Source organism: Vicia villosa, unplaced genomic scaffold (assembly GCF_029867415.1).
Source record: "Vicia villosa cultivar HV-30 ecotype Madison, WI unplaced genomic scaffold, Vvil1.0 ctg.000131F_1_1_1, whole genome shotgun sequence".
NCBI lineage: Eukaryota > Viridiplantae > Streptophyta > Magnoliopsida > Fabales > Fabaceae > Vicia > Vicia villosa.
The window spans coordinates 546,038-618,126 of NW_026705025.1; the positions used below are offsets into that span (position 1 = coordinate 546,038).

General features: G+C 36.0%; 5 protein-coding genes across 8 annotated transcripts; 1 reads left to right on the plus strand and 4 right to left on the minus strand.

Moving 5' to 3' along the window:
- Positions 1 to 19,769: 19,769 nt before the first annotated feature.
- LOC131624454 (uncharacterized) lies at positions 19,770 to 22,620 on the minus strand. Its single transcript, XM_058895388.1, has 6 exons — positions 22,324 to 22,620; positions 22,036 to 22,239; positions 21,810 to 21,902; positions 21,616 to 21,723; positions 21,131 to 21,493; positions 19,770 to 19,913 (listed from the first exon to the last, which is right to left on the minus strand). The coding sequence occupies exons 2-6, from the start codon at positions 22,123 to 22,125 to the stop codon at positions 19,770 to 19,772; spliced, it is 798 nt and encodes a 265-aa protein (XP_058751371.1). The 5' UTR covers positions 22,126 to 22,239; positions 22,324 to 22,620.
- Positions 22,362 to 45,147, minus strand: LOC131624469 (uncharacterized). Of its 3 annotated transcripts, none has more exons than XM_058895406.1 (5): positions 44,579 to 45,147; positions 40,176 to 40,234; positions 38,288 to 38,347; positions 22,662 to 23,583; positions 22,362 to 22,560 (listed from the first exon to the last, which is right to left on the minus strand). In XM_058895406.1, exons 4-5 carry the CDS (start codon positions 23,578 to 23,580, stop codon positions 22,517 to 22,519), a joined length of 963 nt encoding a protein of 320 aa, XP_058751389.1. In that variant the 5' UTR covers positions 23,581 to 23,583; positions 38,288 to 38,347; positions 40,176 to 40,234; positions 44,579 to 45,147; the 3' UTR covers positions 22,362 to 22,516. The 3 variants fall into 3 exon arrangements, with proteins under 3 accessions (XP_058751389.1, XP_058751390.1, XP_058751391.1); XM_058895407.1 differs by having other exon boundaries at positions 22,395 to 22,564; XM_058895408.1 differs by lacking the exons at positions 22,362 to 22,560; positions 22,662 to 23,583 and adding an exon at positions 36,359 to 37,806.
- On the minus strand, positions 24,365 to 26,763 carry LOC131624455 (uncharacterized). The gene is made up of 7 exons (XM_058895389.1): positions 26,733 to 26,763; positions 26,192 to 26,621; positions 25,869 to 26,101; positions 25,426 to 25,783; positions 25,214 to 25,309; positions 24,881 to 25,124; positions 24,365 to 24,739 (listed from the first exon to the last, which is right to left on the minus strand). The coding sequence occupies exons 1-7, from the start codon at positions 26,761 to 26,763 to the stop codon at positions 24,365 to 24,367; spliced, it is 1,767 nt and encodes a 588-aa protein (XP_058751372.1).
- Positions 45,148 to 53,029: 7,882 nt separating the features above from the next.
- Positions 53,030 to 58,905, minus strand: LOC131624489 (leucine-rich repeat receptor protein kinase HPCA1-like). Its single transcript, XM_058895433.1, has 19 exons — positions 58,343 to 58,905; positions 58,126 to 58,249; positions 57,947 to 58,018; positions 57,589 to 57,663; positions 57,423 to 57,494; positions 57,045 to 57,206; positions 56,884 to 56,958; positions 56,727 to 56,798; positions 56,522 to 56,593; positions 56,383 to 56,451; positions 56,172 to 56,246; positions 56,000 to 56,071; positions 55,569 to 55,703; positions 55,008 to 55,483; positions 54,780 to 54,932; positions 54,558 to 54,697; positions 54,154 to 54,373; positions 53,817 to 54,052; positions 53,030 to 53,625 (listed from the first exon to the last, which is right to left on the minus strand). The coding sequence occupies exons 1-19, from the start codon at positions 58,425 to 58,427 to the stop codon at positions 53,107 to 53,109; spliced, it is 2,904 nt and encodes a 967-aa protein (XP_058751416.1). The 5' UTR covers positions 58,428 to 58,905; the 3' UTR covers positions 53,030 to 53,106.
- A 5,478-nt stretch (positions 58,906 to 64,383) lies between these two features.
- On the plus strand, positions 64,384 to 67,318 carry LOC131624490 (uncharacterized). Of its 2 annotated transcripts, none has more exons than XM_058895436.1 (7): positions 64,384 to 64,591; positions 64,678 to 64,726; positions 64,816 to 65,059; positions 65,624 to 65,776; positions 66,374 to 66,479; positions 66,576 to 66,690; positions 66,945 to 67,318. In XM_058895436.1, the coding sequence occupies exons 2-7, from the start codon at positions 64,679 to 64,681 to the stop codon at positions 66,963 to 66,965; spliced, it is 687 nt and encodes a 228-aa protein (XP_058751419.1). In that variant the 5' UTR covers positions 64,384 to 64,591; position 64,678; the 3' UTR covers positions 66,966 to 67,318. The 2 variants fall into 2 exon arrangements, with proteins under 2 accessions (XP_058751419.1, XP_058751417.1); XM_058895434.1 differs by having other exon boundaries at positions 64,385 to 64,591; positions 64,673 to 64,726.
- Positions 67,319 to 72,089: the final 4,771 nt, after the last annotated feature.

A 72,089-nucleotide genomic window follows, 5' to 3' on the forward strand; every position in this document is an offset into this window, starting at 1 on the left:
TAAGTTGGCAATGACTGCAAGACAAGTAGGTGAAGCAATTCAAGACGGGGCAGCCGTGTTTATGCTCTTTGCGTCGATGGAAGTGAAAGGAAGGGTGGTGAGTAATGAATTACCAGTGGTACGAGAATTTCCAGAAGTTTTTCCAGAAGATGTTAGAGAGCTACCACCTGAAAGGGAAGTAGAGTTTGCCATTGAGTTAGTTCCTGGAACCAGTCCTATATCGATGGCACCTTATAGGATGTCAGCATCTGAATTGACCGAATTGAAGAGTCAATTAGAAGAATTGTTGGAGAAGGAGTTCATTCGTCCGAGTGTGTCACCGTGGGGTGCACCGGTGCTATTGGTAAAGAAGAAAGAAGGATCTATGAGGTTGTGTGTAGACTACAGACAACTGAATAAAGTTACTATCAAGAATCGGTATCCATTGCCGAGGATTGATGATTTGATGGATCAGTTGGTCGGAGCTAGTATATTCAGTAAAATTGATTTGAGGTCTGGGTATCATCAGATTCGTGTGAAGGCGGACGATATTCAGAAAACTGCGTTCAGAACGAGGTATGGTCATTATGAATACACTGTGATGCCGTTTGGAGTTACTAACGCACCTGGTGTTTTCATGGAATACATGAATAGGATTTTTCATCCTTATCTTGACAAATTCGTTGTGGTGTTCATTGACGACATTCTGATATATTCCAAAAGTGAAGAAGAACATGCAGAGCATCTCAGAATTGTGCTGGGAGTGTTGAAAGAGAAGAAGCTTTATGCCAAACTGTCGAAATGTGATTTCTGGTTAAGTGAAGTGAGTTTCCTGGGTCATGTAATTTCCAAGAACGGTATTGCCGTAGATCCAGCAAAGGTAGAAGCCGTGTCTCAGTGGGAAGCTCCGAAGTCCGTTACTGAAATTCGTAGCTTTCTGGGTCTTGCAGGTTACTATCGGAAGTTTATAGAAGGATTTTCAAAGTTAGCTCTACCGTTGACGAAGTTGACTAGGAAGGGTCAAGCGTTCGTTTGGGACTCGAAATGTGAAGAAGGATTCCAAGAATTAAAGAAGAGGCTGATTAGTGCTCCTATTTTAATTTTGCCGAATCCGGCAGAATCTTTTGTGGTGTATTGTGATGCTTCAATGATGGGACTTGGAGGTGTGCTAATGCAGAACCAACAGGTAGTCGCTTACGCGTCGAGACAACTTAAAGTGCATGAGAAGAATTACCCGACTCATGACTTAGAGTTGGCTGCGGTGGTGTTTGTGTTGAAATTGTGGAGACATTACCTTTATGGTTCACGATTCGAGGTGTATAGTGATCATAAGAGTCTGAAGTACCTATTTGATCAGAAAGAGCTCAACATGAGACAGAGGAGGTGGTTAGAGTTCCTTAAAGATTATGATTTTGAGCTGAACTATCATCCGGGTAAGGCGAATGTTGTTGCTGATGCTTTGAGTAGGAAGTCCTTGCATATGTCCATGTTGATGGTGCGAGAATTAGATTTAATTGAACAATTTCGGGATTTAAGTTTGGTATGTGAAGGCACTTCGAATAGCATCAAGTTAGGTATGTTAAAGCTGACAAGTGGAATTCTTGATGAAATCAGAGAAAAGCAGAAAGAAGATGTAGAACTAGTTGACAGATTGACTTTGATTAACCAAGGAAAAGGAGGTGAATTCAGAATTGATGAGAATGGCATAATGAGGTTTGGCGACCGCGTTTGTGTTCCTGATGTTACCGAACTGAAGAAGAGTATCTTGGAAGAAGGACATCGTAGTGGATTGAGTATTCATCCTGGTGCTACTAAGATGTACCATGACTTGAAGAAGTTATTCTGGTGGCCTGGAATGAAAAAGGAGATAGCTGAATTTGTTTATTCTTGTCTGACTTGTCAGAAGTCAAAGATCGAACATCAGAAGCCGTATGGAACTATGCAGCCTTTATTTATTCCTGAATGGAAGTGGGATAGCATATCCATGGACTTTGTATCTGGATTGCCAAGAATAGCTAAGAACTATGAAGCCATTTGGGTTATTGTGGATAGACTGACGAAGTCTGCTCACTTCATACCGATGAGAATGGATTATTCTATGGAGAGGTTGGCACAGTTGTACATTGAGAAAATAGTAAGTTTGCATGGTATTCCTTCGAGCATAGTATCAGATAGAGATCCAAGATTTACGTCCAGATTTTGGGAAGGGTTACAGAAGGCCTTGGGCACTAAATTGAGGTTGAGTTCTGCTTATCATCCACAGACAGATGGTCAGACTGAAAGGACGATTCAATCATTGGAAGATCTATTGCGTGCTTGTGTATTGGAAAAAGGTGGTACATGGGATAGTTACTTGTCGTTGATTGAATTTACTTACAACAATAGCTACCATTCGAGTATTAGTATGGCTCCATTTGAAGCTTTGTATGGTAGAAGGTGTAGGACACCACTGTGTTGGTATGAATCTGGTGAAAGTGCAGTGATTGGACCAGAAATTGTTCAAGAGACGACAAAAAAGATTAAGATGATTCAGGAGAAGATGAAAGCTTCTCAAAGTCGTCAGAAGAGTTATCATGACAAGAGGCGAAGAACACTTGAATTTCAAGAAGGAGATCATGTGTTTCTGAGAGTAACTCCTACGACAGGTGTTGGTCGAGCACTGAAGTCCAAGAAGTTGACGCCGCGTTTTATTGGTCCGTTTCAGATTACGGAAAGAGTAGGAGAGGTGGCTTATCATATTGCTTTACCGACAACACTTGCAAACCTACATGACGTATTCCATATATCACAATTGAGGAAATATATTGCGGATCCGTCTCATGTAATCCAAGCGGATGATGTGCAAGTAAGAGATAATATGACGGTTGAGGCGTTGCCAATGAGAATTGAAGATCGGAGGTTAAAGCAACTACGTGGTAAAGAGATAGCTTTAGTCCGAGTGGCTTGGGGAGGAGCTGCAGATGGAAATGTTACGTGGGAACTGGAGAGTCAGATGAAAGACTCTTATCCCGAACTCTTCGTTTGAGGTATGTTTTCGAGGACGAAAACTCTTTTAGTGGGGGAGAGTTGTAACACCCCGTTAATTCTTGTTTATTAATTTAATTATTTTTTTAATTAAATTATTAGAATTAATAATTTGTGGGAATTATTTGGAAAATAATAAAATATGGTGTTGGGCTGAGTGTGATAGTTAGTAGAAGGGGGGTGTTAACTAAACAAGCCCATTAAGAATATTTTATTTTATTTTTCATAAAATAAAGGAATTTGGAGAAAGAGAAGCAGAGCAGTAGAAGCAGATTTTGGAACTGAAGAACACGTGAAAGTGAGAAGAGCCAAAAGGGAAGGAGAACTTCGAAGAGTCGACTCTGAGGTAAGGGGGGATTCTTCGGGTTAGTGATCCTTATGCGATTGTAGGTGGTAAGGTTGATTAGGATTATTGTGTAATTCAATCGTACGTGTCGGGTTGGGAATTTTGTTAGGTTTTGATAATCTAGTACGAATTAACATGATTCTGTTGATACTTGTGATATATGTTGTTAATACATGTCAATAACTTGTTTGAAATGTATAATTGTGTGAAAATCAATGATAATTGTGTGTATGTTCGTATGTACCTGAAATTGGGGTTATGGGATAGGGTAAAAGCTGTCAAAATGGTGAATTTGGCTGTGCAGGTACGTAGGAACCGGTTCCCATGTCGGACGAACCGGTTCCCCCTTGTAAAAACAGAGAAGTGTGAATTCTGGGTTTCTGGGAACCGGTTCCCATGTAGGGACAACCCGGTTCCCCATAGTAAAAACCTGAGACGTGATTTTTGAAGCTGCCAGGAACCGGTTCCCACGTAGGGACAACCCGGGTTCTGCAGCATTTTTCTAAAAATGTTTTATCTTCAAAAACCCATAACTTTTGATCCGAGTATCCGATTTATGTGCCGTTTTGGGCGTTGCGAAGCTAATGAGATGCTTTATCTGATGAAGTAATAATATGGGCAGTGGCCGACTCATTTATTTATTCGATTAAATTATTGTTGAATTGGATTAAGGTGGCAATTAACATAATTGTGATGTGTATGTTATTGTGATGATGTGTTGTATGGTGTGAATGATTGAATGATGCTTATACATGTACATACTTGTTATGATGTTATTGGTAAGAGGTGATAAGCGATGTTAAGCATCAGAATGATGACGATGTATGATGATGTAAGTATGTGTCATGTGTGCATTATTCATAAATCATTTGCATTGGAAGGCTAATTCCCATTGTGCGGAGATTAGCGGGAAGTCATCGTGTGCCCATGTGGGGTGTGAGCGATGAGGCAGTAGTCGTGTGCCCATGTGGGGTGTGAGCGACTAGAGGGCAGTATCAAAGAGAGAATTCCTGTGATATGATTCACGAATTTTGGTACCACATGCATGAGTGTCAGTCCATTCATTGCATTATAACATGATATAATCGGTTGATTGTGTGGTGTGATAGATGATGTTTATACACTGATGCTTGCTTATTATAATAATTCCGATTATATGTATGTTGAATGGATGATAGTTGCTATGAGATTTTATTGCTTATGATTGTATAATGGTTGTTAATTCGAATGAAACTCACCCTTACTTTGATGATTTCAGATTAAGGACGTAGCGGCGTTTTGATTGGGTGAAGATAGCTTATAGGCTAGCCCGTAGTTCGTGTCGAGTCATGCTCTGATTGTAACACTGGGATCGACTAGTCTTAGCGTTACTTGTTATACTTTGTTGCCATTTGGCTATGGATTTATGTATGGAGTATTTATGTGGAGATGTTCCTAATATTGCCGAATTAAGTTCCGCTGTGCTAAACACTTGTTTGTTATTGGTTAAGTCTTAATAAAAGCATGACAATCGACTGGATGTTTTATTTATTCATCTAATAATTGTAGCATCCTTGATGTGTTATTACTCTGATAATCTTATATTTTCTGTGGGGGTTTAGAAGGGTGTTACAAATTGCTTATCCATAGGCTTCAAGCCATCCATCCAGCAATTCGTCTACCTCTAACATGTTCCTGAAAAATATTAAGAGGATTGGGGTGAGATTACTAAATCTCAGTGAGTTCCCCTATCTTATGGGTTCACTCGATTCTACAAGGTGCATGCAATCAAACAGATTTACCGAGAATCTAGGTTTTCCTCACGGTCTGGTACAAATACACAACAAGGGCAATATCACCATTGGTAGTCCCATAACTAGCCAACGAGATAGCAAAAAAAATAGGCTCACAGCCAAAACAAGCAAATATGCATACCCGCACCCATGTACGAGGAATCCAGGAGTAAGTTTACTTGCCTGCTACATAGACTACGCATCTACACCCTCGGTGAGTTACCTCTCACGCCTAATTATCGAGAGACTTATACATGTACATCGCAGGTGAAACGAATAAGTCCTATGTGGTTTATCTGTGACGAGTTACAGCGGTGACTTGCGTATATAGCATCACGGCCCCGTCAATCATTATACGCAAATGTGATCGCTACAATGTACAAAAACGCCATCAAGACTACATGAGCTCACCGGGCGAAAGCCTAGTGATATTGTCTACATGACATCACTAGAGGCGAGTTTACTGAGAAATGCATCTCATATGGTACTGTTGCACCCCAATATTTGCCCATTTATTTATTTCCCAAACGGATTTCATACCACATTCATATGCATACTTCATCTAGGTCATTCATCCAATACATTCATCCATATCACAGTTACTGTTCAAGAAACTTGACAAAAAGAGGCTGAGATGGAGGAAATTCCTGGTTAAGAAGAGTCTGGTTCGAGTTCTTATTGAAGATGTTCATTTCCATGACATACTCTTAGAATCAGGATTTCATTCTCAATACTCTGGTTAAAAGATATAAATCTCAGGTTCATCGGGGTTTTCAAATTAGGGTTTTGACCAAAGTCAACCCTGTGGACTTCCTAGTCAAGATTTAATCAGGAGATGATTGTGGATGGGAAATATGGCCGCCTTGAAAAAATATCCTTCACTGGAGTTTCTTGGGTTGAAAGATGATTGAGAATTAAATCAGGAAATTCATCTGAAATCAGAAAAAATCAGAAATGTTGACTTTTTGGTCAAAGTCAAAGTCAACTGTCAGATGTTGACTTTTGGTGGAAAATCGGTCAAAGAAAGTCAAAGAAATAATAAAAATCAAGAAATATTCAAAGTTGCCCAAAGTGGAAAGTTGGTTAAATTTGGAAAATTCTATAAAAGGGAAGTTTTGTAACTTAGAATATTTTGAGAGTTTTTGAGAATAGGTGAATAGCTCACTTCAGGCCCAGATTTTGTATGGTTCAAGGCATTATTTCAAGTTGAGTTCAAAAGCAAAAATACTCAGATCATGGCCTATTGCAATTCTCTAGTTGGAAGTTTTCTCATTCAAGGCTTGGTTAGAAAGATAAAAGGATAGAAAGTTGGAAGAAACACACTGGATTTATGCTCTATACTTAGAAAAATTTGAAGTTTTAAGATTGATCGACCAGCTGACTCTAGGGCACATTTACACGTGGATTCAGGCATAATTTCAGAAATATTTCAACATCAAAAGTATTCCCCTCATAGCCCTCTCCAACTTTGCAGTTGGAATTTTATTCATTTGAGGCCTAGAATTTGAGTTATAAAAGCTGGGAGATTGAAGATTCAAACTAATTCATGTTAAGCTGCCAGGCACATTTTCTGGACACACGCAAGCATTTGCTCAAACATATGGTGGGCCATTTTCAAGCTCAATTTTTAAGAACTACAGGTGCATTTTCAATCCAACTCAAAGATGAAGCTCTTGTATCCCATGATCTCTATCTAAAGAAATAAAAGCCATGGATTTTGAGTGTATGGTGAGCAAAATACAAATCTCCAAAGTCATGCCCTTGAAACTGAAGTTGTTTGGCTTTTTAGCTAAGGCACGCGTGAAGCGATTCAACGAACAGGTGGCATGCCGTATTTGAAGCCGACTTTAAAGAGCTGTAAGAATCATTTTGAATCAATTCCGATGCAAAAATGTTCTCCCCCATGCCCTTTATCTATTGAAACCAGAATCAAGAAAAATGGGTGTGTATTCAATCACTTGTGAGGCATTAAAGTCATGTCTTGATCCCTTCACGTTTTGCCAAGTTCCTGAAGCCAGTTTACCACAAAAGCCCATGCAAAACCTGAGGTTGGAAAAGGCTCATTAAAACTTTGCCATAATTTTCCATGACTTGTTCACTAAGTTGGAGAAAAAGTCCCACTTTACTCACTCATCAAAAAGGGAGCTCCCACACTTGCTATATAAAGCTATTACCTCACAGGCTCACAAACACGCACACATTTTCTCTTCCACTCTAAAATCTCTCCTCACTCTCTTCTTCTCTCTCGGTTCTCTCCTTCCATCACTCATCCTCAAGAGTTTGTTACACCTTGTAACAAACTCCGGCCACCTTCAACAACCGCCCTCAACCTCCATCCTCAACACCACGCCGCCACCATCTGAATCACAACAACCGATCCTCATCTTCCTCACCTACAAGCTCCATAACCTTCCATAAATTCTCCACCACCGTAACAGAAAACCGTCACAAACTCCGGCCACCTTCAACAACCTTCGTCATCCTCCACCTCATTCTGCAACCGTCACCGCCACAATAATCGTTACGTTTCGGTCTTCATCAAGAACTCCACATAATCATCGTCATTTCTCTCACTTCGCGAGCTCTAAGGAAGGAAGCAGCGAGGAGCTTGGTGTTTCTCTCTGTGCCAAGTCTGCAACAGGTAAATCCATGAACTCCTCAACATCACATGTATTGATATCTGCCTTGCATCTCTGCGCCGTTTGTATTCTTGATTCAGTTTGCTTGAGATAACTGCCATCGGACTGTTTAAACCTTTCATTTGAGTTCTACGTATGTCACGAGTCACGTTGATGTACTCATATTGTGTTTTGATGAACTTGTTAAAAGTTAGGTTTTAAGATCTGTTTCAGTTAGCATGATTTATGCAAAACTAATGCCGGATTCGTGTTCTACGTGCAAATCCGAGTGGAGTGGTGGTATGTTTCGTTATTTCTGGGAAAGAGGTGGTGGCGCCGCCGTGAGACCGGCCGGGGAAGACGACCGGAGCCCTAGCTCCGGCGTCTCTGTTTGTTCATAATCCCTTCCCCACGAGTGCTGAGGTGTCACACATGTGATGGCTAATTTTCCATTTCTTGTGAGTTTTTGTCACTTTGCATATGATTGGAACGACTGGTTGGCGTATGATGATTGGATTGAACGTTTAATTTTGTCCTATATCACTTAAATGAGCATGACCAATTGATTTTGTTAATATGCTTTTTCATGTCACGTTCTTAAGCCATGTCATATAATAAAGATAACCATGTTGATAATGAATAAGTGAAATAAATTGGTTTGTGAGGTATCGGGCCTCATGCGCTTTGGGCCTGGCCTATTTCTGAATTGCACCCTATTTCACTAGCGCACCACCAAGTGTTTGGACTGGGCCTTAGCGCCATCTATTATCCGCACCCCTTGTTTTGAGCCCAATGAGTGTTGTGCATAAATTCAGTTGACTGTTAATTGCTAATTCACCCCCTGTATGACAAATTTTATGAAAAACAAATAAATGGTTCTTTTATTACTTTTATGGCTTGATAATTGATTTTTGCTTAGATAATAAAATCACAAAAATATTTTTCTACCCAAGTAGAATTTTAAAGACTTTTAGTTACTTTTCTTTTTAGAATTTAATTGTTGTTTTTTTTCTTTTATTTTTGATTGGTTCATGATATTAAATAAATACTTAGTTTTTTTTTAGTTTTAATTCATGAAAAATAGTTTTAGCTAGAATAAAAATACCATTTGCTTGTGAATATTTTCATGTTAGTTTAGAATTTTAATTCTTGCTTTTTGTGAATATTTTCGTATTTTGTGAAATGTCAAAAACGCCCCCTAATTGTTGAAACAACTCTTTTTAGTTAATTCCCTTTAGATCTTAGTTTAGATTTTAATTAGGAATTAGAATAACAATTAGGATAGATTCTAGGTTAGTCCCCCCTCATTCTTTTTTCTTTTCAACTTTAATCCATCTAATAAATATCCAAAATAAATCCCCTTAAAAAATACCAAGAAAACACTTAAAACATTAATAAAAAAGTGAAAATCATTAAAAAGGGAATGGAAGCTTGAATCTCCCTTGCTTTAGGGAATCATTCGAGTGCTTGGATCTCCCTTGCTTTAGGGTTCCATTCGGGCGTAAGTTCCCAAATTCTAAAAAACACAAACCATAGAGTAACTCGAGTTTCCCTTGCTTTAGGGTTCCATTCGGGCGTAAGTTCCCAAATTCTAAAAAACACAAACCATAGAGTAACTCGAGTTTCCCTTGCTTTAGGGATTTCCTCGAAACGCTCAAACTCTCTTCTATCTCTCGCCCTCGTGGCATTCTTAAGAACATGTTGAATCCATTCCATAATTAGGCGTATAAGTCTCCAAAGGTCGAGCATCATGGAGTGCGACTTTAACCTCTGTTCACCTAAAAAACACAAAAACATAGAAAATATGGAGCCGAACTACGGTCGCTCTGATTCCTTGTAAGGGATACGTAGGCATTGGGTCGCGGGGCCTAAGCGAGCACACTTGTAAATAATTCTTTCTTTTCCCCGTATTTCTTTTTTGCATGCATTCGCATTTAGGTTTAGACATAGATACACCCTTTAGATAGAAACAAACATAGGTGGATACCATCGAGTACGATGGGCGTGAGGGGTGCTAGCACCTTCCCCTTGCGTAACCGACTCCCGTGCCCTGTTCTCTGGTCGAAAGACCTTGTTATTATTCTGAGTTAGGTTTTCTGGTATTCCTTTCCCTTATGGGATAAATATATTAGTGGCGACTCTAATTCCATTTTTCGCGGTAGCGACAGGTACCACTACCTCACCATACCAAGCACGCAAATGTTTACCTGCTAGAAGAACGCCATAGAACATACAACAAGGTATCCCATATCACACATCAAGGCACGAACTAAATATCACACAGCAATACCCGTGGTCTTAAGCGATTTATCATCTATTAGCCAGGCCTACTCTGATTCAAGCATATATACACATCATCGAGATCACACAGCACGGTATAGGCTATCACACAGGCAATCACATCCGAATGTTCAACCGGAACAAACGGGAAATAATGCATAATTATACATAACATTACATGTGATTCGTAACTCATCAAACATGCATACCAATGTCATAACCATAATGTAATCATGCATTTAATCCTCATAGAAACATATATTCAATCAATTAATTCCACGATAATTCTCTTTTCAGAACACGAGGCTTTCAGTTCCTGATTCAGAACGAAACTGCACTCAAGAGGAAAAAGTATAAATTCTGCATCAGACTAGTTCGCCACGCGAACTGCTAGCGAGCTCCAACGAATGAAGTCAGAAGCTTCATCTAATTATGGAAAGGAAGGTTCGCTAAGCGAACCTGTAGCGAAGCCCCGATTCGCTACGCAAACTAAGTTCGCTAAGCGAAGTTATTAGCACAAGGAAGAATCAAAACTTCTATAGTACTTCTACACTTCCTTAAATAAGATCAAGGGTCCAATACTCAGGTTAGAACAACATTATACAGCCTAATAACCAAGACAAACATCCTAGCCTAAGTTCAACACAAGGGTAGCATCTTATAGACATAAACTCAAGGCTAAAAGTGCTTATTCCAATATCACGCAACACCTATTCATGTACCATAATTTATAATTGCATCAAAAGTATGGCCGTATCCAACGCTTCCGACGACACTCCGTTTCGAGTTGTAGAACTCAAGTTATGGTCGTTTTAGTGAAACATAAATTTGTGCAGTCTGCAGACATTCGCTAAGCGAACACAAAGTTCGCTTAAACGAACCTGACAGTGCAGAGCTCGAATTTTGGGTTTCTAAGTCCACTATTTGCATCCCCATTCAAACCCTAACATACAATAACGACCCAAGGCATATACTAATCACCCAAAGCATAAGGAATCATCATAAGAACACATTTCTATCAAATGATCAAGCATGCAAAGCATTACACTCAACCCAAACCCAACATGTAATAATTCCCAAACTTTCTACCCAAGTTTTATCTAATGGAACTCACCTCATCCCATGAAGATTATGAGTTGTAGAGATGAAGATGATGACAATGCTGCTCCTACAATCCTTTCTTGATCAAAGTTCTGCTCTCATCATCATCAATCCCGTAACCAATAATTCACATATTTCAGCAAGAATCACCAAACTCCAAACTCGCTTATCTTCACCAACAAAGAAGCTATTAATACGAATTAATATATCAAATCGAAGGAAATTTCATGTAGAATCTTAATCTTCAAGAATGACCTAATATGTGAAGGCTGCTACAGTACTACGAAGGTGAAAATGAGGAAGATGAACATAAGTTGTTCTTCCTTCTCTCTCTTTACTCCCACCTCTAAAATCTGATTTAGAAAGAACCAAACAATCCCTTAAGTTATACTTTCTCCTTATTCTCAAAATGCCATTTAACTAATCCATAATTTTTGGTTTGCCACTTGGTTCCTTTCTAACCAATTCCATTTGATTCTACTAATCTATCAATTATCTTTAGTCCTTGAAAGTGTATAAATATACATGCTTAGACAATATGGGAATTACAATGATGTTATTTGTAGCGAAAGTAAAATTCACGAATGATCACGAATAAACTACAGCCATTGGATTGTGTGTCATTTATTGAATACATGAACTGATGAAAAATAAAGAGGTCCCACAATATATGCACCATTATGCTATTTGTGTGACATTCACTCAATCCTTGAATCAATAAAAATAAAAAGGTCCCACCATACATACAAATTAAGCTGCCGTGATGCTTTCGGGACAAAACTATTTCGCTACATATATCATTATTTTTTAAAATAATACTCAAATATATTTTTATGAGAAGTTACTTAAATGGTTTAAATTTAAAAAAATCATAGGAAAAGAATAAAATACTTTAAAAAAATTGTAAGAAACTATTTAAACAAAAAATTATTAATTTTAATTATATTTTTAACAAAAATTCTAATACTATAGAACTCATTTTTAGGAAATCATAACAAAGAGGTACCTCTTTTGTTTCTATGAGTTTGAATTCTAAATTAAAAAAATATTTTATAACTACTTAATCTGGCTTTGTTATAAATGAAGTTATAGTAACATTATAATCTGGCTTTGTTTTATTAGCATTACACAAAATTTATTTTTTATCAATAATACATTTTTTATTTATAAAAATATATTTGTTACTTGAAAATTTAATTTCTTTAGCTTTAATATTTTAAATAATAATTAATAGAATTTATAGAAACAAAAAATAATGCATTAAAATTACAATTATAGTTACACTTCATAATTCTTCTTGAGCCGCAACACAAGCGTAGAGAAACACAATACTATAACGGAATTTGGCACATACGTAACCGATTCCAATCTATTACATTTGCATTATTATTTCATATTTAGGTATGAAATTTAGTTTAGTAAATGTCTTTTTTCATGTTAATTATTTAATGTAACAAACTAACATGCTCCCTAAGTGTTACTATCATATAAAGCTTTGCAAATAAATGCATATATACATACTAACAAAGCAGTTAAAAAAATAAATGACCACAATTACTATTTATTTAGTGGATTAATATTATATAGTAATGTTGATTTTAATTTATTTATTAGAGAGAGGTCATAATTTAAACGCTAGTACAAAATAATGGAACTTAAGGTAACACATCATAGAAAAACCAACCAAACTGCAACATCAACTGAGAGGAAAACAAAAACATATTCAAACAGAAAACACCAGTAAGCATTGGTAATAGGATTAGCTAGAAGGGAAGGCACACTTGAGGAACATTTCATCCTAATGCTCAATATGCAGATTCTTGGTTTCCATTAGAATATCAATTTATTCGCTTTTAAATTTTAAAAAGAAACCGAATGTGATTAGTACAGCGAATACATGAATATGATCATGGTTTCTCGCGCAAAACACTTTATATATTTCTTTAGAGAAATTTGAATCATTTTCACTGAATCACCAGGAACTCCATCCATATTCTAGATTATAAACATAGAACTTTGACTTTCCTAACGCACCGTTATGTTTGATTTTTTTTGTAATGAAGTCCCCTGATGATAATGATAAAGTATAGCTTACATTGATTGGTTCCTTTAGTTACAGAACTTTATGCCTTTGTGGTAGGGGTGCTCAAAACCAAACCAACCCAATAGAAAACCGCAAACCAAACCAAACCGAAACCGCAAAAAACCGCATTTGGTTCGGATTAGTTTGGGTCATTTTTTAATAAAACCGCATGGTTCGGTTCGGTTTGCGGTTTGTATTTTGTAAACCGAACCAAACTGAATCAAACCGCATTATGTTACAACCTAAATTTTACTTAACTCACATCCAACCCAAAATTAAACCTATTATACATTAGCCTTATGAATACGAACAATTTTCTCATCCTTACACATATAATTTCAGTCCCGATCTTCTCAAATCTCTAATAACATTATTTCACCTTCTTTGCCACATACATCTTCTCTCTTCTTCTATAATCTTTACTCTCCTATATTATTTCTTTTTCACCTTCTCATTTTTATGTAAATGTTCCGTATTTCAGTTTCATTTGTATCGCACATCTTCTTCTCTAATCTCTCAACACTTTTTCTTTTTCTTTTTCACCTTCACTAATCTTTCGTCTCTTCTATTTTCTTTTCCATTATAATAATTTTATATTGTTTTATGTTATTATTTTATGTTTAATATTCCACTTTTGTTTAATTTAATTTTTACATATTACATGAAAAATTGTTGTCAAAATATGACGAGTTTTGTTGTTATTTGTTAGTGTATGAATGTCTAAATATAAAATTATGTTGTCATATATATATATATATATATATATATATATATATATATATATATATATATATATATATATATATATGTATATGTATTGCTCAATAAAATATTTGTAAAAAACCGAACCAACCGAACCGAACCAAACCGCATTAGTTTGGTTTGGTTTGGTTCGGATTTTTTTTAAAAGTCAACCGAACCAAACCAAACCGCACTTTTTTTTCTCTTGCGGTTCGGATGATTTTTTTCGTCAAAACCGCCCAAACCGCACCGCGAGCACCCCTACTTTGTGGCTTCTGGTGACGGTCGTTACGTTTAAGACTGAAGTGAGGATTGTAGTAAGAAGTCGTAGTTGCATAAGCGAAGGTAAACTTGGGACAAGCCATCCTAAGCATTAGGGAATTGAAAGTTAAGACCAAGGATTTTGGAAATCATCTAAACAACATTGTATGGACTCGAGTGAGGAGTAATCTAAAGTGTAGCCGCAGGAAGGGACATTGTAATAGGAATTCTCGAATAGTAAGTGGTTCAAGGAGCTGAGGAAATCAGTAACGTATGTCGAGCAAGGATAACTCAACGAAGACTAAGAAAAGGATACCCGACAAGAGTGGATTGCTAGGGCCTTCGACATGGTGGAGTCTAGTGCAGAGCAATGGAGATCTAAGACCTTGGAAGGATCTTTTACTAGGTATGTCAAGACGAAGTGACCAAAGGGATGTGTTGTGTAAGGATTAGGGTTTCTAGTCATGAGCAGTGGAACACAAGTGTTTAGGTGGGTTGTGCTTCCTTGGGATAGGACAGTTTTCGGACGAAATCGTAAGATCTATCCAAAGGAAAAGACGTGAAGATATTGTTGTCATGGTGATCGGAAAGAATTCGAGGACGAATTATATTTAAGGGGGGAGGGATAATGTAACATCCCATATTGTTTAGGCAAGTATAATCATACAAAAGAGTATTAAGTGAGTAAGTGGATTAGTTAGAATCCAACTAAGTGGCATCTTGGTAATTACCACTTAGTTGAAGGGCAGATTGGACATTCAACATTATGCATGAGCCATAAAGACTTGTTTGAAATGGAGGAATATGTGTCCTTATTGTAGAATCACTTCTTTTAGAAGGAAAAGAGATTAGAGCAAAGAAGAAAAGAAAAACTCATAACTCAAGTTCCATTTTCCAACAATGGTGCAGCTCCCACTAAAAAGGTAATATCTCCCTGCTCGTAACTCCGATTGAAACATATTTGGACTTTTTGGAAAGCTCACAAAATTCTCTACGATTTGTATATAAGATTCGCGTTCATAGGTTTAGTATTAGTTGAGATAAGTGAGTTTGAAGATTGGAGATTCTTGCTGAAATTGAGAAGAAGGAGATTACAGATTTCTTGGTGATGGAGGAGAGTTTTTGGGTAAGAGATGAGTTCAATTGCTGCTTGGGCATCATCTTAACCTCTATTAAATTCAAGGTGATTCCTTAGATAGAGACTTGGGGAAATTACATGCAAGGGTTCATATTGGGGTTTGGGGTTAGAGTGAATATCCATGAAGATAAACATGTTTATGTGATAATTGTTGATTCTATGTGATACATACTGGCTGGATATACTGTAAATATTTACATGCAGGTGTTTGAGAGGGGTGGAAGAACCCCCAAGCAGGTATGTTATCTTATGCGTTTTTCTGCAAAATCGCTATCTCGCTAAGCGGACTTAGGTCGCTAAGCGGACTTAGGTCGCTAAGCGAGTGTTGTTACAATTTTTCTAAAATCGCGAGCTCGCTAAGCTAACCTATCCCGCTAAGCGAGATTGTGAAATGTGAACCCTTCTATTTTACGTCTGTGGTACGCGCTAGGAGCCCGCTAAGCGAGCCTTGTGTTGCAGAATTTTAATTTTGTTTCCCCTGAGTGCAGTTTGGTTCCGTAGCGAGAACCAAACTCCTCCTCGACTATTGTGACATACCCAGATGTTGTATCTAGGATGAAATACCGTATGTAATTATGTAATTGTCCTTACATACTTATGTAGGCGTATTACCCATATGTTGAACATTCGGAGACACCTTGCTTATGTGGCTTGATTGCGCGTGAGAAGTATTGATAGGGCAAACCTAGTATGAATCCCAATATAGGCGGATCTTGTGTACTAGAGAGAGTACTGACAGTGCAAACCTGGCATGGTCACCAATTTATGCGAATCATGTATACTTCATTGTATGCTTGAATCGGAGTAGGCCTAGGCTATTAGGGGGTAAACCGCAAGAACACATGATACCGTTGCAATGTGCATGTGGAGGTCTTATAGGGCATTTCTCCAATAGCCGTTAACACATTGGCATTCTCGATATGTTCTACACACCTGAGCTACCATTGCGATGTGCATGTGGAGGTCTTATAGGGCATTTCTCCACTAGTCGTTAACACATCTGCGTGCTTGGTATGGTGGAGAGGTAATGCCATGTAGGCAACATTACCTTTGATTCACCTCTAGTGATGCCACATAGGCAAGATCACTAGCCTTTCACTCGGTGGACTCGTATTGTCAAGATGGCGTATTCGCACTAGTCGTTAACACATCGGCGTATGGACAATGATGGGGTCGGACGCCACTTAGGAAATATCACGGTTGTAACTCATCTCGGATGGAATCCATTTAGGAAGGGAATCTGATTAGTCTTGTGGTGTGCATGTGCAAGTCTCTTGATGCGATGTACGGGTGTAACTCACCAAAAGTGTGGATTCCGTAGCCTAATGAGTGGGCTGTAACTTACTCCTAGATTCCCTGTACATGGGTATGGGTCTGCATACGTGTTTGTTTGTACTATTTGTGTACTTGTGATATGATGACTCCTATGGTGGACGATTCGTGTGTTTGCTCCGTACTTGTACCGGATGTGAGGATAAACCCCTGATCAATGGTGGATTCGATTCTGTTAATGCATGTACCCTATAGAACCGAGTGGACACATAGGATAGGAGGACTCATTGAGATTTAATAATCTCACCCCAATCACCTTATCTTTTTCAGGTGCGGTTTAGTAGTGTTTGATTGGTAGCAGGTTTGGATTGAAGATTAAGAAGTGGCGATGGCTCGAAGACCTGGTTAGATCTCATTTTCTGTTGTGCAGATCCATTGAAGACACATGTTTTATAATTCCTAGTAGAATTTCATGTTGTATTTTTATGGATCATCTTGTATCTTTGCTTTTGTATGTACTCAATATCAATTTTAACGTTTCATGCATAATATACTAGTCAGTTATGTATGGGATGTTATATTTTAACTTAGTGAAATTATTTTAAAATTAATAATCCACATTTCTTAAAATTATATTTTTTACTAAATTATATTAAAAATCATGTAATTTTTATTAATATTATTTTAAAATACATGATTTTTAATATTTTTTAAGTAACAAATTTTATTTTTCATAAAATAATGTCTTATCTCAATTTGAAACATATCCCAATTTTTATAACAAAATAAAATTACTTCTATTCACTTATTCTTATTAATATTTCTTAAAAATATATGATTTTTAATATTTATTAATAACAATTTTTGTTTTTAAATAAAAAATATTTTTTTCTGAACTTTAAACAAATTTAACTACTTTTTTAAATAAGATTATATTATATTTATTTAAAATATACTATAAAATTGATATGTTTTTAAAAAACATTTAAAATCATATAAAAACTATATAAAAATATTTATAAAAACAACAAATAGTGAGTAATGACTAACCCGAAAAAATATTTATATATAGTGAACAATGAAATTGATAGGTTCTCTACCATTTTTAAACAACTTTCGTTTTACATATGCAGCATATTCATTTATATGAATTTTTGTATTTTTAGCCTAAAAAGAGCAATGCCTCCACGTTCGTTCCGCTCCACCCTCATTTTTATTGTGGCACATTGAGACTCACATCTTCAACTATACTTGCCAGGGAGGACATGCCCATTTACGACCCTTAATATATTGTTTACTTAATGAAATTTTATAAAAAAGCTTTTCTTTTTAAATATTTAAAAATTAAAAAAAAGAAAAATATACCACAACAGCTGAATTAAATAACCTTAGTGATATAATATATATTTTTTATTTTAAAATAAATCCAAATGAAAGACGCAACTAAAATATTAAAGAAGTCACGAATTTGTTGCCACTGAGATTCAAACTCATAAAAGATTAAAGATATCACTATGATTGGTCTAAACAACCGTGACAATATGTTCACAATTTTTAATTAAAAAAAATTGACGTCTTAGTTTTGAGATATCTCCACGACACTTCAAAGGACCATAATAATTTAGTTGTTTGATAACGAAATATATATAAATTTTTTTAAAGTTAAATATTTTTATTTTTTCGTCTCTTTACATAATTTGATTAGAGAACCGTCCCTCTATATTTCAAAATTTTTTATTGACAAGAACAAAATTAACTCATATCATTAGTCAATACAAGGAGGAACAACATTAACGAAACTACACCTAGATCCAGAATTAGACGCCTTAACTAACGAGTCGGCGACCATATTTGCTTGGAGCTTAATAAACTTAACCTCGAAGTTTGTAACAAGTCTCAACAATCTCTGGATAGAAAGAATATTAGTATTAAACTCAGAACTACCCGTAACAGTAGAATTAATTCCATGAATCACCACTTGAGAGTCGCTTTCAAAAATCACATTGTTCAGATTCATGGTAATGACATTATGAATAGCCTCTTTTAGAGCCAAGGCTTCAGTTTCTATGGGGAACATAATACCATTATCCCACGTAACACCTGTAGTGATAAATCTTCCCATATTATCTCAAAGACACCAACCCCAATTGGTAGTTTGATAATGGCTATTAAAACCAGCATCAACGTTACACTTCATTTGGGGAATCCAAACTAACAGAAGCTGAGAATCAATATTCGAATCATGAGTTTCACGGACATCAAACCAATCAAGTCAATTATAATAAGCTTGTATACCTATTCTAGCAAGATCCTTCCTGTCATTATTCCAAACAATATTATTACGATTCTTCCAAAGACCCTCCAACACCATAGCAAATCTCCCAGCATCTTTCTTACACTACAAAAAAAAGGTCTCCTGCCACGCCCAAGAAACCGAGGCTATATGCAAAATAACCGTGGCGTAACGTTGATGCCACGGTTTGGCCACGAAAATCCAACCGTGGGATATGCGACCGTGGCCTAAAGTATAGTTCACGTTTTTTTGGTATATACCACGTCTTTTTGACAACCGTGGCTTTTATAGGCCACGGTTTTGGTAGCTTGATTAAGGCTGCGGTTTACATTTGCCATGATTACAGAACTGTGGCTATATGGTAAAGCCACGGTTTCAATTTAACATTTACCATACAGTTTTGGTTCAAGATATAGCCACGGTTTGGTTATGACCACAAATTTAAAAGCGTTGTTATATGTTATGCATTCTAAGCCATTTATCTTGCCACGGTTTATTTCGGTATCATTACATAAATATTTCATTTTATATATATCTGTATAATTACATAAATATGTCATTATATATATATATATATATATATATATATATATATATATCAATATAAAATTAACAATAATATTGATGATTAGAATCTAATTAATTACAAGCAAATTAACATTAACGTCAAAAGTAAGTTTTTTTTGCAGTGCCACTAATAAGTTGGATACTAAGTTTTGATGTCATCCCAAATTCAAAATTCAAAACAACCATGGGATTCAAAACAAGAGCTAAATTAAACACAAGTTTCTCTCAAAGAGTCATTCCAAAATAACAAAAAAAAGTTCTAAGAACTAGCTAGCTAGATCATATAAAACACAACTATTCTTCTTGATCTTCTCCTTGTTCTTCTTCCACATCTTCAGGACAACCTTCTTCCACATCTTCAGCACAACCTTCTTCCACATCTTCATGATCATCATAAGCTTCTTCCATATCTTCATCACAATCTTCTTCGTCTCCACCCTGCAATAAACATCATTCCAAACATCATTCAGCATTCATAAGTGTACTTGGAACAAAATCAATAGAATTTATAAGTGTACTTGTCCAACATTCTATATTATTTAGAATTTATAAGTGTACTTAGAACAAAATCAATAGAATTACTAGTCATGTTGTGCAACAGAATCATGAATAAAAAGAAAGAGAGTTTTAGGCCATCACCACCAGAATCACACAGCTATTTCAGAAAGATACACCTATTTCATACACCTATTTCAGAATCATACTATTTCAGAATCATACACCTATTTCAGAATCATACACCTATTTCAGAATCATACTATTTCAGAATCATACACCCATTTCATACACCTGTTTCAGAATCAAACTATTTCAGACAAATCACCAAACCAATCACCAAACAAATCACCAAACCAAATTCATACACCTATTACATTCTCATAAAACCCACTGCCAAACAAATCACCAAACCACATTCATATGAACATGCATAACACCAATCCATGTCAGTCCATCATTTACCCAATTCTAATTCCATTCATCCATAGCTATTGCACATACATGATTCATTTCATTCAGAGTATTCAACTCATTCTAAGTCCATTATTAGCATTGCAATACCCTAAGCTATTCATACATGAATCAAATTTCCCTACAAAACCAACTCAACTGTCATTCAGTCATAACAAGGATTCAGAAAACACAGTCTGAATCCAGCAGAAAACACTTTAGGTGTAATTTGGAATTTCAAGCAGAAAACACAGTCTGAATCCAGCAGAAAACACTTGCCATCAATACCAACAAAACCAGCAGAAAACAAAGAAATAGGCATATACATTCAGAATTTCAAGCACAGTCTGAATTCATAATCAGTTCACAATAGATCATGGTAGCCCTGCACTTGTTCATCAATGACAACCATACAATTTCAGAATAACACACTTGTTCACAATATGATCTTGAGCTACATTCTACAGTGCCCTATAGCTAGCTGTCCCTTCTTGCTGCCACTCTAACAGTAACAAACAAGAGCACTATCCTGATAAGACACTAGGACACTTTTATAATGCAAGTAATTGACAATTCAGTTTGTAGTTTAGATCATTGGTATGTGACATATAGTTTGACAATTCAGTTTCTAATTCTTGATAATTCTAAGGAAACTTAGAGGTATACTACATTTATCATGGTACTAAATTTTGTAGTTTAGAGTATACCTGTTCGCAATGCGGAATATGAGTTGATGCAGACGAATGTGGATCAGCAGGAGCAGCAGTAGTACTAATGGAACAGTCCATAGCAGTTGCCATCAAATTAGAGATCTCCTCGTCCCTCATATGTGGGTTTTGTTGCTTTATCATTGTCTTAAATAGTGCCTTCATACCATCCATCTCCCTCTTCATGCTAGCCACTTCATCATTATGCTGCTTTTTAATAACCAGAATTTCTTCTTTTCTTTTAAGCATGGTAGGTGTTATTGTTCTTCCATAGCAACAAACTCGTCCAGATATTTCTTTCCCAAATAAGGAGTTAAATGTCTCAGATTCAGTTGAATTCTGAACTGATTCTTGAAGCTTAGACTAATTAAAAAATATTCACTTTAGAAAATATTCACATTAGAAAAAGACATAATTTGCTAATAGCCTAGTTTCTCAATTTCTTTCAAATGTTGATTAAAGGCATAATGAAATAGAAAACTTACAATTACACTTGAAGTTTCCTCATCCGGCTGTTTTCCTTTTCGACTTTGTCTAGTCTCAATGAACATCTCTTCCTGGCTAACTTCCTTTCCGTTCTCTTTCTTAGCACACTACATTGGTTGATAATAAACACATCAAAAGATGAATCACTCAACCAATACATAATTGTAAATTGAAGGATGTATAAACACCCTACCAGTTTTGCACGAATCCTCGCAAAGTTTATTGGGCCCATCCGATGCATATACTTTTGCTTAGCTCTGTTCACAACATTGATTTTGCTAATTTTCTACATTCAGAAACAACAAAGTTAGGGACAGCAAATGTTAAATTACAAAATTAAATATTAGGGACAACATTGATCATAATATACAGCATTGCATGATATTTAATATAGGATATCAATTGCTAATTTATCTTACTTGGATGTTATTGTTCTTCCAATAGGATATCAATTGCTTGAAATGAAATTCAGGTACGGTTTGGGGACGATGCTTCAATCTTTCACTCATAGTAGTGTACTTTAAAAAACAACTCTTTTTGAGATCTTTCTTGTAACGCCTCCAAGCATCATTTATGCGAGAGAAAACCACTCTACTTCCATTATCAGGGATAATGAATTTATCCTACAACAAAGAAGGAAATTAGTGACAAGTAAATAAGGAACACAAGTAACAAAATGATTCATACAGTGACAAATTCCCACATACAGTGACAAATTCCCATATACGGTCCTTGTTTGCTTTCTTCAAAGCTTTGAAGTTAGTATAAACTAAGGGACACAAGTCTGAATTCCTCGTGACAGTGCCAAGGAAACAACTCAAATCTGTCACAGTTCGATCATTGGGTCCAATAGGTTCTCCATCATCGTCTAAGATCACCTCTTCACGATCCGCACTCTTTCTAGCATGGATTTTCAAACATTGAGTTGGTCCACGTGTCCTTTTCTTACTTGCCCATGTGTTAGATAAAATATAATTAGAATGGGATATAAATTTGACTGAAACAATAATAAAGAATGACGCATGACACGAAGCTTAGTACGTACCTTCAGTTTGTTTACTTCCAATTTGCTGAGTGTTTTCTTCTTCACCCGTTATATTTTCTTCTTCCTCAAGATTTTCACATTCATCTTCTTCACTATTTTCCCCATTTTCTTTGAGGAATTCTTCAACTGAAGTTGATTTACACATTGGGATTCGTTTTGTCTTCTTCAAGCCACTTCCTTGCTCTGTCCCGGAATTTCCATCAACTTCTATCATTGCCCTTTTCATACGATTCTGGTTTGACCTTGAATCAGCAGTGTCAGCCACCCGTTTCTCCTTAGGTTGCTGCTTTGCACTTGAAGGATTCTGCTTTGCACTTGAAGGACGTTGCTGATTCGCACTTGAAGCTTGTTGCTTAGCACTTGAAGCTTGTTGCTTGGCACTTGAAACTTGTTGCTTAACACTTGAAACTTGTTGCTTAGCACTTCCTTGTTGCTGCTTGGCACTTGAAACCGATTGCTTATCACTTCCTTGTTGCTGCCTGGTCCTTGAATCAACAATTTCAGGCCCTGTTTTTTTAGTAAGTTGCTGCCTGGTCCTTGAAGCAACTTCAGGCCCTGTTTTGGGAATTACTTGCTGCCTGGTCCTTGAATCAGTAAATTCAGCCCCTAGTTTTCTGGGAGTTGTCTTCCTTGTCCTCATTTTGGTTGGATACAACACATCGGCCGAACTATCAATCCTTGAATCAGCAGTTTCAAACTTAGATAAGTTGAAAAGTTCCCTAGATGCAGGCACAAAAGGAGTCCGGATGCCTACTTTACTAGGTCCTTCACAGTTACTATTTACCATCTCACATTTGATATCATACTTCTTAGCCAATTCAGCACTGGATCTAAATAGAGGCAACCGAAAATTGGCGGTAACTTGTTCACCCTTTTGTGCGGCATCCGTCTTCTTTTGCAAGTTTGAAACCTTCTTCATTTTCTGTTAGCATTGCAAAAAACAAAACATTAGGAATAACTTTGAAAAAATAGGTTTTCCTAAGCAATTGAAAAATCATATCACTCATAAATTATCTTGTAGCTAGAAGGAAAGAGCCTTAAATGTACATGGGAAAGAGTCCATGTTAAGCAATTTCAAACTCAGTAGACATGTCAATCTATATCATCACCTCTTGACACTCATTGGGCTACTGGTACCAGAACACTTATTGTTTGTTAACATTTTCTTAAAGTGAAAAAAGTTAGTTTAAGCTTTGTTAGAAATTAGTTAGCACACTTAATCTCTATTACCTACATCTTCTGTATCGAATGACTACTGCTGTAATCTGAAAAGCAGGTTTTGTATACAATTTTAATTAAATTCACATGGACATGAAGATAAAGTCATACATACATTTAGCTACACAAATCTAGTCTATTGGAACCAAACATATTTCTATTTCAATATTTAAAAATATTGTTGTATATTGTGAAGAAAACATATAATGATTCTAATTCTAATTCTAATGATATTAAGATTCGGCTAATGAATACAACTCATAAAACCAATCCATGAAAAGTTCAAATGGAAAATAAAAAAGAAAAACCACCCCATCAAAGACAAAGCTAAGCAGTTTCGTGTATGAATTTCAAAGACAAAGCTAACAATTAACAACATTAACAATATTCAAATAAAGAAATGGAAAAGAGATGTATTTGTTCAATGCCATATCCAATCAGTTACACCAGAAATGGAAAAGAGATGTATTTGTTGATGATATACATTAGTCCATGAAATCAAATAGGGTATCATCATAATCAAAATCCTCTCCATCACTTTCAGCTTCATTCATTTCATGTGGTGTTTCAGCTATTGTTGCAGGTATGTCTTCCCTAACCCAATTTAATTCACCACCACCATCACTATTTTCTCCACTAGAAGGTGTTTCAGCCTGTAAGTTTGACAGGTCAGCAATGTTAAAGAAATCTCGTGGAACTGTTTGCAGAGCATAATGCCGGTTTGGATTAAAAGGGTCTTGGACATAGTAACATTGATGAACTTGAGAAGGTAGCACAAACGGGTCATTCTGATAAATTTTCTTATTGAAAAGCACACAAGTAAGTCCATATTTGTCTTTTTCAACCTCAAACCAATCGCACTTAAACAAAAGAAAGTTGAAATTTCCATAATAGTATAACTCAATTATATCAACAATGGCTCCATAATATGTGATGGGTTCTGTCCTAGGATTTCCATCCTAGGAGCTAGCAAAACTTGAAGTTAGTGAAACTAAAGTTACGCCAGAATTTTGAGTTTTGCGATTTGTATTTCGTTTCGTAGTATGGAACCTATATCCATTAATGACGTAACCTGGATACCTCTTTGCAACAAAATTAGGACCTCTAGAAAGTTTTTCAAGTTGTAATGGCACATCATCTTTCTGGGCACGAGTTTTAAACCATTCACCAAATTCTTTGCTTTGACTTTTGGCCTTGGTCCACTTCCTTTTGTTAGTGTTTGAATTAACACTCTGATCATGCTCACTACAAAGTCAACAAATTATATGTTAACATAACTCTAATCTTAGGATTAGTAGATAAACACATAGGAGGACAAATAGTTATTGTACTACCTGATGTAAATTTGAACCTCATTGCAATTGAATAAGATGTATCGATGGGCATCGTCCTTTGATTTCACATCAAGATGAAAAGGTTCACCTGCCCCCCTAAAGGACGATCGACAGTTGTAAATTAATCATCTAGATCTGTTTCAAGTGAATCGGTAACATCATAATTATGACTCTTCCTATTCAACCTTGTATCTACATTGCTATGCAAATACCTTGAGCAAAATGTTATAACTTCTTCATCCAGATACCCCTCGGCATTAGAACCTTCAGAATAAGCTCTATTGCGGACATAGTTCTTAAGTTTACACAAGTATCTTTCGGTGGGACACATCCATCGAAATTGAACAGGACCACCCAATCTAACTTCATTTACCAGGTGAATAGGCAAGTGAACCATTATGTCAAAGAAACTTGGAGGAAATATCATCTCCAACTGACAAAGTATCTCTACAATCTCATCTTCTAGGTAATCTAAATCTTCCACTTGTATAACTTTCTGATATAAAGAGCGGAAAAAGGAACCAAGATGAATTAGTGGGGTTGCCACCTCCTTGGGCATTGTGCTTCTTACTGCAATTTGCAACAAATAGTGTAACATGAAATGCGCATTATGGCTCTTGTAACCAAATATTTTTTTTGTCAGCAACTTGTACACATTTTGAAATATTTGATGCAGTCCCATCTGGTAACTTGGCAGCCTTTATAACTCCACAAAAAATTGACTTCTCGTGCGGAGTCATTGAGAAACATGCTTTTGCAAACTCTGAACGTCCTCCACCAATCTCCCTTGGATGAAGTCTTTCTCTAATTCCCATTTCTTTCAAATCATAATGGGCTTTAATATGATCTTTTGTCTTCCCCAGAATGTCCAAAAGAGTTCCAACAATACTATCAAATATCTTTTTTTCAATGTGCATTACATCTAAATTATGGCGCAATGTATTTTGAGCCCAGTAAGGCAACTAAAAAAAAATTGACCTCTTCTTCCACGGGCCAACAACTTTCTTCTTTTTCTTCTTCTCGAATTCATTATTGAAATCTTTTAAGAGTTCAAGAATTTCTGCCCCGTTTAACATGGATGGTGCAGTCCTATGTTCTTCTTCTCCGTTAAATGATTTGACATCGTCTCTCCAAGAATGAGTTATTGGTAAAAAGGTACGGTGGTCCATATAACACATCTTATGATTGTGTCTGAGGTATAACAAATTGGTGTTAGATTTACAACAAGCACACACCAATTTTCCTTTGGTGCTCCAGCCCGACAACATAGCATAAGCAGGGTAGTCACTAATTGTCCACAAAAGAGCTGCACACATTTGAAAAGTTTGATTCATTGAAGAATCATATGTCTCTATGCCGGATTCCCATAACTCCTTTAGCTCCTCTATCAGTGGTTGGAGGTAAACATCTGTAACACCCCACACATATTTGTCTAGAATAATATGCATAAAGTGTTAAACATGGTTTCATAGAGACAACGATTACATAATGTCACAGCGGAAAGATAATAAAATATCACAAGCACGAGGTACAAAAGCCGAATGTATCATGGCTAGAATGATAATACATCCAAGATAGTACAATATCCAACAAGGTACTACAAAAGCATAAAATGCGAACAAAAGATAATATATAGCAACAACACCAAAGGACTAATCCGCCTTGCCTTTGCCACGATCTTGCTTTGAACCACCTGAAAAAAAAATAGAATTGGAATGGGATGAGATTACTAAATCTCAGTGAGCCCGCCTATCCTATTAGTCCACTCGGATCTAAAGGGTACATGCAAAACAAACGAATCCGCCATGGATTCGGGTAATCCTCACATCCGGTACAAGTACGGAGTAAACAAGTGATTCGTCCACCATTGGACTCATCTTATACAAATACACAAGTATATCAACAAACAAGTATGCCAAAACCCATACCCGTGTATGGGGAATCCAGAAGCGTCACAACCTCGGCTAGATTATAGAATGAACGCACCCTCGATGAGTTCACCCATGCATTTTGTCAAGTGACTCGCACAAGCACACTACAAGAGTAGTTAAGCAGGTTCGCACAAGCCTATTTGGCCGCGAGATGACATTAGCCTAAATGGCGTCATTGTCCCGGTAACTACCTGTACGCTCGTGTGTTCACACCAAGTACCGAACTGCCATCTTGACGCATGAGCCCACCGGGCGAAAGCCTAGTAGTAGTCTACATGACTTCACTAGAGGTGAGTTACCGAAAATGTATTGGCCTACGTGGCCACATAATCCCACCATACCGAGCACGCAAGTGTGTTAACGCCAAGTGAGTAAAACCCCGTACGGAAACTCACGAGCACACTGCAACGGTAGCTCAGGTGCGCGACCTATGATCACATCATCGGACTATTCTACGGACTCCACGGCCCGGGAAAATACCTTGACTTCATAGTAAGAGGTATATCCCAATCTAGCCACCGGCCACTTCGATTCAAACATACGTACATACAACAAGCGCAAGGTCATAAATCAACCAATCCGAATGTTTAACCAAAACATTTGGATATCAACATATTTCCATACTTGTTCTCATCATAGAGTTCAGAATTAATCACAAATGAATAGACAAGGACCATAGAGTAAACATATTCACTATTACGCATAACATCGCACGTACACGGTCGAATGGGAATAAAAGCAATACGTGTCATAAAACAGCACACATTAAACATTCATAATTGTGCTATTGGTTAAGGAGGAGCTTGGTTACAATTAGGAACCCAAAACTGCTCTCCGGGAAAGAAAATAAAAATTCTGCTCAGCACTGGCCGCTTAGCGGTACGTAAGCGGGCGTTCCAGTGGCGAACCCAACTGTTCCGCCGCTTAGCGGCCTCGCGTCGCTTAGCGGCCTCGCGATAATTATTTTCTGCAAACAGCATCCTTCGCTCAGCGGGAAGACTGGGCCCGCTCAGCGGAAACGCGAATTTCTGGAAAAGTGCTCAGTACCGCTTAGCGGTCTTAGCCCGCTTAGCGGCTCATAGCAGAAACAGAAAAACGCAGAACTCATCAGTTCTGTCCTGGGGTACTCTAACCCCTTAAATCCACCTGCATGCGCGAATTAGATATATATCCAGCCAGTACAAGGTATAAACAAGTGATAAACAACACTAGAACATGTTATTAGCAAGAAATTGGACATAATCTCTCAAAACCCTTAAACCCCAAAAGTTCCCAAATCGAATCAAAACCCCATTTTCTATCTAGGGACTCACCTTAGATGAACGAAGTGGAGCTGGGGCAAGGGAGATTCGGACGAAAATCGGGGCTTTGGGACAGATTCTTGAACATGCAAGAGTTGAAGTTCTTGGAGTGGCTTCCTTCTCTTCTCTTCCTCTACTATTTCACGCTTCCAAACTTCTTCCCACAAAAATCTGTTTTGGAACAAAATGAGGGACCAAACAAGCCTTAGAACTTATGGTGAGCAAAATGTCACAATTGCCCTCCAACTAAATCATAATGCCCATTTTGCCATCTAGTTCTATCTCAACCAACATCATTACTATTTTTCTAAAAAGAATTAAATAGGGTATTACATTCTCCCCCCCTTAATTAGAATTCGTCCTCGAATTCGAAAACTTACCAGAACAAATGAGGATAGGATTCACGCATTTCTGACTCAAGCTCCCACGTAGCTTCCTCAGGACGCGCTTCGTCCCACAATACTTTCACGAGAGGTATCTCTTTGTTCCTTAGGGACTTGCTAGCATGCTCCAAAATACCGCAAGGTTGGGGATCATAGGAGAGATCTGGCTCTACTTCAACAGAATCTGGGAGGATGGGGTGAAAAGTGTCAGGCACGAACCTTCGGAGTTGAGACACATGGAACACATCATGCAGACCAAATAACGAAGGTGGCAATGCTAACTGATACGCCACTTCGCCTACCCGACTCAAAATCTGATAGGGTCCCACATATCTCGGACTAAGCTTACGCGTTCTGAACGGTCCTCCCAATCTTAGCCTCGGGGTAACCTTCAAATACACATGGTCCCCAACATCGAATTCCAAAGGCCTCCTTCGCTTGTCCGCATAACTTTTCTGTCGGTCTTGAGCTTTCTTAAGGTTATCTTGAATCACTTTGACCTTCTCAGTAGTCTCTTGTATAATCTCCGGTCCAAGAATACTCTTTTCTCCCACTTCAGCCCAACACACAGGAGATCGACACCTTCTCCCATATAGAGCTTCATAGGGAGCCATACCCAAACTGGCATGGTAACTGTTATTATATGCGAACTCTGCCAAGGGTAAATGATCCTTCCAACTCCCACCTTCTTCCAGAATACAAGCTCTTAACATATCTTCTATCGTCTGAATGGTTCTTTCCGTTTGCCCGTCAGTTTGAGGATGGTTGGAAGTACTCATATCCAGTCTAGTCCCCATTTCCTTATGGAATGCCTTCCAGAATCTCGAAGTGAACTTTGGATCTCGATCAGACACTATACTGGATGGCACACCATGCAACCGCACAATCTCCGCTATGAAAAGTCTCGCGAGATGCATCACCTTGTGGGTCGTCTTTACAGGTAAGAAGTGAGCAGACTTAGTCAATCTATCCACTATTACCCATATGGAGTCATATCCGCCTCGAGCACGAGGTAATCCCACAATGAAGTCCATAGAGATAGAATCCCACTTCCACACAGGTATCTCTAATGGTTGTAACATCCCACCTGGTCGTTGATGTTCGATCTTAACCTGTTGGCAGATAGGACACCGTGTCACATATTCTGCAATCTCCTTCTTCATTCCTGGCCACCAAAAATCCTTTTTCAAGTCTTGATACATTTTTGTCGATCCAGGATGAATAGAATATCTACTCTTGTGTGCCTCATCGAGAATCAAGCGTTTCAGTTCATCATCATCCGGTATACACATTCTTCCTTTAAATAAAAGGAGTCCATCAGGCGCTCTATTAAAGTCGGGCATACACTCACTTGCTTGCAATTGCTCGTCACATCCTTGAGTCACCCGAATCCTCTCTCTCAGTTCGTTCTGAATACTCAAGTTACTAATTAGTACTCCATTGGGTGTCCAATCGAACTGGAGGTTGAGGTTCCGAAACTTCTCTAATAATCCATGTTCTAACATCATTAACTCTGCAATCCAAAATTCCTTCCTGCTTAAGGCATCTGCTACCTTATTAGCCTTCCCTGGATGGTATTTCAGTTCAAAGTCGAAGTCTTTAAGATACTCCATCCATCTCCTTTGCCGCATGTTCAACTCTTTCTGATCGAAGAGGTACTTCAAGCTTTTATGATCACTGAACATCTCAAAGTGAACTCCATACAAGTAGTGACGCCATACCTTGAGTGCAAAGACTATTGCCGCAAGCTCAAGGTCATGAGTAGGGTAATTCTCTTCATGAGATTTCAATTGTCGAGACGCATAAGCCACGACTTTACCGTCTTGCATCAATACTCCGCCTAAACCTCTCTTAGAAGCATCACAGAACACTTCGTAAGATCGGTCTGGGTCTGGAATCACTAGTACAGGTGCAGTGGTCAACTTCTTCTTAAGTTTCTGAAAACTCTCCTCGCATTCGGAGTCCCACTCAAATGCAACCTCCTTCCGGGTAAGTCTTGTCAATGGTAATGCTAATTTAGCGAATCCCATGATAAACCTCCGGTAATAACCTGCCAAACCCAGGAAACTTCTGACTTCTGTCACACTCTTCGGTCGATCCCAATTCACCACCGCTTCTACTTTAGAAGGATCCACTGCCACGCCTCCTCCTGAGATGACGTGACCAAGGAAACTTACTTCGGATAACCAAAACTCACACTTACTGAACTTGGCATACAATTGCTTCTCTCGAAGAGTAGACAACACAATCCGCAAATGCTCGACGTGTTCTTCCGGAGAACGTGAGTACACTAAGATGTCATCAATGAAGATCACTACAAACTGATCCAGGTACGGTTGAAAAATTCGATTCATATAATCCATGAAAACCGCCGGAGCATTAGTCACACCAAAAGGCATAACTAAAAACTCGTAATGACCATACCGAGTCCTGAATGCAGTCTTAGGTATATCTGAGCTCTTAACCCGAATCTGATGATATCCTGACCTGAGATCAATCTTCGAGAACACACTGGCTCCTTTCAACTGATCCAGGAGGTCATCAATCCGCGGTAAGGGGTATTTGTTCTTTATAGTGACCTTATTCAGTTGACGATAGTCGATGCACAAACGCATACTCCCATCCTTCTTTTTCACCAATAGAACAGGAGCTCCCCATGGAGAAACACTGGGCCGAATAAAATGCTTATCTAGAAGCTCTTCCAGCTGGCTCTTCAGTTCTCTGAGTTCAATAGGAGACATCCTATATGGAGTGATAGAAACTGGGGCAGTGCCAGGAATAAGATCAATTGAGAATTCCGCTTCCCTTTCCGGAGGAAGAGAAGTGATATCCTCAGGAAAGACATCAGGATATTCGCACACTACAGGTATTTCCGACAATACCACCCTCACGGAGGGTTCTTCGGAAAGAATCAAAAGAAAAGATCTTTCTTGTGAAAAGAGATAGTTGACCGCGCTGATCGTACCTTCAATCAACTTGGTAATTGCATCGTCGGAGGATGTTTCTTTAGCAGGAATGAATATGGCTTTTTCCTTGCAACCAATATACACCGAATTAGGAGACAACCAATCCATTCCAAGAATGACGTCGAGTCTCTTAAGAGGTAAACAAATTAGATCAATCGGAAAGTCACGACCATTAAAAGATACTGAACAATCCTTACAAATCAGTCGAGCCTCCACCGTATCATCGGTTGCCGAAGAAATGACCATAGGATAGGGTAATGGGGTAACTTCCAAACCAAGTCGACCAACACATTCGGTTGAAATAAAGGAATGAGTAGCTCCACAATCAACTAAAACACACAAGGGTTGATTGTTTACATAACAAGTACCTGCGATAAGATTGTTGTTCCCTTTAGCCTTCTTCGCGTCCAGGGTGTACACACGTCCTGTAGTCGTCTCAAGAGCCTTCTTCTTTCTAGGACAACGCGGAGAGATGTGACCCTGTTCGCCGCATTCGAAACAAGTAACTGGAGTGAACCTGCAATCTCCGGTATGCCTCCTCCTACACTTGTCACAAAAAGGAGGTCGAGAGGGTTGGTCACCAGGACTTTGTTTCTTCTTAGATGGAGAAAAGCGGGGCTTCAAGTGTTGAGTAGATCTTCCTTGGTCTCTAAAGTTAGTCCTGTTTTGGTTCCTTTCTTCTTGAACTCTCTTCAAGCTGTTTTCGGCAACATAGCACTGCCTCAAACATTCAGCATAAGTAGTGAACTCCCTCTGGGACACACTATGAGCAATGTCGGCCCTCAAACCCATCAAGAATTGATCAATCTTCCACAACTCATCAGGAGCATAAACAGCCTGTCGGGAGTAATCAGCCATATCTTCAAACTTCTCAGCATACTCAGAAACTGACAAGTTGCCTTGCTTAAAGTTCTGGAATTCTCTTTCTCTCTGGGTCCGAACACTGTTAGGAAAGTACTTCTCCAAAAATGCCGCCTTGAAATGATGCCAGTCCTTAGGGATCTCCTGGGTAGTGAAATAGGTAGACGCAGTATTCCACCACCTAAGAGCTGGTCCTTTCATCTTCTGAGTAGCGAAGATCACCTTCTCCTCTTCGTTACACTGGATTGCCTGGAATATCCTCTCCATACTAGCCAACCAGTCATGAGCTACCACTGGGTCTAAGCCACCTGCAAACTCTGGGGGATCCATTCTGAAGAAAGCACGAAAATCTGGCCCTGCTGGAGCTTGGGGAACAGGAACCGGAGCAGGAGGTTGTTGTCCTTGCATACCCTGCATCATCTGCATCATCATCTGATTCTGCTGTTGCATCTGTTGCATTATCTGCTGCCAAGGTACGCCTGCATTCCCAGCTGCTTGCTCGGATTCCACATTCCTAGTTCTTGGCCTTCCGGGACCTCTGCGCTGCTCAGCCATCTCCCTGTCTGTCCTACACACGGAATTAAGTTGATCAGGCTCGATGCCATAGGTAAGACACACAGAATCATGCCGGCTATACACATATGAGGCAGAGTTGTGCTGCATTATGATGTGTCTTTAGCAAAGCCGAGAATCAACCTGCTCTGATACCAACTGTAACACCCCACACATATTTGTCTAGAATAATATGCATAAAGTGTTAAACATGGTTTCATAGAGACAACGATTACATAATGTCACAGCGGAAAGATAATAAAATATCACAAGCACGAGGTACAAAAGCCGAATGTATCATGGCTAGAATGATAATACATCCAAGATAGTACAATATCCAACAAGGTACTACAAAAGCATAAAATGCGAACAAAAGATAATATATAGCAACAACACCAAAGGACTAATCCGCCTTGCCTTTGCCACGATCTTGCTTTGAACCACCTGAAAAAAAAATAGAATTGGAATGGGATGAGATTACTAAATCTCAGTGAGCCCGCCTATCCTATTAGTCCACTCGGATCTAAAGGGTACATGCAAAACAAACGAATCCGCCATGGATTCGGGTAATCCTCACATCCGGTACAAGTACGGAGTAAACAAGTGATTCGTCCACCATTGGACTCATCTTATACAAATACACAAGTATATCAACAAACAAGTATGCCAAAACCCATACCCGTGTATGGGGAATCCAGAAGCGTCACAACCTCGGCTAGATTATAGAATGAACGCACCCTCGATGAGTTCACCCATGCATTTTGTCAAGTGACTCGCACAAGCACACTACAAGAGTAGTTAAGCAGGTTCGCACAAGCCTATTTGGCCGCGAGATGACATTAGCCTAAATGGCGTCATTGTCCCGGTAACTACCTGTACGCTCGTGTGTTCACACCAAGTACCGAACTGCCATCTTGACGCATGAGCCCACCGGGCGAAAGCCTAGTAGTAGTCTACATGACTTCACTAGAGGTGAGTTACCGAAAATGTATTGGCCTACGTGGCCACATAATCCCACCATACCGAGCACGCAAGTGTGTTAACGCCAAGTGAGTAAAACCCCGTACGGAAACTCACGAGCACACTGCAACGGTAGCTCAGGTGCGCGACCTATGATCACATCATCGGACTATTCTACGGACTCCACGGCCCGGGAAAATACCTTGACTTCATAGTAAGAGGTATATCCCAATCTAGCCACCGGCCACTTCGATTCAAACATACGTACATACAACAAGCGCAAGGTCATAAATCAACCAATCCGAATGTTTAACCAAAACATTTGGATATCAACATATTTCCATACTTGTTCTCATCATAGAGTTCAGAATTAATCACAAATGAATAGACAAGGACCATAGAGTAAACATATTCACTATTACGCATAACATCGCACGTACACGGTCGAATGGGAATAAAAGCAATACGGGTCATAAAACAGCACACATTAAACATTCATAATTGTGCTATTGGTTAAGGAGGAGCTTGGTTACAATTAGGAACCCAAAACCGCTCTCCGGGAAAGAAAATAAAAATTCTGCTCAGCACTGGCCGCTTAGCGGTACGTAAGCGGGCGTTCCAGTGGCGAACCCAACTGTTCCGCCGCTTAGCGGCCTCGCGTCGCTTAGCGGCCTCGCGATAATTATTTTCTGCAAACAGCATCCTTCGCTCAGCGGGAAGACTGGGCCCGCTCAGCGGAAACGCGAATTTCTGGAAAAGTGCTCAGTACCGCTTAGCGGTCTTAGCCCGCTTAGCGGCTCATAGCAGAAACAGAAAAACGCAGAACTCATCAGTTCTGTCCTGGGGTACTCTAACCCCTTAAATCCACCTGCATGCGCGAATTAGATATATATCCAGCCAGTACAAGGTATAAACAAGTGATAAACAACACTAGAACATGTTATTAGCAAGAAATTGGACATAATCTCTCAAAACCCTTAAACCCCAAAAGTTCCCAAATCGAATCAAAACCCCATTTTCTATCTAGGGACTCACCTTAGATGAACGAAGTGGAGCTGGGGCAAGGGAGATTCGGACGAAAATCGGGGCTTTGGGACAGATTCTTGAACATGCAAGAGTTGAAGTTCTTGGAGTGGCTTCCTTCTCTTCTCTTCCTCTACTATTTCACGCTTCCAAACTTCTTCCCACAAAAATCTGTTTTGGAACAAAATGAGGGACCAAACAAGCCTTAGAACTTATGGTGAGCAAAATGTCACAATTGCCCTCCAACTAAATCATAATGCCCATTTTGCCATCTAGTTCTATCTCAACCAACATCATTACTATTTTTCTAAAAAGAATTAAATAGGGTATTACAACATCGATATCGTTGCCTGGAGATTTTGGTCCAGGAATCAACAATGACAACATTGTATATTCAGGTTTCATGGACAGCCAAGGTGGTGTGTTGTATACCATCATCAAGACAGGCCATGTACTATGAGATAAACTCATGGTCCTAAATGGATTAAACCCATCACTCGTTAAGCCAAGTCTTACATTGCGGGACTCACTAGAAAAAACTGGATGGAGCTCATCAAAGTCCTTCCACGCTTTACCATCAGCAGGATGCCTCAATTTTCCGTCCTTTAAGCGCTCTTCTTCATGCCATTGAAGGATAGAAAAACACTTAGAAATGGGGGGTTTGAATAAGTGTACTTTAAAAACTCTTAAGATAAAAACAATTGCACAATGATTTTTATCCTGGTTCGTTGTTAACGAAACTACTCCATTCCACCCCCTTAGAGTGATTTACCTCACCTGAGGATTTAGTCCACTAATCAATCTTGATTATAATGGTTTTCCACTTAGATACCCTCTAAGTCTTCTAGAGTATTTTGATCACAACCTGATCACTCTAGGAACACACTGCTTAGATACCCTCTAAGACTTTCTAGAGAATCCGATCACAACTTGATCTCCTTTAGTTCTTTACAAATGAATGTAAACAAATTCTTACAAGAGTTATACAATGCTTCTTAAAAATCTATAATCACAACTGTGATATTTCTCTTAAAGTTTAAGCTTAATATCACTAAAATATTACAACAGTAATGAAGTGAGGTTGAAGATGAAGTTTGAGAGCTTTTGAATTTGACAGCATTTCTGTATGTATGCGCAAAGTGTTGTTTTCAGCTTCTCATCAGAACTTCTATTTATAGGCGTTTGAGAAGATGACCGTTAGGAGCATTTAATGCGTTGCGTGATCCGTACATCATTGCATTTAATGTTTCATTCTTTTGTCAACTACCTCGAGCCTTGCTTTTCCTGCTTTAACTGAATTTGCCTTTAAAAGCTTCTAACGTTCCTTTTGTCAGTCAGCGTAGCCTGCCATCTTGTACTTGCTTCTGATCTGATCTTTGTAGACACAACGTTTGAATTAATCATAGTCAAACATCTTGGTGCAAAGCATCTTCTTGTCTTCTGACCTTGAAGTGCTTCTTAGCGTGATACCATAAGAACTTCAGTGCTTCTGCTTCTGAACTCAAGTTCTTCTGATGCTTCAGTAGACCATGTTCTGATTCTGCTTGACCATCTTCTGATGTCTTGCGAGAGCATGTTCTGATGTTGCATACTTGAACCTTCTGAGTGAGTGCTTCTTGCGCTGATTTGTGCATACTTTATATATATTTCCTGAAATGGAAAATTCATAGGATTAGAGTACCACATTGTCTTATACAAAATTCATATACATTGTTATCATCAAAACTAAGAATATTGATCAGAACAAATCTTGTTCTAACAGCCATCTCATTGACTCAGCTGTCTTTGAACACATGAACAGCCTTTGTAGTCTAGGAATCAACGGAAAGTGCCTCAAAACTTTTGCAGGAACTCTATAGTCATTTTTTGGTTGCTCAGACTTGCATCCTTCAGTTGGAGCATTTTGTTTCCACCGTGAAGCTTCACAAATAGTGCAAGAATTGTCCTTTTCATGCTCCTTCCAAAATAGCATGCAATCGTTTGGGCATGCATCTCTCTTCTTATAATCAAGGCCTAAACCATATATCCTGGCTTTTGTCTTGTAAAATGATACCGGAATGTTCAAATCAGGCATTGCTTCTTTCAACAATTCTAATAGGGCAGTGAATGACGTATTGCTCCAGCCGTGGAGACATTTCAACAAGTAGAGTCGAATCGTGAATGATAACGAAGATAAGTCTTTGCATCCAGGGTACAATTCTTGTTCCGCCTCTTTAATCAAATTGTAAAACGTTCTAGCCTCGTCATTGGGACCTTCATGAACTTCGTGTGCTTCTGCCCTATCTCCATATATATCATGCAATAAGCTAGGAATGTCATCATGTGATCCCTCTTGATCTTCCATCCCATCACCAATTTCCATAGACCTTTGTAGTTTCTCCCCATGGTGCAACCAAACGTCATAACTGTTTAGAAAACCTTTGGCTATTAGGTGATCCTTAATAATATTCCTTGTTTTCCAATATATATTTTTACACTTAGCACAAGGGCATAGAAGCTCATCTCCTTGAGGTCTTCCATTAGTGAAGGAAAAGTCTAAAAATCGAGTAACACCGTTGATGTACTCTTGACTAAACCACGGTAATTTAGTCCACTCTTTGTCCATCACTTGATAATCTATATATTTGAAACACAACATATAACACATTCAAAACTAAATTCATACAAAAAAAATGTACTAATAGTACCAAAACATGTGCTGCAATGACTTTAATTTCCAAAAACAGAACCAAAATATGTTCTCTCATATGGGAGTAGTTTTTTATTTTCAAGTGATGCAACAGAATATAACAACAACTAGTAATATCTCTATTATTATTATTATCCTAACAAATCATGATACTAATGGGATATTTTATTTTGTGTCGGTCATTGAAAAAATATTACAAAAGCATGTAACTGTTAACTCTCAGAAACAAAAACAAACTCACATATAACATTTCATAAGACTAATGAGGTATGAAAAGAACTAACATCATACCTAATTGAAAGAATTATTGTCTATACATTATACCTAATTTACAACTAATTAGGTAAGAAAAGAACTAACATTCATATCAATCAGAATACATAAATTAAATAAAAAAGGTGTTGTTACCTGGGAGGATGTAATCTTCCAGTAATTTTGTGACGACGCTGGGAAGAACAACTTGGATATCTACATAACAATCAAGATTCACATCAGAATCATCACAGGGTGTATGATTTCGAGAAAAAAACATAGTGATATTAATGACAACACTTCGAACCATAACCACTATACGACAACACTTCGAACTATAGCGTATCGATTTGTTCACAATAGAACATAAACATCACATAACCCTAACAAAATCTATCAACTTCAAACAACTCAGAATTGGTTTTTTCTTATAGTTGTAACTAACTTTCTCCTTGAGTAGTGGCTATAAGTATAGCCTTAGGAGGGAAAAGATTAATCTGAACTTTTCATATTTGACTACAAGTAGTAAGGAAAAGGAAAAAAAAAACGTCACTCACAAAACACACAAAACCAACTGCACATTCAACAAAACCAAAAAAGAAAACAATCCAACATACATATATCAAATAACCAAGACAGTTCAAAAAAGACATTTAACTCCAAATAGTTCAGAATTCAAGCAATAAATAGTCCTACATATTATCAATCTCAGCCTTACATCTACACATACAATAACAAGAAAACTCCAAACAAAATTGTGCAACAGATCCGCAAGAAGCAGAATTCCTATGATAAACAGTTCCAAAATCAAGTTACCCTAGCTGCCATACATTCACAAACATGTTCATACCATCTACAAGAGCTCACAAAATCAGCCTACGCTCATTCACACTAAACCAAAAATCAGCCCTCCATATCACAATTGAAAAGAAACCACTTGCATCAAAACAAAAAAAGCCATAAATCCAAAACTCAACCAAATCGGTTCACAAAATCTGGCAATTTCTTCACATCATCCCTGCACACAGTAAACACGGAAAATTTTAACTATATGTCACAGAAGATTTAACATACGCTCTTGCCCACAGGACCGAAAGTTTCCCTGCACTAGAACAAACTAGAAATAGCAGACTCGACTGGCAGTTGCAAACCAAAAACAGCAGAGTACACCCACCTTGACCATACTCTCCGAAATCAGACTGCGACAGAAATGACGACTAAACCGCATATATTAGTCCTATGAATAACATATGCAAGCATGAACATTACACAAGATGCATGGATGCAAAAGTAAACAATACACTCTAAACTCACTCCACTATGTAGCAGTAATTATGCTCAGCACTATTCCATATAAATTTTAGCCAACGCTTTATAACGTCATCACCCCACTTTAAACTCAATACAAGTTCTCCATACATGCATGTATTTTGAATCCTAAATCCATTAGTTCTCTCAACATCATTCCTATTCAAATTTACTAATATACTTGAAACACGAACTGATGCCATTATTTAGTACACGATTTTAACAGACAACCAATTCGCTTAATACCAGAGAGCTGCTGATGCCCGCGGAAGAATGAAACAGCTCTGAGGATAGGCCGTAGCAGCCCGAAATGGCAGTGTGAATAGCCTAAAGCATACCAAAACATAATCGTGGATAGGCTGACTAGTTGTGGCAAAGCAAAAACTGCAAAGCACCAACTAATGCCACTATTTATTACACTATAGTTCTTTGATGACTTGAAATAAATATACTAATTCTCTGATGATTTGATGTAAAGATGCATATAATTTCATTGATAAATGTACTAGACCTTCTAAATAAAACATCAATTGTTGTAAGCTTGTGCTGTAAAGTATCAACTAATTAAGGGTTTTCTTATAACTCAAACCTATTTCAATAACTAAACACAACAACAACAACAACAAACACAACAGTTCACATAAACATCACATAAACATCACCAAACACAACAACAACAAAATCATCGCAACAAAATCTAACAGTTATAACAATACGGGAAAAAATTAAACCCTACCTTATTAGCACAGGTAATCGACTGCAACAAAAGCTTCTGTTGGTTCAACGGAATCAAAACTGCATGCAAAACAAAATGTATAGGTTAACTGCAAAACAAAATGTTATAGGGTAATAGATTGAATCACAGATTGAATTACAAACACATAAATCCTAGACCAATAGAAGATTTAGAAAAAGGATGAAGGGAAGAAGAAAGTTAGGGTTCGTGAGATGAAGAGAGTTAGGGTTCGTGAGATCAAGAGAGTTAGGGTTCGTGAGATGAAGAGAGTTAGGGTTCGTGAGATGATTGAGGTTAGTGAGATGAAGGTGAAGCAGAGATGAAGGCTGAGATGAAGGCTGAGATGAAGGTGAAGTATAGACGAAGGTGAAGCGGAGATGGAGCTGAAGAAACTAACCTGTAAGCGATGGAGGTGGCAGCAGCGGCGCATCGAGATGGGGATGGAGTTAGGGTCTTCAGATCGTTTTGTGAGAGAGATGGAGGTGGTGTGCGTGTTTTTGTTCAGCGTGTTTTTGGTGTGCGTGTTTTGTGTTCGTTTTACAATTCAGATGCTTTTGTTCTTTCAATTTTTTCCTTTTTTTTAATTAAAAAAATAGAAAAGAAAATATTAAAAGATAGAGGGAAACTAAAAAAAAAGGAGGGAACTTTTGGAGGGGTATTTTTTGGGGCTTTGGCCACAGTTTGAACTGAAAATTATAAGGCCTCGGTTTTTTGATTGCGCCTTAAAATATCTACCGTTACATAACCGTGACAATTGAAGTAAAGGCCACAGTTTCACACTCCGGATTCAATATTTTATAACATAATTCTACGCTTTGATAACCATGGCCAAATCATATATGTGGCCACAGTTTTTGAACAGTGGAAAATTTTAGCATGGCCGTAGGCCAAAAATGTAGTAGTGTTATCTTCTCTACTATAAATATAAAGAATAATAGATTTAGCATCACTAAAGGTTTGTAAACGGTGGTCAACAATAATAGACAAACCTGCTGTCCTCTAATAATAACTAGTAGTATGATAGCCAAAAAACGCATGTCAATCATCTTCCACTTTCAAATCGCAAAGCGGGCAAGACAACCAACATTGAACATAATGTTGCCTAGAAATTAAAAATTAGAAAGAAAACATTTGCTGGACATTTTATGATTAGCAAGAAAACATTTTGCTGGAAACGAAGGTGTAAAACTAGTGTAATCTTGGGTGAACTAACAAGGAAACAACTAATAAGCGTTGTTTTCATAAGTGATTTTATCAGATGCTGCTGTATTGGTTTTATTGACTTCATTTTGTTTTAATTTTGAAATTTCATGTTTTCGTTAGAAAAATAAGCACTCATCAATCTACGACTAAACCTGTAAGATGAGGATTAAATGATATAGATTCCAAACTTTAGTTCACATAAAAAAGAAAATTTAAATGAAAGCTTTTTGAATCCTGGTATCAAATTCAAATGATCTATATTGATGAATTATTATTATTATTATTATTATTATTATTATTATTATTATTATTATTATTATTATTATTATTATTATTATTATTATTATTATTATTATTATTATTATTATTATTATTATTATTATTATTATTATTATTATTATTATTATTATTATTATTATTATTATTATTATTATTATTATTATTATTATTATTATTATTATTATTATTTATTATTGTTATTTTATTATTATTATTGATGTAAATATTATTAGTTTTTATGTTATTAGGTAAAATTAGTCCATGATCAATGAAACTACGAGCTTTCATGAACTATGATTAGTATGGTTAATTTCTATTCTTTAATTAAACAATTCATGTATATAATGTTGGGTAAAAATTTGAATCAGAAGAAGAATGATCAATAATGAAATGATATAGAGAGCGAAAGAATTAGAGTAAAATATGATATTCTAATATTATTGATCTAATATGAATATTTAAACTATTATATAAAATAATTCAACTAATTAATTAATGAGAAAAATAAACTTTCTAGTCACGCAACTGGATGCTCTAAATCTATGTTTCAGAAAACACACAAATTGGAAGGGGTGCAATCAGTTGTACAATTGGAGCAATCAGACTTGTAACCTATTGTATATTTACTGTAATGTGTTGCACTGACTTGAATTATATTATTTTCTCAATATGTAAGACATTTGAATTGATCAATAATAATCATCAAATATATTTTTTTTATGATATCTGCTAGGATTTTAATACCAAACCTCTCCTAGCCGCCGCACCGTCTCATATCCCTCTCATCTCAATGGTCGACACCTCTTCAACCTCTAGTGGCGATTGTTAGAATAATAATGCAAGTGTGAGTAAGTGGGGAAATAGTTCCACATTGGATACAAATGTGGTGACTTGAACATTTATAAGTGGGAGAACCCACTCATCTATCACCTTAAGATTTTAGGTGAATAAGTGATGTGTCTCTCACGAAGGTGCATAATCCCTAACTTTGTATCAATGCTCTTAGTAACTCCGCCTAACAAATAGTATCATGAGCCTTTGGTTCGAGAAAGGGACCAGTTAACATGTATTGAAATGCCCAAGAAGAGGTATCTTGTTACTCAAGAAGAGGTAACAATAATACAAGTGTAAGTGAGGGAGCATAGGTGCCTAAGTGGCGTGTCTCTCACAAAGGTGCATAGTCCTACACTATGTATCAATGCTCATAGTGAATAACTCCCCCCAACAAATGGTATCATGAGCCTTTAGTTCAAAAAAGGGACCGACTTACACGTATCAAAATGCCCATGACAACGATACAAGTGTGATGGGGAGCATTGTGGACTCAAACTAATAATAATTAAAGTGTGAGTAAATGGGGAAATAGTCTCACATTGGATAGGAATGTGGTGACTTGAACATTTATAATTGGGAGAACACACTCACCTATCACCTTAAGGTTTTGGATGAATAAGTGGTGTGTCTCTCACAAAGATATCTAGTCCTATACTATGTATCAATGCTCCCTAGTGAAAAATTCCCCTAACAGGGATGGCACGTCATTGATCGCCACTCAACCTTCAATAGCGGCACCCTCCAAATTACATTTTGCTTTCTCCACTAAAAATGTCAAATAAACCATGCCGATAATGTTAAACACCGATTACAATATTTTTCTCGCATGGTCATCTCTCTTCAAGATTCAAATAGGAGTTCATAATATGTTTGTTCACATCATTCCGCATATGAATAAGAAAGATCATCAAAATACAACACTACCAAGAACAACAACACAAAAATATAGAATCTTCTCGTTGTTCTGTTGTTATGAAATTTTATCACAAGATATTCTCAACTCTATACATGTGGTTGTGACTGGGTCGACGATGTTGTTGCGACTATGTTCCTCAATAACAAACACTCAAGTGTTGTCCAACTTGAGAACCAATTCAGCAACACAAACTTGGAGGATTTTCCCTCCACCAAAGAGTATTGCAACCATCTAAAGCTCGTGGTCGATCAACTGGTGAATGTCAACTCCGCCGTCACTGATACATGTTCGGTGTTAAAAATGATTTTTCGGGATCACTAGTGCATATGTTGGTTTTGTGACGTACATCCAACAACATGATTTGTTGTCAACTTTTGCAACAAAAAACCAAGATTAGAACTCGAAGAATCAACCATGTTTCAACATGTTGCATGCAAATCCAATTCCCTCCCATCTCACGCAACATTCATCATAAAATCTCCAAACTTTGATGTTGATTTGATTATCCAAACTTCTTCTCCACTACAGTAATTGAGTAAAGAAAAACAAACAAAATATGGTTGTCGAACTTTCGACAAAGTCATCCAGAGTGGCACCAATGGTTCACTAAGCGATAACTATTATCTTCTTGGCGATGGAGGTTATGGATAATAATGGAAGAAATACAATTCATGCCAACAATGAGCTCCATAGTCACTTCCACATTGCATGTAACCCTTTTACAATTGGACCAGACCAAATGATGCCACTAGGCCTAAGCAACCAGGTCTTATAGGCTCAAGGTTGCAACCTGCTGCTTTCAATTATCGTACTCAGTCCAAATGATATAAAAACGAATAATCTTACTCTCAAACTTACTAAATTTAATCCTTTATGGTACATGAACACTAGAGCAAAACCCCATATTTGTTGGGAAAATAACAAACATAGAGAAAAAGAGGAACAAAATAACAACACAAGAACATAACGTGGAAACTCCAAAATTGGAGAAAAAACCTCAGGCGTTGTCAATAGACAACCAGAGAATAATACTATGTGAAAATTGTTACAACACATAATATACCCTCAACTACCCAAGCCCCAGTATACCCACACCATCCAAAACAAATATTTAACTACATCTCACGACACTCTAATACAAGACTATAAGAGAACAAAGAAAGTCACTTACAAGCTTAAATTTTTTTGACTGGTGCATCTTGTAACAAAGAACTTGAATCCTATATATAGCCTTGAATTCTCTCTTCTATCACTAAAATAACCGATGTGGAACTTAGGAAAACTTTAATCCTATATATGGCCTTGGAATCATTCTTCTTTCATAAAACTAAGCAATGTGAGACTTCTTCAACATATATATTTTCAACCAAACCCAACATTTCCACCTTGATTGAAAATAATTCATTAACTTCCATTGTCTTCACCGAAAATCATACTCCACTATAAAGAGTATAGTCACTTGAAGCTACATCGCTCCAAGAATTTTCACATTGTCTTCACCGACAATCATAGTTTTAAAAACTATTATACTCTCTCATGAAGAATATATTTCACTTGAAGATAAACCACTTCAAGAATTTCACATTTTCATCACCGACGATCATATACTTTATCATGAAGAATAAATTTCACTTGAAGCTAAACCACTCCAAGAATTTCACATATCAAAAACTAGGTTGAAAATTTATGGTATAGCTTCCTTGTTGGTAGAAAGCTCTTCAACCACTGACATAATCTCACCTTGTGAATCTTGATTGTATCGACACATCTTTGACTTGAACTTTTCACAGCAAAAAATAAATCTCCATAAGTTTTCTCTAGCCCAAACTGCACAACAGAATTTGAGATTGCAGCTCAATAACTCTTTCACAATACTATCCATCTTTTTTTGATGTGGAAGATCAGAAAAAGCTGCAACCACATAGCATACTAAGAATCCCATGTCCTGATCGAACCAAAAGCTCTTATACTAGTTGTTAGGAAAATAACAAACATAGAGAAAAAAGGGATAAAATAACAACACATTAACATAACGTGAAAACTCCAAAACCGGAGAAAAAACCACGGCCGTTGTCAATAGACAACCAGAGAATAATACTATGTAAAAATTGTTACAACACATAATACAGCCCATCCGGCCCACACCCTCCAAAATAAATATTTAACTACATCTCACAACAATCTAATACAAGAGTATAAGAGAATAAAGAAAGTCAAATACACGCTTAAAGTGTTTTTGATTGATGCATTTTGTAACAAAGAACACGGATCTTATATATAGCCTTAAATTCTTTCTTCCATCACTAAACTAAGCGATGTGGGACTTAGGAAAATTTTAATCCTATATATAGCCTTGGACTCTTTCTTCCTTCACAAAAATAAGCAACGTGGGACTTCTTCAATATATATAGTTTTAACCAAATCCAACACATATTCTATCCGCACAAGGTAATCTCTTGTCTTATTTTAATTTAATAAAACAAAATGGTATAACTTTTGTAAATGGTCATTCTATTCCAATTTATAGTTTTTGTAGTGCTAAATTATCCCTTCTCACTCTTTATTACTGAAAAAATGTCCTTCAAACTCCAAACCTAGTTGAAAAGTTAGTTTTCGTTCGTAAATTCACTACAAATAACCAAGTTACTATTGAACTTTGTCCATTTGATTTTTATGCGAAGAGTTTTCATACATGAATGACACTAATGAGAAGTGAGATTCAAATATAGTTGTCACCATTCTTCCTTGCAGCTTAGTCGTCTTTCCTTTGACATGATCGTTTAGGTCACCTGTAAGCACTAGCTTTAAACTCTCTCTTGAGAAATAATTGAATGAACATACTATAATTAAACATATCAATTCAAGTTTTTATCATTATTTACCTCTTGGTAAACATGTTAAATTTTCATTTGTTGATTTTTCTAACTCTACTTATATTCTATTTAATATTTCACATAGTGATGTATGAACGTCTTCCGTATTGAGTTACTTTACCCACAAATATTATGTTCTATTTTTTTATGACTATTTGAATTACTTGTGAACATTTCCAATCTAAAAAAAATATCAATTTTATTCATATTTAAAAAAATTAAAAGCATATTTTAATATTCAATTTCAATGGAAAGTTAAAAACATTCAAAATGTGACAGTTGTAGAGAATGTGTCAATGGTTAATTTCAAAAAAATAATGAAGAGAGAAAAAATTTCTTTCGTCTCTCTTCTCCTTGCACATCCTCTTGAAATGGTACCGCAAAAGAAAAATACACTCCATTAATGTTAATAATATTATATGCACCTAATTAGTTCAGACTAATGAAGCGTCTTTTTTGGCATCATGCTTTGCATATGACAATATATCTCTTAAACATTTTGTCAAACAAAAGTCTCAATTTTTAATCACCTCTTCGAATACTCTACCAGAAAGACTCATCGTACTATCACTTATGAGTCTCTGGCTATTTATTTTATCATCTATTCCCTTCCACTACAATACATAAACTCCAACCACGTTCCACCCCATGTGTCTTATTATGTTATTTATCACATCATCGTGGTTACAAATGTTATAATTTATTATTCAATAAAATTATTATTTTTTGTCATGTAATCTTTGATGAAACCATAATTTTCCTTATACAAGATATATATACTCCAAAATCCACGACATACAATTTTCTAGATAATGGCTTCTCACCTTACGTCATTAACCATTTACTATATGATTCTGACTCATAAAGTTATCTACCGACACAAATCTAATCTCCTTTGCCTCTCTTTACCACTTGGCGTTCCTACCTCTAGGCCTCTATCTCTGTCCTCACAAATGAATATTTCTCCATATATAAATCACCACCTCTGTTGCCTACCAATCTCAACCTATAACTAGATCAAACACAACATCGTCCTCCTATTTACGAACCCATGGTTCAGAAACTAAACCTGCCATGAGAAGACACTATTGTATCTTTAACCCAACCACATATACTCAAAGACTCGAATTGGAAAATGGCCACGAATTACAAATATAATGCTGTAACTAAAAATAAGACGTGAGATTTAGTGTCTCGTCCACCTGATGTTAATGTTATTCGATCTGTGTGGATTTTTAGACCTAAGGAAAAATAAGACGGTACTTTATAGAGGCATAAAGTCCGACTTATAAATGATAGTGCAAGTCAATAAGTTGTGTAGATTAGGAATACAATTTTAACTCAATTGTTAAATCGATAACCATTTGACACATGTTCAGTCTCCCCCTCTCTCTCTCTCTCTAACATGACACATACATCAGTTGTATGTTAAAAAACTAGTAACAAACCCGTGCGTTCGCACGGGTTCTGGTACGGGACGCGCATTTGTTTCAGATCTATATTTTTAATAGAAAAAATGTCTGGTATCCGTAAAAAATAATAATTATATGTATAGAAAAATGTTTGGTACCCGTGAAAAATTGATAATTGAATGTATAGAATAATGTCTGGTACCCGTGAAAAAATAATAATTGAATGTATATAAAAATGTCTGGTACCCGTGAAAAAATAATAAACGAATGTATAGAAAAATGTCTGGTACCTATGAAAAAATAATAATTGAATGTATAGAAAAATATTAAACATCCACTTAGAGAAAAAACAATTCTGCAAAATAGCTAAAAATGAAATGTTATTCTTAATAGAGTTGTGGTAAAAACAAAACATTTATATCGTGTTTGGATTAAGACATTATTTTTATGTTTATTTTCTTTATTTGTATAAAAAAATATAATAATCTGTGCGTTTGCACAAATTTTGGTATAGTTATCCGTGCGCTCACACGGTACTGTGCGTTCACAAGGGACTGATGTGATTACCCATGCGTTCACACGATACAGGTGTGATACGCACGCTTTTGTTTTCAAAATATAATAAAATAATCAAAAAAATAAAATGATAAAAAGACAAAACTATCTAACGAAAATAATTTATTATTTTTAAAAGATATAATAAATTGATTTCAATATTTTCTTTCATATATATATATATATATATATATATATATATATATATATATATATATATATATATATATATATATATATATATATATATATATATATATATATATATATATATATATATATATATATAATTATTTTAAAATGTAATAAAAGTGTATATTAGAAAAACTTTTACCAATTTTTTTTAAAACTTGTTCTATCAATTTTGTTTTACATCAATAATATATATTTTAACTTTTCATTTATTAAACACGTGTGTTCGCACGAGTACCGGTGTTGTACGCACGTTTTTATTTTTAAAATATAATAAAAATAAAAATAATCAAAATTTAGTTTTACTAAAATACTTACTATGCTTAAAACAAGAAGCTACAACTTTTTTTTTTGGATGATAGTAAAATAGAACAAATTCTAAATGACATGTATATTATGTGTGGTATGTATACTATTAAAGATAATATAAGCTCTAGTGATATTGGAGCACACTATAAGAATGAGGTACAAACCATTAAAAGAGCCTCTGCTTTCATTTCAAGCAAGTTTGTAGAGTACATACTAATCAGCATGTTCCAATGCCCATTCTGTATCAGAGCACGTTCTTCTTTGCAAAAGCTCACCAGACTTAATATTTCAACATTTTGGCTTATTAAAAAAATATTTCAACATTTTGCAAGGCTTCATTCAGATATAATATTTCAACATTTTTCAGTATAAAAATATTTCCAATATTTTAGAAACATAGACCAGATACTGTTTTTTTAAAACCTTTTATTTTCACAATTTTCTCATTAAAGGCTAATATAATATAATACCAAATTACTTCAGTGTAAAACGTTTTCAAATCAGTTTGCTAAAGTAAACAACATAATCAGTATAATACAAGGTATCACCGTTTATTTCGATTCAGGTAAATGACTGTCAATGACAAGAGTATCACAAATCAGAAATTCAAGTTGTGCACGATAATTTGTCAAGGGATAATTATGTGAAATTTGCTCTTGCAAACTTGCTGCATGGCCAGTAGCATTTGTGCATTCATTTCTCACAATTCTCACAAAAATCCACAAGCTACGTTGAAATTACTTTAAAAGAAGTGCCTGCTAGTTTTTTTCATGACAGAGGATAATCCAACACCATTCCATAGAGATGTTAGTGCTTGTTCATTCAAAATAATGGACATCCATGAAGAACCTACATGGCACTACCTACACAACCAACCTGCAAACATATATCATTATCATAGGGATTGCTGAAGCAGCTTCCAAATGCCAAATTGAATACAAACTTAGATCACTCATAAATATTTGTCTCAGCTCCCAGTGGCTTACCCAAGATTTCAGATTCTTTAGCGGCAAGGATGCGAAATCAGTTTTCTATGCTGCATACAACTATAAGAACGACCAAGATTACGGGACGACAACAACTTCATGCTAAAGGTGCCAAATCCTCTTAGGAACAGTCACCTTTGCCACAACAATCTCCACCAATTGGCCTGGTCAAAAGCGCACACCAACTCTTATTCTTGTCCACTGGAAACAACTTGTCTTGAAGGAAAAAACTGTATTATGATTTGTTAAAATACACAACTTTTAATTAATACTCACTGGTTATTCTACTGCATACAAAACTCCAGTTTACATAAACATAACAGGTTATTCTAATCAATTATGAATCACAAATTATTAAAAATACACAACATTTAATTAATACTCACTGGACCAACAAAATCAAACACATGAGAGACAATTGTTCCTCTCCATCATCATCATCATCAAAATGTCCGTATTGCGACGGTGGATTAAAAGCGTGAGGAACATGTAACATTTTCGCCCTTTGTAATGCTGCTATGTACTCTTGGTTGTGTCTGGCGATTGTTTCCTAACTCCATGATTTTCTTCGCTGGTACTTCCATGGTATTATCTTTCTCCAGCATCAACTGCAATTGGCAAAGATGTCATCAAAATATTAAATAGAGTTCCAAATTAGTGGAATTTGATTGATTTTGTACATTTAAAGCCCTTTGAGCCTCTTTCTCTATCCAAATAATGGCATGATTTGGTGTAGCATTGCAAGAAAGAACTATATGCTCAAACCTTCCATCTACAGGCACTGCTGTTTTCACAACTGGAGGAAACCTTTCGAATCTGCGTAGAAACGGTGTTAAGAAATGAAAAGCCAAACGAAAAAAGTTATATAAGCTTATTTTTAAAAGTAACCGTATAAACAAATGCTGGAAAACCAAACAGATACGTTGCGTTTAAACTTTGATTTTACACTAACATTTCTGCATAAGCTCTTTGTGGAATCCTTAGCCATACCTAAAAGGCTTTCTCTCAACAATCCAAAAAAACAATATTAAAATTACAATGACAATATACTCTAGCCTTATATACAATAATAACAAAGTTTGTAGTAAATTTGATGTTATAACATACCCTATATCTTCGAATGGGGTGGCTGTCCGTGGTAAGAAATCATCCTGATCAAGGAAAAGAGCGGTAAGATTCAGCATGAAAAGAGCGGTAAGATTCAGTATAACATAACTAACATGAAGAATCAAGATCTACTTACTCAGTATCGATCCGGTCTCACCACAGCTATATTCCTCATCACATCTAACACAAAAGTAAGTTATTGTCTTTGTAGATAAAATCCTCATCACATTTTGTAACTTATCTGCGCGTGAAGGTAGTTAAAAAAAACTTTAACTAATCTTTCTAACTAAGAAGTATTATAGTTTTACGCAAACCTGAGAAGTTGTGAATAGCTTATTCAATTTATCAGCATAAATTTCACTTGTACATAGTTCAGATAACTTGGATGTCATGGTGGCGTCGGATGTAAGAATGTGAACCTTAGCATCTAAAGTTGCACCAATTAATTTTCCAATTTGAGTTACCTTTAACACTTTATTCACCTCTGTTCTCAGCTGTCAAAAGGTATACATTGAGTAAATTAATATCAAGAAAAAGTATTTAAGCTGGTAAGGACCCATTGCATCAGTTCAGCAGCCGACATTGAAAATTACCTCATCGCCGTTCAAATATCTTAATGTCTAGCCACTTCGACAGGAAATAATTATCTACACGCAAGTGCATGTCCGAGGTTAATTGTCTACAACCAAACTCATCACTCCATTCGACCACATCCGCACAACTATGTTCGTCGTCAACTTGCAGTCCTCCACACATACATGGAATTTCCAATCAGTTCGTTGAATAGCAGCTGAAGCAACACACCATTGAAAAAAATAGTGAGTTCTATTTACAACCAATTCGTTGGAAGAAACAGAATATGAAACACATATTTAACTGATATGTTCAGTCTCCCCCTCTCTCTCTCTCTCTAACATGACACATACATCAGTTGTATGTTAAAAAATGCTTTCTTACATGGTGGACTTAAAGAAATTAGGGGTGTTCAAATCCAAATCAATCCAAATAAAAACCACAAACCGATCCAAAAAAACCGAAAAACCACAAGAACCAAAATTTATTGAATGCGTTTGGATGTCATTTTGTGAAAACCGCTCGGTTCGGATTGAATTTAGGATTGATTTTTCAAAACCAATCCAAACTAAACCGAGACACATGTATACATTTTTATACATATTTATTTTTTCTTAGTATGATATGTGACATGAATTTATTATTAGATGATAACTATTTTTTAATAATAATATTTATTAACTTGGTTTAATCTATTTATTTTTATTATTACAACTATAAACGATCACTCTCATTTTGTAATATTAACTTTTAATATACTATGTGTTATATATTATATCAAATCTATGATTTATTAGTATTTTTATAATATTAATAAAATATAATTTGTAATACAATAGTCAATATAGAATGCACCTTTATCCATCATCTACTACATCTTTGATCTCTTACACAAATGCAAATTAAAGAGGATGTCCATGTACCAGGAGATCCTCTTCTAGTTACTGTGGGTTTCTTGGTGGGAACTTCTCTCATGGTGTTTAAATCTTGTTGGTTACGTAATTTGCTTCTAGAGTTGGACTGGCCGATTCTTAAAACTACCATGGTCTATTATGATAATGTTAGTGTAATATACATATATGGTAATACAATTCAACATCAACAGACCAAATATATCAAGATGGACATTCATTTCGTCTAAAAAAAAAAAAGTAGTCCATGACTAAGTTTGTGTCCTTCACGTCCCCTAGCATCATCAAATTGTAGATATCTTCACAAAAAGTCTTTCCTTGCGTCATCAAATTGTAAATATCTTCACAAAAAATCTTCCCTTAATTCTCTTTCAAGATTTCAAGAATAGTTTCTGCGTATGACATGATCCCGCTAAGACTAGGAAGGTGTGATAGAATATCTTTATATTATTATTATTAGTATCATATTATTAACAAAAATATTATTAGTCTTCATGTATATTTGTTAGATAGAATTATTCAATTGTCAAGGACATTACGAGCCCTTCATCAGCCATGATTTATTAACTCATCAATTCATGTATTATAGACACAATCATCAAATATATTTCTTATACTTATATATATCACATGCCTTTAACCAGAATGAATAAAGAGATCTGTTACTGAAAACATTACATATGTTATACAAAAACAAAAAGGAGTAAAGAACAAGTAAATGTTTTCATTTGAGAATGAAAAACAATAACAAAATGACATGTCTAACAAAACTGTATATCATCTATTTAGGTTCCACTTTAGTTGAAAGTGTGTACCCTCCACTGTAATCAAAGTCATTACTCTCATCAACACTATCCTTCTTAGTAAAACTATTATTAATGTAAGGATGTCTCTTTGCAGCACCCTTAGAAACTCCAAAATCATTAGCAGATGAAGAAGCAGAAGTAGAATTTGTGTTCAAACCATCATTCTGTAATATGGTTTCTAATGTTTTCACCACGTCACTCATTGTTGGTCGGTCTGAAGCTGATTCCTCGACGCATTGTATTGCCAACTCTAAGAACCTGCCAAATCCTATCTGGTTGGCTGTGTTTCTCACCAATGGATCCATTACTTCGCTTAAACCATGGAACTCTTCATCTCTTTCATTCATTAAGGTTTGAACTTCGCGAACGATGTACTTACCCTTTTCAAGTGGTTGCTTGGATGTTATCAGTTCAAGCATAACTACACCGAAACTGTATACGTCACTCTTTTCGGTTAGTTGTTGAGTCATGTAGTATTCAGGATCTAGATAGCCCTGCATATGTTAAGCTTTTTATTATCAAGTTGCAGCTAATAAAAAATGGAGCACGGACTAATAGGGGTGGAATTAGGCCACACCAGGTCTTAGAAGGCCTGAGTCTAGCCTACCATATATTTTTAAGGCCTATGGCCTATTATAGATTTTTTTAATCTCAGAAACATAAGAAATGGTACAATGTTACTCACCAATGTTCCTTTAACCTGAGTTGAGACATGGCTTTTGTCACTGTCTGATACAAGCTTAGACAGGCCAAAATCCGCAACCTTTGCAGTCAAATTTTCATCCAGCAAGATATTGGTTGACTTCACATCTCTGTGGATTATGGGAGGGTTGGCAAGTTCGTGTAAGTATGCAAGTCCTCTAGCTGAGCCGAGAGCAATACGGAGTCTCCTCTTCCAATCAAGTTGAATACCAGATTTCCCTGCAACTCACATTGGTTAGATACTTGGATTCTATTAAATGTTTTTCTTTCGGAAAATAAGCTTAGCTTTGAGCTAGAGTGTTCCATCACTGTGAACTGACCTGACAAACCCTCTCTAAGTGATCCATTGTAGATGAATTCATAAACCAACATTTGTTCTCCTTGTTCAAAGCAGAATCCAACAAGGCTAACAAGATTCTTGTGATGAACTCTTGAAAGCAATTCGATTTCATTCTTGAACTCTAGTCCTCCTTGCATCGATCCTTGCTGAGCTCTTTTAATTGCAACTATTTTTCCATCAGGGAACACCCCTTTGTACACCTAGAGCCAATATTAGAGAATCATGAAACTCATGTTTATTAAATCTAGACTCAAACCACGACGAATAGGAAGACTTTTTTCCAATTCCAAATAGAAAGCCACGGCTCCCATGTATCGTAGGATACTGATAACCATGATGAAAACATCTCCCTAAACTAGAAGTATGTTAACATAAAGGAAATACCTTGCCATAGCCACCAAAGCCTAACTCGTTGCTTCCAGAGAAGTTATCGGTACACTTTTTGAGTTCATCGTAAGAGAACCATCTTGCTCCCTTCAATTGTGGTGCACCTCCACTATCCTGGCCACTTGGTGCCCAAGATGCTGGAAGAAAGAGAATTTTGTTGCATAAACAATGTTGATAATAGTTAACAAGAAAATCAAAGTGAGAACTTTGTTTAGTTACCGAACGGTCTACTTATTCCAATAGCTCTCTCTGCGCGCTTCTTTTGCAGGATTGCGTATATAGCTAGCCCTATAAGGCACAAAATCAGAACTGCACTTCCACTCGCTATCAAAATGATAGCACCTCGGCTAAGAGAAGTTCCTCTGCGCGAATCTGAAATCATTTAAATATCACTGTCACCAGCTGCATAAAAGTTGCAATTGTAATTGCATTGTATTTTTATCTTACCTGGAAAAGAATAAGGAAATGCAATGAAGTAATAGGGTCCAAATTCAGGCGGAGGCTTGTACGTTTGATTACTCATTGAAAATCCAATTCTTTGAACTTCTGATCTATTAAAATATTGTCCTGTTGGTGGAAAGAGTGCGAGTTGCACTTGAAGATAATCATCACCATTGAAAAAAAGGTTTTGTAATGAAACTGAGCCTGGTGTTAAACTCAATTTCACCCATAAACTCATTTCGAGTGAATGGAAAACAGTTATATTAGTGAGTTCTCTAAAAAAAGGTGCCCTAAAATAAAATGTTCCTTGATACGGATATGCACATTCGCAACTCTGTGGACTGAGTTTTTGATCAGGTGGACATGATCTTCCTCCGCAATTAGCCAAGCTAGTCGAATAGGGTTGTTTCGGCTGTTGTTGAAGGTTGCAGTCATTTGTATTAGAGAGGAGACCAGTACGGCATACTGGATTTCCTATGAGACTGCATAGGTAGAAGAGAAGTAAAGAATAAGTAAGGTCAAACGGAGCCGAAGCATGTCAGATTAGAAAGGAAAAAGATGTCTCACATCAATGTGTTTTTGTACTGTGAACTAATGGTTACGGATGCAATTTGATTGTCTTGTAAATCCACAAGCTGCAATTGAGGACAAATGCTGTCTCCCATTTCAAGTGTTTTGTTGAATGCATTGTGTCTTAGTTTTCTGTGAAGAATTTAAAACATAAAACTTATGGTTACTCATTCCATTGTTTGTTTGCAGGGCCGTCTTTGAGGACGGGCAAGACGGGCTACTGCACAGAGTCTAAAATTTTCTACAGTTAAATCATAGCTAAAAATGACCTCATAAAATATTTGTCACAGTTAAATCTGGCAACATAGAGCCTCTATTTGTTTTGTTACAATTTAATTGTCCTACACATGACCTCCAAAAACTTAAGACTGCAGACACTGTTTGTTTGTAGTATATACGTATCTTCTACATAGAAGTTTGGGACTTACATTTGTTGTATTTGAGGAAGGCCGAAGAGTTCTGATGGAAGAGTACCTTCAAGAGATCCAAACTCCACAATACTAAGCATAGTATAGGGTTATGAAGTAAAAAAATCCTTGTTAGATTTGATAACTTGATAAGCAAGAAACCTTTTTCCCAATCTAGAATTTATAAACTTACAGTGTGGTGAGTTGGGGTAGAGTTGAGAACCAAGTTGGAGCTTCAGATGGATCAAATGAATTGTTACTAAGATCCCTATATAATCAACCACGTATTTAAATTGTGTTAGCCATTTAAAAAGTTGTCATGAAAATTGTCAAAATTTGGTTTTACAAAACCATTTCACTTGAACAAAAGAAAGTAGAAACACCAACTCATGCCAATTGCTTACACATAATTCAGGGTATCCATTGATGTTAAGTCCGGCAAAGGACCGGACAATTTGTTGTGTGCTAAATTCCTGTAAGAAAACAACTTATCGGTGTTATAAATGTCTTTTATATGTTCACTTCTCAAATCTAAGTACTCACAGTTCATTGATGTTACTAAGTTTGTTGAGATTCGAAGGGACTTCTCCTGTCAAGAAATTTCTATCGAGCCGACTGTCATAAATTGAAACAATAAAGAAAAAGGTAATCAAATTCAAATGAGTATATTCGATTATTCGGTATAATGGAAATAAAAGGAAGAAGGAATGAAGAGAATATTTGAAATGTTACGGAAAGAACTACTTACAGAACCTCGACTGTATGAACTAGTCCTATAGTCGAAGGTATACTCCCGATTAATTCATTTCCATCTAACAATCTGTCAGAAAGAAAACAAAAGATCAAACACTGCGAAAATTGAGAATATGATCTTATAAAAACCGAGAAATCCTATGTCAACTTACATGTGAATGAGTACCATGTCAGAGTGGAAAAGTTTGGGAGAAATGGAACCAGAAAGCTGGTTCTTGTTGAAATGGCTTCACAAATACCAACCAAAACAATGTTGATACAATAATCACAAATGTCAACAAAGAAATGAAAATAGAATAGCCAAACAACTCACAAGTGCTTAGCATGTAAAAGTTGGTCTAAGCCCGGGGATGTCGAGGTCGAAACCGGGAGAGGTCCTGTGAGCTGATTATCTGCCAAGTCCAACCAATAAAGTTTGGAGAGTTTACCTAATGATGGAGGTATTTTTCCAGTGAAGTTGTTTGAATTCAAAGCCCTGAATAGTAATGAGAGAGAATCAGTTATTTTGTTAAGCATGTCTTAAAAATGGACCAGAGATCGAATCGCTGAAACTTCTGGAGTACAATTCAATTGGTTCAACCACGAAACCAACCAGAAATTTGGTCAGTTCCTGGTTCAACCGATTGAACAGACCAGTTCGATCCGATTTTTAGAACATCGGTAAAAATGCTTCTTTCAAGCCTATTCTTACAAGAAAGATAGGTCTGAAAGGTTCCCTAATGCATCTGGAATATTGCCACTAAAACTGCAACCAGCCAAAATCCTGAAACAATGAAGTATAAAGCCTTATGCAAATTACTACAACTTGCACATGAAATGACATTACAAAATTAACTGATTTTATGAATCTAACTTACAGAATATTTAGGTTTTTTAAGCTTCCCAATTCTGGAGAGATAGAACCCATTAAACCTTTATTAAAGGATAAGTCCCTGCCGTTACAAGAATTAACATAGTTAATATGCAAATACATGCTATGGAAGATTTTTTGTTCCTTCATTTTACAATACTTTTTGGTAAGAATCATAAAAAACGCAAAAACGGCCGCGACAAACGGTATCAGAAGGTGCCGATATTGTTATTTACCATTTTTATGATGAAAAATAAATTATGATTAATTCACACTTCAACGATCGCAATACGTATCGCAACACCTGTACCGAAGCGTTTACGCGGCCGCTAACCTTGATTAACCTTGATAAAAACAATACTTACAAGGATCTTAATTCTGGAAGTCCACCAATATCTCCACTTAATGTACCCTTCAGTCCCATGGTTGACAGTCTCCTATATTTTTAATGCACATGACAAAGTATTCTTCCTAATTTAGTAGTTGGAAAAGTGCTTAAAAAGTGCTTAAAAAGGATCAATAATGTTCAATTGAAGTTTATTACAATGAAGTAACCCTTGATTTGCTGCAGGTCACTCCTTCCCATGGTGCTCCACAAGGGTCATCTGATTTGTCCCAGCTTGGTGGTGTATTTTGCCATATATCTTTTAAAGATCTAAGTGCAGAAACTGCAACAACATATAACCATTATAAAAAAAAGCACTTTTTGAATAAACAACTTAATCAAACACTTACTATAAAGGGAAGTGATAGAAAATTACCATCTTGAGGATCAGTATATGAAGATATAAGATGAACTTCAACCCATAAGAATACCAAAAAGAGCATCAAACTTTGCATTTCCATGTTATAAATAGTTTTCAATCACTTCTTGAAGAACAATTGCTGATTATAGCACAAACAATAAGATCAGACAAAAATATTTGTCTCAAGCAAAGAAAGAACATGCATTGAATGTAACATGATAACTAGAAAAAAGCATAGAAAAGTCTAGTAGAAAGTTCAAGGTGAAGAGGAAGTAAGTAGTGACAAAACAATATACTATGAGGTTTCATAAAGGACAAAGGAAAGAAAAAAAGTTTGACTTGGTTGTTTTCTACTCTATTATTAATGATGATTTTTCTTATCTTAGAAGCTAATCCAATTCCATGTATAATGTTGTATGCAACTTTCTATAACACAATCATTGTATTTTTCTGACTTTTCAAACACTAACTTCTTCACAAACGAATTGCTGTGTTTTCCCTTTCTTCACTTCTCAGCTAGTTGCTGTTAACTGTTTTGTCATCATTAATTTTACTTTCTTAGTGACCAATAGAAAGATATCTTGCAACTTGTGCATCAATGGATTTATTATTGTCAAGCTATTGACAGCAGTTGGGTAGGTTTGACATGGCCCCTCCTCACTAAATCGCATATATCTATTTCAATGAGTTGTAGGGAAAGTTATACACACCAATAGTTTGGTATATATATATATATATATATATATATATATATATATATATATATATATATATATATATATATATATATAGGGAGCATATCAAGTGAGAGCATTTTATAATGAGAGATGAGGGGAACAAATATCAACCATTGAATTCATCAAGAGAGAGAAATTAATAAATTAATGTAGCTATATATGAAAAATTGGTTTGATGTCTTTCTCAATATATATATATATATATATATATATATATATATATATATATATATATATATATATATATATATATATATATATATATATATATGAGGAGGGTTATATCGACTCCAAGAGTAAGTGTACAACACTTACTCCAAATCATAATCATTAATTATCATTAATCCAACGATTTTAATTAAAGTTTTATATAAAAAAATATTTCCAAAAATAATTAGATTAAATGATCAATTAAAACCGTTAAATTAATGAAAATCAATGATTATGATTTGGAGTAAGTGTTGAACACTTACTCTTGGAGTCAATATAACCCTCCTCTCTCTCTATATATATATATATATATATATATATATATATATAGATTATAGAGTTATATAGATAATTACACTAAGTAATTGCATTTAATGAGAACAAATCAATTTCTGATTTATTTCCCAGAAACAAACTCTTATTCTAGGAAGAAGCTCTTGTTCACATCCTCACTCAAATTGATGCTACCTGTCAATGAGCATCAATTTGCTAACAAGAAACTGATGATGTGGACGCAAAACAGCCATGGTAAGAATATCTGCAACCTGCAACTGAGTACTGACTAGGAGTGTTCAAAACCAAACCAACCAAATAGAAAACCGCAAACCAAACCAAACCGAAACCGCAAAAAACCGCATTTGGTTCGGATTAGTTTGAGTCATCTTTTAACAAAACCGCATAGTTTGGTTCGGTTTGAAGTTTGTATTTTGTAAACCGAATCAAACCGCATTAAGTTACAACCTAACTTTTACTTAACTCACATCCAACCCAAACTTAAATCTATTACACCTTAGTCTTATGATTACGAATAATTTTATCATTCTTACACATATGATTTTAGTCCCATCTTCTCAAATCTCTAATAGCATTATCGCGTCTTTTTTGCCACATACATCTTCCCTCTTTTTCTATAATCTCAACTCTCTTATATTATTTCTTTTCACCTTCTCATTTTTATGCAAATGTTCTCTATTTTAGTTTTGTTTTTATCGCACATCTTCTTCTCTAATCTCTCAACTCTTTTGTTTTTTCTTTTTCACCTTCACTAATCTCTCGTCTCTTCTATTTTTTTGTTTCATTTTAATAATTTTATATTGTTTTATACTATTATTTTATGTTTATTATTTCACTTTTGTCTAATTTAATTTTTACATATTAAATAGAAAGTTTTTGTCAAAATATGACGAGTTTTGTTGTTATTTGATAGTGTATGAATGTATAAATACAAAGTTATGTTGTCATCTATATGTATATGTATGGTTCAATAAAATATTTGTAAGAAACCGAACCAACCGAACCGAACCAAACCACATTAGTTTGGTTTGGTTTGGTTCGGATTTTTTTTAAAAGCCAACCGAACCAAACCAAACCAAACCGCACAACTTTTTCTCTCGCGGTTCGGATGATTTTTTTTTGTCAAAACCGCCCAAACCGCACCGCGAACACCCCTACTACTGACATGAGGAAGTGATATTAGTCGGTCATCATACGCGTCACGGATTGAATGAAAATCAACTTCGATATGTTTCGTGCGTTCAGGAAAAACAAGATTCGCAACGATTTGGATGACACTTGTATTGTCAACATAAAGTGAGGTTGACTCTATTTGAGGAAATCCAAGTTCAGCCAAAAGACCAGAAGCCAAATTATTTCAGAACAAGCAGCAGACATGGCACGATACTCTGATTCAGTAGAAGATTTAGAGACTCTCACTTGTTTCTTACTTTTCCATGAATTCAATGAAGAGCCAAGAAACATGCACCAACCAGTGATAGGTCGCTGAGTATCAGGACACTCTGCCCAATCGGCATCATTATAAGCACTCAATTTAGGAGCAATTCCAATGGCGAGGAGAGTGCATGAATTGATTTACTTATTGAACAAAAAAGATATGTCAGGGCGAGTAGTAGTCAAATAATTAAGGCTACCCACGAGTTGATGATACAATAAGGGATCAGACAAGAGATCACCATCATCACAATGATATTTGCCATTAACCTCATGAGGAGTATCCCCTGGATTAGCCGATTGGAGACCAGCCATAGAAATTAAATATGTGGCATACTTGTGTTCATGGAGGAAGATGCCCTTGGATGTAGAATGAACCTCAAGACCAAGAAAATAATGCAAATTACCAAGATCTTTTATATGAAACGATGTTTGTAACTGGCGTTTAAGGCTTTGAATCGAAGCATGGCCAAAATCAGTAATAATCATATCATCAACATATAGAAGTAGTAGGACAATTCCAGTAGATGTTCTACGAATAAATAGAGAAGAATCATATTGACTTGTAAAAGAGAACCCAAGTAGAGCGGAGTAGAATTTTTCATACCATGCTCTAGGCGCTTGTTTCAAACCTTATAAGGAGCGTTTGAGCTTGCACACACCCTTAGATGAAGAGAATAAACCTTGAGTAGGAGTCATATAAATATCTTCCGTCAGGTCACTATGAAGAAAAGCATTTTTCACATCCATTTGATGAATATACCACCCATTAGAAGAAGCTATAGAGAGTACTGTACGATTATATGTCATTTTGGCAACCAGTGCAAATGTCTCATCATAATCAATTCCATATTCCTGCTTATTTCCCAAGGCAACCAATCGAGCCTTGAAACGGTTGAGAGACCCATCACAATTTAGTTTCACAGAATACACCCATTTGCAGCCTAAGGGTTTGATATCAGGGGGACAAGAGAAAATATCCCATGTAAAATTCTCTTCAAGAGCTTGAAGCTCCTCATTCATTGCCATTATCCAACGCGCATCTTTAACATCCCGTGAATAACAAGTAGGAATAGATATGCTAGAAAGTGAGGCAGTTAGAGAAGTAGATGAGGAATCATACTTATCTGGTGAATATCTATCAGGTGCTCGAGATATTCGACTAGAACGACGTGGTTCAACAAGTGCCAGATTAAGTAGTGGATCAATGTTGGGAAGGAGAGTGGAAACCTATTGTTTGTGTTTTCTCATATACATGACCTGATTTATAACATGCAATAGTTTGAGGCATAATAGAAAAATTAGGAAGAGTTACAATATCATTCATGGTAGGAGAAAATTCAAGGAAACATAAACTGGTTATAAAAAAATGTCACATTCCTAGAGATGCGAAAACGTTTATTAGAGACATCATAACACACAAACCCCTTATAAGAGTGAATATACCTCATAAATGCACATTGAACAAGCTATGCTCCGAGCTTATGTCTTTCAAATAGAGGTAAGTGAACATAACACACACACCAAAAAGTATGTAAAGTACTATAATCAGGATGAATTTTAAAAAGACGAAAGAAAGGAGAATCAAAATCAATAACGGTAGACGGAAGACGATTAATCGAGAAGAAATCTGTGGATAACGCTTCTACCCAAAACCGGGATGGCATAGAAGCTTGAAGAAGTAAGGTGCGTGTTACATCAAGCAAATGACGATTCTTGCGTCTTGCCATCCCATTTTGTTGAGGGGTATTAGGACAACATCTTTGAGATAAAATGCCTTTTTGTTGAAGGTACTCCTGAAACTCATTAGACATGTATTCACCACCCGAGTCAGAATTTTTTTTGACTTTTAATCTAAAATAAAGATATCCAACCTATTGATATCCATATTTGACATTTATAAATTTTTATTTGGTCAAATTTGAGTATGTTATTCATGAACATAATCTTAAAGATATTTATCATAAAAATTAAATATTTTTAAAGATTAACGAGTATATAAACTAAAATAAAGTTATTATTCTTATGAGCTATCTACGAATACGATGACACCATTTTCCTACACCTTATCAATTTACACTGAATTTACACATTCAATTCGATCTTGCACGGATACCAAAGTGAAATAAAAAATTACTATAAAAAGGATTAGTATATATTTATGATATGATATACACCGTAAATGTATAATTTGGTGTCATAATATCAATTCTCTATGAGAAAAAGGATATACACTGACATTGTAAAATAATTTTACACTGTCAACCAATCACGACCATGTAAAATGTCAAGTCACTGTTATTTTTAAAAAGGTTATGTGACATAGCTAATTGATGAATTCCAATTGGATGTTAGTGGAGTAACTTTAACCCCATTCTATATTCTTATTCACCAAGAGTGTGTTTGGCAATGAGAAGAAAGTGAAAAGAGAGAAATAGATGAGAAAGAGTATGAAAAGAGAGAAATAAATGAGAAAGAAAATAGATTTAACCTATTGATTAGAACTAGGGGTGGCAAAACGGGTCCGGTCAGTTAGGCATGCCAGTTTTGCATGCACTTTTGTGCGGAGCGGGTCAAGGTTTTAGGCCCTCGCTCTCTAGTGTTACCGCCCCACCCCGTTTTTTATGCGGGCTTTTGCGGGCACGTGAATTAACATAAATTTTTCATTTTTAGGCTTAAAAAATGCAGTGCCCGTGGGCTTAGCCCGCCCCGCCTTCACTTTTTTGCGGGACGAATCGAGGTTTTAGGCCCGCACCCTCGACTATGACCGCCCGCCTTATCCCGTTTTCTTGCGGGCTTTTGCGGGGCGGGAATGCCCGTTTGCCTCCCTAATTAGAACAACAGAAAGAAGAAAGAAATAGAAGGAGAAAGAAGTGAGTTTTATTTTTAAAAAGACGAAAATGTCCTTATTCTAAAAAAACGTAATTATATATTATATTATCATAATAATTTAACTTCAAATATAAATTAATTTAATTTTTTTATTATTTTAATTCATAAATAAAATTAGTTATGTTTATATAAAACAAAATTAATATTTAATTTATTGTTAGAAGATTTTTATTTAGTCAAATTAATTTCCTACTTAACATTGAGTTAATTATGGCAATTTATTTTAATTATTAATTAATTTATATAATTAAATTATGGCAGTGTTTTTATTAAACTATTAAATTTCTAAAACTAACTCAGATGTGGCTATATGTAAAATAAATATTTATGACTTATAAAAAAAATTAATTAGCAAGGTTATATTGGAAAAATCACTCATAGTTATGTAATTGATTTCATTTCTTTGCTGATGGGAGAGAAACAATTTTGATGTGGGACCAGCTAATTTAAATCTCTCTTTCCTATTTCTGTGCTCACCAAACAGAATTGACGAGACACTTCTCTCCAATCTCTCTCTTTTCAACTTCTTTCTTCTCTTTTTCCCTACAAACAAGCAGACCCCATAGAAAATATTCAAACAAAAAATATAGCGAGAGTGACGGAAGCGCATTGTTCCCGCATTCGGCACAGTCTCTTCTTCTCTAGTTCTTCGTCACCACTGTTTCTTCTCTTCCACTAAACCCTAATCAATCACTTTGTATTCTGTTTCTTCCTTTTCTTTTTTTCATTTTTATTTTAATTTCCCCATTTTTGAAATTCTTAACAACAATACTTGCAGGGCAGGATGGCAACCAATGTTGAAGATTTCTCACAATTCGGAATTTCAAAAGAGGTACATTCAATCTTTCCCTTAAAAAGTCACAATTTTTATTTTTGTTTTAGGAAAACGGTTTTTGATTTTATTTTGATTTTGTATTTTAGGAAAAGGATAAGCTTGTAGGAGAAGTAATCCGTTACTTGCTTTTCAAAACTCATCAAAACTCAGGGTGTCCAATTAAGAGAGATGAACTTACTCAGCTTATTACCAAGAATTATCATCAGAGGAATCTTCCTACTTTTGTCATCAATGAGGCTAAGGACAAACTTTCTGCCGTCTTTGGTTATGAAATGAGATTGCTTTCAAGGTCTGTCCCGTCGTCTAAAGCGCAGACACGCGCTTCACAAAGTGAGTTTTTTCCGCGCACTATTTGTATGCAGCAATCTTAATTTGTTGCTTTGTTGATTTTATTAATGGGTTATTGTTTCAGCATTGTGAGTTCTATTCTATAAACAATTTATAGGCTTTGTGATCTAGGTTTTCAGGCAATGTAAAAATCCTCTTAAAACTAAGAACATATGAAAAAGTAATTGAACAAGGGTTTGGAGTTGGCGGTCGCTATAGTGTTCTGCATTGCTAAGGCTCTTCCTATAGCGGCCGGCCTCCGCTATAGCGGGATGGCGCCGCTATGGACTACTATGTACTAACTTATAAAAGATAGTTTGAAAGACTGTTTCCTTGGTAGCCTAGTAATGTTAGACTAAATTTCTCAGTTTTCATTCAAATGTTTTTGTTTTTATAAATCTTTGAATGTTTGTGTACATATAGATTTAAAAGGAATGAGTTAATCTGTTCTACATTGCTTTTTACTTGTTCAGATCTGAATGCATTCTTTACAGTTTTCCAAGTATGTTTTACTTGTTACCAGTGACGTTTCCTCTAATTAAAGACTTATGACATGTAATCCTCCAGGTGGTGCGGATGCAAAATCATATATACTCATTAGCCAACTTCCTTCTGATTTATATGAAAAATATGTTGTGGATCCGAATACAGCGTACATGTCTGGTTTCACGTTTGTCATAATTAGTATTGTACATCTTGCTGGCGGCAAAATTCCCGAAGGTATGATTGAAGTTTCATAATGATATAATTATATTATATACACATAATCTTATGCACATGTTAACTTATGGAAATCAAAACTTGCTACTTTAGGCTATGTTTGGGAGTTTGGAGGAGAAGGGAGGGGAGGGCTTTGAAAAATAAGAAGAATTGGGTGAAAATGATAAAAAGATTTTGGGTAGGAGGGTTTTGGAGGGTTTGAGTTTATTCATAACACCAAAAACCCCATAAAATGGGGGAACTCAAAAATTGTATTGAAGGAGGGTTTTGAAGGGCTTATATAAATTTTCCAAATATCTTTTAGGTTGTTATAGTATTCTGAAAATTAAAAATTTAGTAATGATAATGACTCTTTTATCATTCTAAACAAAATCATTTTTTCAAAAAATGTCAAATATTTTTTTATATTTTTTTTAAAATTTCATTTTTGGAAGCCTTCCCCTCCCCTCCCCTCCCCTCCAAACTCCCAAACATAGCCTTAAGGTCTCTATATGAATGCAACAAATATATGTTTCTGATATTTACACCTTTCAAGGGTAATTGAGATTTGTGCCGTCATCGTAACATAATGGAACTTGATATGGTTGGATATTGCAGAAAGTCTATGGAGCCAGTTGAATAGGATGAGTTTGAGTGACAGTGAAGCAAATCATCGTGTCCTTGGAAACATTAAGCAAGCCTTGGAACTTCTTGTTCAGCAAAGGTGAAAATAAATTACACGATTCATTACATTCTGTGGCACATATGGTCTTCCTAAAAAAGCAATGAACAAAGAAGTAATTAATATTTTTCTGTGTAGGTATTTACAGAAGGACAAAGTTCATGGTCCTGAAGGCAATACCGTATATTATGAGCTTGCTGAGAGAGCTTCAGATGGACCCATCTACGACAAGGTCAAGGAATATATATCTCAGGTAATGTTTCGTTTTGGGAATTAAATTTCTGGAATTCTAAAATTTTGTATACAATTTCTGAAATAGCATTGCGTGTACCTATAGTTGAGCAGTAGTTATATTAATTCATACATATGATAAACAAAACCAACAAAATATGTCGTAGCTTGTGCTTTGCTGAATGATACTCTTCATGAAACAAAACATTGTCTTGCATTGTTGAATTTGAATACTTTTGTTATATATATTATTTCTGAAACAACATTCTCTTGCAGATTATGAGGGAAACTTCCTAATCAGTTGCCAGCTCTTCAGCATCTCAATTGTGATATAATTATGCGTACAGAGGGAAATGGTGAGATACTAACTTGGTTCCAATTTACTCCTGATCTATTTAAGGCTAAGCTCTGCAAGAATATCAATCTACATTATGTGTTCTTAGCCAAAACATAATTTTATTTTGCATTGTAGAGGGTATTTAGTCCAAATTTCACACTAATTATAGTTACGAGTTTTTGAGTTTATCTGGTTTTGAGTATATGAGCTTTTGAGTTTATCTGGTTTATATGTAATCAAAATCACACCCTTAACAAGTTGAGATGAAATTGTTGACTAGTAGTTTAACTTGTATCCTCATTTGAAACTTCAACTTTATTTGTGTGGTAAAGCTACACTTTCACCCCATATATTTCCCTCTAACAAGTAGAATGATGAACTTTGTCTAAAACCAGATCAACTTTGAAGCTTAGTTATAAGACGGATGCCCGGTTTTCATATCTCTCATAATATTGCATACCAGGAACTGAGACATGTGAAGCTTCTTTAGATATTACGACAAGATTAAGAGATGTTTCAACTAAAATGAAATTCATAAGCAATGTAAGGGTCCACTTCTGTCCTCCCAAGTACATTTGTGGCATCAAATATAAGTAAATTCTCATCAAATAAGAATTTCAAAATAAAAAAGACAACATCAATACCTCTTTTAGTGAGCGAACAGTGTACAAAGATTCAAAATTTAAGCTGTTTTGTTGCATTTTCTCTCTAAGAAATCCTGTAAGTTTTAGAGCTCCCAGCCCCACAACCTCCACACCCACCTTTCGCATCACTTTACTATTTAAAACTGTAAAGCAAAAACCCATATATGCTCAATCAGGGGAGAAAACAGAAGAGATCAACAATAAACCCATTGACTTCAGAGAAAAGTATAATGTATATATTAGAACACAAGAGGTGATGTTTAAGTGTTGACTACTTCTGAACCCGATTATGCAAACTGACTTAACGGAAATCACATTTGAAAACCAAACTAACTAACAAAAGATACATTTGGTGATCAAAATAACAAACACAATACACATCCGAAAATGTTTTAGTAATTTTGATACATTAAGGGACTATAGTGGTAGCACCTCACACGTTAAAGGACCAAAATGATTGTAAACTCAAAAAGATAAACTAGTTCAGGCTAGGAGTAGTTAGCTTGGTAGTTAGACGGAATTAGTTACCTAATTAATAGGAGGGGTCAAGGGTAGAGGGAGATCATAAAGATTTGTAAACATACGATGATTTGAGTGACCAGAGCTATGGCTCAAAATTTTGGAGCATAGATTTCTCAATATTCACCATAATTATTCTCTTCTTTTGATTCTTCCTATCAATTTTTCCACATTTCTAAGAGTTCATCTATTTTAGGTAAGAGATATTTAGTTAGAGAATATTTCATTATACCCTTGATTCTCTTAGACACTGAAAAAATTTCAATTACGCCCCTTGCTTCCGTAGATGCACATCTGAAAAATACATTTTTTTCAAAAAATTTGTTTTTTTTCCTTAGGTACATATACGGAAGTATTTTAAACTAGTGTATGTTGGGAATATATACACATAAATTCAGTTCAGGGATTATTCCGTAGGTGCATCTACATAATAATTTAGCGCCAGAATATTCCGTAGATGTACCTACGGAAGCATCTGGTATAGTTTGAACCAGCTTCATCACTCCCCCATTGTTACATTTCTTCCTCAAACTCCCTTCTCCACAACCTAAAAACCTTACATCATCAATGTCATTTTCCACTCCAAAACTTCAACTTTTTGATACAACAAATCAAAGGGAGCAAGAGAAGATTGAATTTCAGGTAAATATTCATTTATCCATTGCATTGCTCACATTATGCATTAATTTTCTGTAAAACATCAGTTGAAGATGAACAAAAGAGCTCGCATAAACAAACCGCCTCTGACACCTTTTCCGCCTCCGACACTTATTCCACTAAAAATTCCATTACCGAAGAGATGCCTATTCCACCGAAAATTCCATTAATTGAAGAGATGCCAGTTTTTATGCACCCTTACATCGAACGAATCGTAGATGTTGCGGGGGACGATAATTGCAGTTACCGGGCCGTCTCAGCGTTGCTTAGTAATGAAGAGGATAATCATACGCTTGTCAGTCATTAACTTATCTAAGATTTGAAGACGCATAAAGAATCGTACACGCGGTTATATGAAGAGGAAGTTAAATTTGAAGCGGCTAATGAAGCTCTTGTACCCCGGTTGGACGCTTACGCATCGGTGTCAAAATAGATGAGATTTCCAGAAATGGGACATCTTATTGCATGCGCATATGATAGGGTGTGCATTGACTTGACGCGTTATGGTTTTTCGAAAACCTTTTTCCGCTCAGCACCGCACCGCCTACAAATTCAAATGATCGCATCATGTGTATTTGATGGCTTTCTAAAGCGAGATACTTTGTGCAAGTTTACTTTACTTGAAACCGGGATGCCACATACCACCTACGTTACCGGAATTAGCGCTTCATCATACCGAAGATGCTGAGACGTGGCCGGATCTTTTTGTTGATAGGATGCACGAATTTGAAAGATTGAACGACATCGAAAGAGAATCGAATAAGGAAAAGTCAAAATTGGAACCATCAATAGATTTAGTCGGCGACAATTCTTTTGATATAGTTTCAAAATGTAATATATGCACTCTTTAACATTGCAATATAATCAATTTTTGTCAATTATAACATTGAACTGTTTATTTTGTATTTTCTTTCCTTCTATTTAATTCTGTTCTGTTAAAAAACTAACAGGGAAAGTTTCATAGATGTATTTACGGAGGGCTCTAAATTTGAAAACTATGGGTTTTTTCCGTAGGTACATCTACAGAACCAAAATATCTAAGATCATTTCATAGATATACCTACGGAATATTCTGTGACAGAAAATGTGTGGTCCATATTCACCTAGGTTTTCTATAAGTTTGGGGTTTCTAATGTTGTATTTTACATAAACACAAAAATGTCTCAATATGAGTACAACATCAGTTGGCATGTCGCAAGTGTCTACTACTGTGACGACAGAACACTGGGGCAGATGATCAAACGGCAAGAATACACCTCGCTCGAAGATATCATTGACGAAATCCAATACCACCTACCTTACGGTGACAAACGGAAGGTTGTGAAGCTCGAGTATCGGTCACCTTCATTTGACAACGAAGGAAACGTCGTTTAAAACAACATTGAGCTCAAGAACTGAGCGGCTGTTTTGGCGATGTGGCGAACGTATGACGGTTTCGAAGAGAAAATCCTACTTGAGTTCGTAGCAACGGTCCAAAGAACGGTGAGCAAATCTTAGAGATGTGCAAGCGTCCACCGGACTATTGATATGTAATATTTAATTTTCTGTTAAAATTATCGATGTAATTCCTATTTTAAGCTATGGATGTTGCTTTTATCGTTGCAAATGTTATTTTTCTGATTTTCCTTATTTGGTTTTTCCCGTAGATATACATACGAAATATTTTCACGCAAATGTAAAAAAAAATGTGCTTCTGAAAATACATCTACGGAAGCAGATGAATATTTTTGGCAACTCGCATGGTGGATAAGAGATCCAAGGGGTGGGGTTAGAGTTTCTTATTTTTAAAAATATCATAAAGAAAATACAAAAATTATTAACTGTGTTTTTAAAGTCGGTGTTTCAAATAAGAATATCAACAATTTAAATTTAGATATTCAATATAAACTAATAAAATCACAATCACACACGAATTAATTTGCATAATAACTTAACGTTAAGAGTTGATGTTATAGTAAAGACTTTGACCTAAGTCCTAACAGTGTTTTCTCAAAGTCTCGTCCTCTTAAATACTAAGAATCTCTTTTGTTCCATGAGGAGTTTTCTTTTAGAAGTAAAATTAATCTTCTTAAATAAATCAAGGAGTTATAGTATGTCATACTTAAAGTTTGATTCAAACAAACTTATTTGATACTCCCTCCGTCTCACAATAGGTGTCTTCTTTTCTATTCTTATTTGTCTCAAATTATTTGTCCTTTTAGAATACCAATGTTATATTTATTATTTTTTTCATTAACTTACCCTTATTTATTGTGTTTTGAATCATTTAAATACTCCACTACCTATTATTAATAAGGTTATTTTAGTAAATGACATTTATTTTATGATTGAAATCAACATAATTAATCATTATCTTAAAAAGCGTGAAAATCTCAAAGAGGACACCTATTGTGAGACGGAGAGAGTAAAAGTTTATTTAGTGCTGAAGTCTCTTAAATTAATTTCAATTTGGTCATTTATTTAATAAATATTACAAATAAGTCTCTTAATAATGATTTTGTTAACCAATTTGATTCATTATGTTAATTTGGTTGAAAAAACGTTAACTGAGCTAATGTGGCATGACAACAAGGATTAGCTTTCATTAATGATTTATCAAGTGCTTATATTAACGTTGTAAACTCCTTATTTCTTCAAACATCGTTTTCACGTGCTCTGCAAAATTTAGGGCTACTATTCATCTTCTTCCTTCATCTTTTTTCTTCAAAATTTCTTCCATAATCCTCTTCATCTAAACCATTTTCGTCATAATTTATGCTAACATTTCAATGAATTCCAACAACTACTCAAAATCAAACAACCAAAGTTGTGGGTCATTTGAATCTATGGTGAAAAGAAATAAAATAAGGGATTGTTGGCGCCAAGAAGAGTGTGTTATTCATACTGTTACAGATTTAAACAGTATCAATCAATATTGGGAAAAAGATTTGGGATTGTAGGAATTACATAAATCTGTTGGAGAAGGGATGCAGTTTTTTCAAGTGGATATGTGATGAAGTTGTCAATGAAAGACATTTGAAGATTGAAAGACAAAGGAAGAAAATATTCAAGTTGAAGAATGAGGTTTAGAGCACAAGAGGAATGTTGAAAATTGCAATGGTGTTTGACATTATTAGTTTAAAGTTTAATTTAGTGTTTTGACCACATATTTGAAATTGGGTTGTGATCAAAATAACATTACATCAGCATGTAAAATTTCAAAAGGGGCATAAGTTTGAGTAACACTATGATGAAAGGGTAATTTCTTTTGTTTACCAAAATGAC

What these genes read in the sequence shown, in the direction of transcription:
- LOC131624454 (XM_058895388.1), bottom strand. Translation starts at nt 22,125, where the DNA reads ATGAGTGAAAGATTGAAGCATCGTCCCCAAACCGTACCTGAATTTCAT. An exon ending in CGAGGATTCGTGCAAAACTG is followed by an intron (nt 21,724 to 21,809) that starts GTAGGGTGTTTA and finishes CAACCAATGTAG; the next exon opens with TGTGCTAAGAAAGAGAACGG. An exon ending in AGGAAACTTCAAGTGTAATT is followed by an intron (nt 21,494 to 21,615) that starts GTAAGTTTTCTA and finishes TTTTTTAATTAG; the next exon opens with TCTAAGCTTCAAGAATCAGT.
- LOC131624469 (XM_058895406.1), bottom strand. Translation starts at nt 23,580, where the DNA reads ATGAAGAAGGTTTCAAACTTGCAAAAGAAGACGGATGCCGCACAAAAG. An exon ending in TGGAAGTAAACAAACTGAAG is followed by an intron (nt 22,561 to 22,661) that starts GTACGTACTAAG and finishes TGGGCAAGTAAG; the next exon opens with AAAAGGACACGTGGACCAAC.
- LOC131624455 (XM_058895389.1), bottom strand. Translation starts at nt 26,763, where the DNA reads ATGATACATTCGGCTTTTGTACCTCGTGCTT. An exon ending in TGCATCAAATATTTCAAAAT is followed by an intron (nt 25,784 to 25,868) that starts GTGTACAAGTTG and finishes TGCAAATTGCAG; the next exon opens with TAAGAAGCACAATGCCCAAG. An exon ending in GCAAAACTCAAAATTCTGGC is followed by an intron (nt 24,740 to 24,880) that starts GTAACTTTAGTT and finishes CTTTTGTTTAAG; the next exon opens with TGCGATTGGTTTGAGGTTGA.
- LOC131624489 (XM_058895433.1), bottom strand. Translation starts at nt 58,427, where the DNA reads ATGGAAATGCAAAGTTTGATGCTCTTTTTGGTATTCTTATGGGTTGAA. An exon ending in CTTCCAGAATTAAGATCCTT is followed by an intron (nt 57,664 to 57,946) that starts GTAAGTATTGTT and finishes TTGTAACGGCAG; the next exon opens with GGACTTATCCTTTAATAAAG. An exon ending in GTTCATACAGTCGAGGTTCT is followed by an intron (nt 56,594 to 56,726) that starts GTAAGTAGTTCT and finishes AATTTATGACAG; the next exon opens with TCGGCTCGATAGAAATTTCT.
- LOC131624490 (XM_058895436.1), top strand. Translation starts at nt 64,679, where the DNA reads ATGGCAACCAATGTTGAAGATTTCTCACAATTCGGAATTTCAAAAGAG. An exon ending in AATTCGGAATTTCAAAAGAG is followed by an intron (nt 64,727 to 64,815) that starts GTACATTCAATC and finishes TTTGTATTTTAG; the next exon opens with GAAAAGGATAAGCTTGTAGG. An exon ending in GAACTTCTTGTTCAGCAAAG is followed by an intron (nt 66,480 to 66,575) that starts GTGAAAATAAAT and finishes TTTTCTGTGTAG; the next exon opens with GTATTTACAGAAGGACAAAG.